General features: G+C 38.9%; 1 protein-coding gene and 1 long non-coding RNA gene across 3 annotated transcripts; one reads left to right on the forward strand and one right to left on the reverse strand.

Annotated features, from left to right (window-relative positions):
- The first annotated feature begins 7521 nt into the window (after nt 1-7521).
- Nucleotides 7522-9882, forward strand: LOC107767065 (allene oxide synthase 1, chloroplastic). The gene has a single exon (XM_016585976.2). It carries the CDS (start codon nt 7876-7878, stop codon nt 9457-9459), a length of 1584 nt encoding a protein of 527 aa, XP_016441462.1. The 5' UTR covers nt 7522-7875; the 3' UTR covers nt 9460-9882.
- Nucleotides 9883-33969: 24087 nt separating this feature from the next.
- Nucleotides 33970-50797, reverse strand: LOC142170640 (uncharacterized). Of its 2 annotated transcripts, XR_012699926.1 has the most exons (3): nt 49664-50797; nt 35130-35200; nt 33970-34271 (listed from the first exon to the last, which is right to left on the reverse strand). It is a non-coding gene; the product is annotated as an uncharacterized LOC142170640 (long non-coding RNA). The 2 variants fall into 2 exon arrangements; XR_012699927.1 differs by lacking the exon at nt 35130-35200.
- Nucleotides 50798-72089: the final 21292 nt, after the last annotated feature.

The following is a 72089-nucleotide window of genomic DNA, read 5'->3' on the forward strand; positions in this document are numbered from 1 at the left end:
CATCATGTGATAAAGTAATTGAGCTGTCAATCATGCTAAATATCATGTTTAGGCTTTATGTTGATATTGTTTGTACCTATATTAGTTATTTCTTGTTGTCATCTCACTAATTTTCATTGATATTTTGTACTCAGTCATATTCATACATTCATATCGTATCTCAGTCTCAGTTGTTGTTGTTGATGCATCATATCAATGTTGTCGGGCTAGTTTCGTGATATTTTGAGCCCGTGAACAAAACTGGAGAGAGTGATGACTGAGTGAGGCCGACGGCCTAATTATAAGGATATAAATAGATATATGGATCGGGCTGCACGCCGCAGCGATATATGGATCGAGATGAAGGCCGCAACGATATATGGATCGGGCTGCACGTTGCAGCGATATATGGATCGGACTGCACGCCGTAGCGATATATGGATCGGGTTGCACGCCACAGCGATTTTGGGTCGGGCTGCACGCCACAACGATATAGAGCCTGGGCTGTAGGATCCCCTCCGGAGTCTGTACACCCCAGTGAGCGCAGTCGACTATATATATATGGATCAGGCTGCACTCCGCAACAGTTATTATTCAGCGCTGAGTGATTTAGTGTGTTGAGTATTGCGCTTAGTAAGAGAGGATGCAAGGTAATGAGATTGAGTACTCTAAGAGTGTGAGTACATGTTTCATCTCTGAGATACATGGCATTCATATGCATACATGACATACATGCATAGAGATGCATTCTTCCTCATGCTATATAGTATCACGTCATTTGTGACTTATTATATATATTGATATGTGAGTATGGAGAGGAACTTTATACTTGTTATTTAGAAAGAAAATGAAACATTTTATTTATTGTGGAAAGGATATTTGAAAAATTACAGTTTTCAAACTTACTCGTACTTTTGGCATTTTAGGTAAGAGATCTAGGATTTTCTTTCACTGAGATATTTGAAAAGCATGACCATTTTCTGGAACTGTGAACGAGCTGAATATTTTAATTTTGAGATATCTCTTTTATACTTGCATTTATGTTGACCTCTTGTAAAAATATTGGTTTTGGACCCGATCCTGTGTTAACTCGTCACTGCTTTCAACCTGAGGTTAGGTTTGTTACTTTTTGAGTACATGGGGTCAGTTGTACTCATACCGCACTTCCTACACAATGCATGTAAATCCCGGATGCCGATGTTGCTACGTTCGATGGTTGCTGGATTTGAAGGCCTACCCGCATTCATGTTGTAGCTACCTCTTGTTCACGGTAGCCTTAAACTATAAATTTCTATTTATGTACTTTTCAAACAGACTCTATAATTTTTCCATTGTTGCTTTGTAAACTCCATTCGTAGAAGCTCATGAGCTCATGATTTGTACTACCAGTCCTTGGGAAATATATAAGATTTAGATAATTTTCTTGTTAAATATTTTATTAAGTTAAATGAAACTCGATAATTATTAATTGGCTTACCTAACGAGTTGGGTTAGGTTCCATCTACGACAAACATCCTTGTATACATCCGGACTTGACTCCCACACCATCATCTCACGACACTCTCTTACGCTGTACATTTTACAAGCCCTGTTTAGGCGAGCTTTATCGGGAAAAAATATGCCCTTTTACCAGCACCGTTGGTCGAGACTCATCCCACATTACTGGTCGAAATTCGTCAAGATCCCTTGTGAGGGCATCCACATCCGGCATACTTGGCAAATTATCAAGGTAGGGAATATTCCTTGAATGAAACGGCACATGTGACGCGTACACTCTTGGTCTAACGAGAGGTAGAGCATACTCCCTCGTCAGCTAAGGTTCGACATTCACTTCCTCCATCTCATCACCCTCATCAGGGAAGGGTGTGTCATCTCCAGACTCATCAGCATTGTTGTCATAATCACTATTATCTTCCTGACTCTGCGCATTTGCCAAATCCCGAGTAAATACGTCGTCTACGGGCAACTGAGTGAGATCAGGACAAACAACAAAATGATAAGCTACTCAAATTGATAAATACTTTACATATAACTATATCACTTCATTTACAAGTAGTAATGTGTTGACATTCCATGATGGACATTATCCTGTTGGTGATGACTCCCGGATGGACCACCGTGATCCAACACACCAAAATTATGCATATTTCAACTGGGCGTGAGGTCATAACTTGTAAAATTCATATCTGTATGGTACCCCATGTGGAATATATAAGTGTTAATATAAATTCAATACAACAAAAATAAACATCGTAACACAAAGAAAAATTGAAGTTTACCAGTCGTCTTGTGGATTATGTAAAATAGGAGAGAATATTTCCTCGTTCCTCGTTCGCCCGTGGAGATAAGTTTAGATCCGGCCAAACTCTTTCAGCCGGAACCTGTTGGGCTAAAACTGCTCCAGAATAACGACCCGATGATTGAGGGTTATCCCTGCATTGCGCAACATCATTATTGCAAACGTCTTCAACCTTTACGTACATTTCCAACATTTTTATCAAAATAAGTTCCCGGTATTCATCCGGAGTCCCCAAAAAATCTCTCAAAGTTTCATCATCCTCGATGTTAAACTCAGCGTAACAAGCAACCCCTTGCGGAGTCATAGAATACGGATATCTTCTGTTTATTTTAAGATTCACCGAACGTTTTCTCAACCTCATTTTATTGCATAACAACGATACCGGTCTATCGTACTCCATTGTAAGTGGCAACTTAACATGACTCTGTGGAGATAAACTATAGCTCACTGAGTTATTAGCCACCACAACCTTACCCCCCCAATATAATGAAACTCTTACTTTTCGCTCTTCAAACATTATGAAAAAAGCTTGAGAATTTAATAACAAGAAAAATTTATCACGAAGTTAGAGTATTTCTGAATGATTTTTCTCAAAACCCTTAACGCCTTTAAATAAGGCAATGCCAAATCCGGGGGAGGGGGGGGGTCAAATTTTTGGAAGTAAAATGCAATTTAAAAGGGCGTTTTACATTTTTGAATTATTGTTATGTCAGTTAAGCACAGAAGAGTTATTGATGGGCCCGAAAAATAGGTAAAACGCGGTAATAAACTGCGCTTTATATACTTGTCTTATCAGCTACCAGGTAAAGCATGGTTTGTTACCGCGTTTTACATTAACGTCCCAAACGGCCATTAAGGTAAAACGCGGTTCATAACCGCATTTTATATAGAATGGTAACTATTTTTTTTTCACCTAAAAAAATATTTTGAGTCCAAAAAAATCACATTTCTATTCCGGACTCCGCCTAAGCTTGCTTCTACAATATGCTTCAAACTGATATATGCTCTTAACTAATTACTGATTCAAGAACTCGAAAGCTTAAACCTCTCTGTCCTGTACTTATCAATATAGAAAAATTGTTGAAATAGGTTATATCAATCTGTTTCCCCTCTGTTGGATATAATTCTGTCGCGTTCAATTATCATATATGTGAAAACAAAAAAAATGGTCCCCATGCAATTATATATTTTAAATTGTGTGGGGCTTGACATTAAACTACTTTTACTACATAAATCCTGAAATGATGAGGACAACTTTTGTAATTTTAATATTAAGATGGAAGTCTTTTATAATTCAGGTAAGATGTTGTGTAATTATATAAAACTCTTACTTAACACCTGGGTCGATCTCTACCCTTTTGGATAGGGGTAAAGTCTGCATATATTCTATCTTTCTGAAACCTTACTTGTGAGATTTTGTTGAATTATTGTTGTTGTGCTTAATAGTTTGGTCGAATCAGGTAATGCTATCAGTAGAACATACGAGTTTACATATTTAGTTCGTAGAACATAACATTGTTTATTGGAAACCGTCTCTCTACCTGCATTAGATAGGAGTAAAGTCTGCGTGCAGACTACCCTCCCCAAACCCCACCTGTTAAGATCATACTGAGTTTGTTGTTGTTGTAGAACATAACATTGTTTCCTAATGAAACAGAATAGGACTTGCGTTAATTTCTTAGTGTTATTCTCTATTGCAAAAAAAAAAAAAAAAAAAAAAAAAATCACTTTATTACATATTCATGCTTGGAATTATCTATTTAATTTATATTTGAGAGGTAAAAAAGAAACAACCCGTATAATCCGTAAAACTTATTTTGCAAAGTTCAAAGTTCAAACATCCCAAATTAAAGACTAATTTTTGTAGAATGTAAAGCTTACCGATACACAGTATATGGAAAAGCTTATTTGGATAGAATATTTATACAAAACTATATTTACGTGGAAAAAAAGTTTGAAAAAACATAAAAAGTTAATCTAGGTCAATTAATAAAAAACTATATGTGTATTATATATTTTCTAATTTTGTGTAAACATCGAATAAATTTTTTTTTTTTTACACAATATGAATAAAACGTGTGCCACCACGGCACCACCTCTATATGAAATAGTGAAATAGTAGGAATTATTCCTGAAAAAAGACTAAGAATTAGAAATTAGAAATTTTGATGGTCTCAGATGAAAGGAGCACGTAAGACATCATAGTGTAGTATGGACGGTAATGGGAAGGAAATGTGCGCAGCACACGTATTAGGTCGGGGTCATAGGTTTCGAAATATTTGACCAGCGCAGTCTTTGACTTCCGTCCTCCAACGGTTGACCGGTCAATTCAATGCCGTCCTCCTGCTATTTAGCTCTGTAAACAGGATATACTTTTTTCTAAATACATTTAGTCTGTTATGCTAGTTTTATTTGGATTAAAATCTTAGTCTAAATAATCATTTTCCCTACTTTGGAAAATACGGATAAAAAATCAACAATAAATTATTTAATTTGACTGGAAAATAAGATCATTTTTTTGCATTTCAACAAATTAATATTTTTTACATGATATTAAAAAGTTTTTTTTTTATTTCAACAAAAAAAATACTTTCTTCTCATTGAAAAAGTATTTTCTTTCCTTTCAACAAGAAAAGTATTTTATTTTCATGATGTAAAAATAATGTTTTTTTTCATTTCAATAAAATAAGTATTTTCTTTTATTTCACCTAAATGAGTACTTTATTTTTAATTTGTAAAAATAATACTTTATTTTCAACCAAAAAAAAGAGTATTTTTTTTTAGTTATGGAGCATAATTTTTAACGTTATTTTCGCGTAAAAAGTTACCCCCTGAACTATGAACCAAATCCATGTTACACACTTTTTGTGGACGAAAATTACTTTACACACTCAATCTTTCCAGATTGTGCCTAAGACACACATCTTTGTCAAAGTGGCAGGTGCGTGTTTTACAAACAAAATAAGGCGTGTGAACTGTAAAAACTGTACATCTGATGCTTTATTTAAAGTCCAGATTTAATAAAACTTATCCAACGGTTAAATGAATTCTCTTTTTATCCTTTTCCAATATCTTCCTTTTTGTATTTTTCTAAAATAATTTGGTTCAAATTGGAGATAATATAGATGTTTACTATCCATTTTATCCACTTTCAATTAAGAAATCTGTTAAAATTGTAATAGATCGAGTAAAAATATCTGGAAAAATCGATTCAGGAATAAATTTTTAACAATGTAGAAGAATTTGTAATGAAATCTTCAAGTGAGATTAGAAGAACAATGTAGAAGAATCTTCTCTTCTTCTTTTTCCTTTTCAATGGGGGAGCCATGGAGAAAACCCACTTGTTATATCTCAAAAAATTTCAACAAAAAAAATGCATCAGAACGTAGGAGCAGTTGTTTAGGGTTTCTATTTCTTTTGTTTGAATTGTAAGGTGGAGGTATGGGTTCTTTGGTGGTCGGCGACAATGGAGATAACGATAAGACTGTGGAAGGTGAGTAATGGTGGTGGGACGATGAAAACTAGGTTATGTTTTTCATCTATCTATAATTTTTTCTTGAATATGTGTATGTTAATGGATGAAAGATGAAAGAGAAATGTTGATGAATGAATAGATATGAGCTGAAAAGCTCTAATTGAAGGCACAATGAAGCCTGAAGGAGATAGGTTCCTTTCCATTTTTGCTTTTTTTTTTAAATTTTAAAATTGGGTGGGATTTGTTTTTCTTTTTCTTTTTCATTTTTTAAGTCAATGACACGTGTCGTTGTATGACTGGTGCGTGATATTACACATGCTTTGAAAAACTGGTCAAGAAAAAAGTGGTGTGTCTTAGGGACACTCTGGAAAGGTTGAGTGTGTAAGGTATTTTTTGTCCGCAAAAAGTGTAACAGGGATTTGGTCCATAGCTTAGGGGGTAACCTATGTATTTTGCCATTTTTAAAAGAATAAATAAATTCTTTGAAGAAAATAGAGTCCTGAAAACGTTGGGTATTTGGAGAGGGGGCGAGCAAGGGGACATGGGAACTTAGGGGAAGGGGGTGAGGATAGTAGCATAAAAAAAATTTCTGCTCTCTAATCAAACACTAGAAAATATTTTTCGGAAAATTTTTTTCACTCACCAATCAAACAAGGAAAAATAAATGATAAAACCACTCATTTTCCTTGAAAATCCGTGGAAAACATTTTCCTTCATGCCAAACACACCCTTAATCTACTATAATTTTCTCCAAAGACTATTCAATTTGACCATAATCTTTTAGTTTTTTCACGCAGAACTCTAACTGTTTCAATTGGAAGTCCGTTCGGTTAGTTAAATAAAAAGGAGCAAGAATAAAATTGCTCCTTCTAGTTTTCTTTTCTATTCTCATTCTTTTTAATTCTTTCGACAAGATAGAGTGCGGATTATTGAGCGAATCTCTACTGAGAATAAGCACTCGCATATGAATTATGACACAAAAATCATAAACGATCGTGGCAACATTAAAATTAATATTTTTAAGTGAACTTAGTTTGAAAATATAAATGCCTATAACGTGACAAAGCCACTATCATTTTTTTTTCCATCGAAGGCTTTCCTTTTTGGTTTGTCCAGGTCAACGCTTATGTGAGAAGAGATTAGTGTTTTATTACATGTAATTATCTAAAATCTAAAGAAGTATGGATTGATAATTTGAAAATACATTTAAATAATCTGTTAGAATCCAACTAGACAACACTGATTTTTTAATTTTCTTTTACAATGTCGGTCCTTGTTGAAACTTGAAACAATCTTTATGCGAATTCCTTCTCAAGACCGAATTATTTATTCAGAAAATACACTATACGAGGAGGGCTTGTGATTTTCTATGAATTAGCGCATTGGATGCTTGATTGGAAACTAGCAAAATTGCAAAAGAAGATGCAAAAGTAGACACAACTCACATGTCAAAGGGGACGGAAAATGAAAAAACAATCCAGCCATCTTAAAAGCAAGCAGCAGACTATTAGTAAATTTAGTACTTGTAAGGGAACAAGAAGAATCAAAGACGGTGGTGTAAATTAAATTATAATTGCTATTTAGATAATTGTAAAATTATTTTCATGTGACCTATATGTCACGGGTTCAAATTGTAGAAATAATCACTAATGCTTGTATTAGAGTAGACGGTCTACATTATATCCTGGAGGAGTGCGAATTTTCTCCGAGCTCTGAGTAAATACAAAATTCTTTGTACACCAAATTGCTTTTTTACTAGATTCCAAAGCAGAATGAAACACAAGCAAAAATAGGCACTAGAGAAACCAATACGAAAGTGCAGCCTTTTTAAACAGTATACTTTAAATTCAACAAATTGTCCCACGCCTTTGTTATGCGTAATGTATTTTGTGCTATTCAGCCCACCCACAGGCCATAGCCATATATATCCATCACTATCACATGAAATAAGACTCAAAAGCAATCACCTTTCCTTTAACATCACCTTTATTTATAGGGAAGAATAACCACATAGATTTCTCATTCTCATTCAACTTCATTCTATTAGTTTCTTAGTAGCAATCGACGACCTTTTGATTGTTAAAAGCTTCATTCTTGATTTCAAGCAGAACTAATTATAGTTATGGCATCATCTTCTTTTGCTCTTCCTTCTCTTAAGCTACAATTCCCCACACATAAATCATCATCATCATCTCGTAACAAGTACTCATCCTCTCTTCGGCCCATTAAATCTTCGGTGTCTGAAAAGCCACCTTACATTTCGTCTCCAGGGACTTCTCCGATCCAATCTAGACCTACAAAACTCCCGATTCGAAAAGTCCCTGGAGACTACGGGCTACCACTAGTCGGTCCGTGGAAGGACCGGCTTGATTTCTTTTACAATCAAGGTAGAGATGAGTTTTTCAAATCTCGAATTCAGAAACATCAGTCTACTGTTTTTCGAACCAACATGCCACCTGGTCCTTTCATTTCCTTCAATCCAAACGTTGTTGTTTTACTCGATGGTAAAAGTTTCCCCACCCTTTTTGATACTTCTAAGGTTGAGAAAAAAGATCTTTTCACTGGCACTTTTATGCCTTCTACTGAACTCACCGGTGGTTACCGTGTTCTCTCCTATCTTGATCCTTCTGAACCAAATCACGCCAAATTGAAGAAACTCATGTTCTTTCTCCTTTCATCGCGACGTAATGAAGTAATCCCCGAGTTTCACAACAGCTATTCCGAGCTTTTTGAGACACTAGAAAATGACTTGGCCACTAAAGGAAAAGCTGGGTTAAACGCAGCAAATGATCAAGCAGCATTTAACTTTCTTGCTCGATCTTTTTACGGAGTTAATCCGTTAGACACCAATCTTGGAGCTGATGGACCTAAGTTAATTGGCAAATGGGTGTTGTTTCAGCTTCATCCTTTGCTAATTCTTGGCCTTCCTAAAGTTCTTGAAGATCTTGTCCTTCATACTTTTAGGCTGCCTTCTGCTTTAGTGAAAAAAGACTACCAAAGATTGTACAATTTCTTCTACGAGAACTCAACTTCTATTCTTGATGAAGCTGAAAGAACTGGTATTTCACGTGAGGAAGCTTGTCACAATTTGCTATTTGCAACGTGTTTCAATTCTTTTGGAGGGATGAAAATATTTTTTCCCAATATGTTGAAATGGATTGGTCGAGCTGGAGTCAAACTCCACACTCAATTAGCTCAAGAGATTCGGTCAGGCATTAAATCAAACGGTGGAAAGATCACAATGGGTGCAATGGAAAACATGCCACTAATGAAATCTGTAGTGTATGAATCGCTACGTATTGAACCGCCAGTGGCATCACAATACGGCAGAGCAAAACGTGATATGGTGATTGAATCCCACGACGGAGCATTTGAGATTAAAGAAGGTGAGTTACTATATGGTTTTCAACCATTTGCAACTAAGGACCCGAAGATTTTTGACCGGTCTGAAGAGTTTGTAGCGGACCGGTTTATTGGAGAAGAAGGGGAGAAGTTATTGAAACATGTGTTGTGGTCTAACGGGCCGGAAAATGAAAGCCCGTCGATAAATAACAAGCAGTGTGTAGGAAAAGATTTTGTGGTTTTGGTTTCAAGGTTGTTGTTGGTTGAATTGTTCCTGCGATATGACTCGTTTGAGATTGAGGTTGGTGCTTCTCCTTTGGGTGCTTCTATTACCTTAACGTCTTTGAAAAGAGCCAGCTTTTGACCGGACAAAGTTACCTCGTATTTGTGCGGCTAAAAGGTACTAGCAGATATCCTAGTTGAGACGCACAAATTGTCGGACAAAGTTATCTAGTCTAGTATTTGTGCGCATATATCCAATGAAATTAGTTAAAATCTGCGTGTCGAACGTTACAATATTTTTGGTCAAGAATAAGATTGACCAATCAACTATAGTAAATATGTTTGTGCTAGTATTACATCATTTTCTATGGGGTTTTAGAAGTCATCCATTTTCAGGTTATTTAATGGATAGGTAACCAATTTGAATTGGTTATGGGTGTAGGTGGGGACAGCTTATGTGTTTCATTCAATGTCCCACTATGAATAAGTTGTATAGTGTATTTAATTTTGAGACTTTTTGTGGTTTTGTTGAAATAGAAATATATAACCATTTTGCCATTTTCAATATCAATATTTCTCTCATCTCGAAAAACACAATAGTTATTTTATGACCTCACGGATTCATCTTATAATATACGTGTCCAATTTACTTTTTTATTTTGCTCCAAAATAAGTGTTCATTTATATAATCAAGAAAAAATTTAATTTGTTTTTGCAAAAGTATCCTTATGTATATATCTCTAAAAAAATTTCTTATTCCTCACATTAAATATTTAATTAGGGGTAGTTTAGTCGTACTAAGTATTTTTGTATAAAATTTAATATTTTCTTAATGGACGTGTTAAAAGCAAATTGATCACTTATTGCGGACCGGAGGGAGTACATGAATAATGTATTTATGGTCTCAGATGTTCTTCTTACTGATAAGTATTACTTCCTACGGTCCACAATAAATAATTACTCCTATTATTTTTTATTTTGATCATAAGCGTTCATTTACATAATCAAGATGGAATTACTTTTAGTTTTTAAAAAATTGTCCTTATTTATATATTGTAATGTGTCAAAGTAACAAACGAACAATTAATTAAAGTTAACTTAGTGAATAATATATCTTTTTCTCTAGGAGTTTTTATTTCCTGGTGTGCTAAAAGTAAAAAAAAGTGATCACTTATTGCGGACCGGAGAGAGTATATTTTTTAACTCTTTCTTGAATGATCATGGCATGTGACGTAAATATCGACTACTGAGATTTTGCTGGAAGTAATTTTTTAATATAAATATTTGAAACTGTTTTAATGAAATTATCTTGTATGTCGTACTCCATTTGGCAAAATATCTAGAGACTGACCCATAAAGCGAATGACGTTTGAGAAAGTGTTGCTTTTGGTAGATTATTAGTGGATTCAATATGAAGTTGACCTTTTCCAAACACTCGGATTTTGAATTTAAGAAATAGGTCCACTTTTTTTCTTTGACCTTCGGTAGAAGTTTTCTAATATCTTACAATTAAAATCCTTGTTTTGTTATGCCATTATTTTTCACCTAATAAAATTTGGCTTGGGTAAGCTTGCTATAATCATATTTTACTACCCACGCACGGCTCATTCATATCAACCTATTAGTTTTAGGGTACATTGCATATATATTTTGTATCTATCAATAAATAAAATGTATAGAATATGAATAAATCATGTAATACCACAATCAACGTCGAGGTAGATGCAACATTAATATAAATAGAAAAATAAATGCTTGTAACATTATGCGATAGTTGAATTCTTAATTGAGTATCTTCTGGACTTGTAAAGATGAAGAACTTAGGTAAGTTCATTATATAGTCTTTTTTTTTTTTGGCAATAATCTGTGAATATTACCATAATAAACCAAACGATTTACAAACTAAGAGCATCCAGTTGTTCTAATCCACAACGATCAAAATCTCCCTAGATCTCAAAAACAAAAAATAACAAGGAAATCAAACTGCTATCAGCTATAACAACTCTAACTACATAGCCTATGTATCAAAACTAGGCAATTTCTATCTCTCCTAGATCTTGTTCCCTAAGTTCCTTCTTAATTTGTATCTCTATAAATGCATTATTTACATTGATCGTCCTGAAATACTTCCAATTTCAAGCTTGCAAAGCGTAGTATATTATCACACCAATGATTGTTGTTGCTACTTCCTTCTTGAGTTGCCTACAGTGTCTATTCTTAATCCATTGCATACTCCTGCTAACAGTATAGGATGAGATAGTTATTCCTAACCAATGGATCAGTGCCTCCCGTATATTCTAGATCCAGATACAATATCCACAAATAGATGTTGTGAGACACGGGTATTGCACAATCACACAGTATGCAATTGAGGTCTCCATTGATAGGGAAGTTCAACCTCATTAGTCTTTATTTGGTCATTAGCTTGTCTTGATATGCCAGTCTTTGTCTTTTTATATAAGCTCTGCTTCCCTCAGCCTAGTTATGTTTCCCTTTAATGCTTTGTAGCTGCTAGATACTAAATACAAACCACTAGTAGTCAGTTGGTAGACTCCTTTATTATACCATTTTGCCATTGTCACGACCCAAGTTCTCCCTCCGTGAACTGTCGTGACGGCACCTAGTCTCGACGACTAGGTAAGCCTACCAATTTGTGGAAAAAAGGAATTAAAGATACAAAACTAGCAATTTATGGAAAATATAATAAAGAAAGTTTAAAATGTCGCTCGACATATACCATAATAACACTCCCGACCAATAACACCACTGGTAGGCTACTCCTCGAAGCTGGAAGGCAGTGAAAGAAACTCCACTCGATCCTGATATACCCATAGTGCGGAGGATACGGTAACACTCCTCCAGAAATCCCAGGGCGTCATCTGATGCTAAACCACTGAATACAGGAGGCTTGTACTTCTTGAACCTCTCAAGCCTCAGCTGCTCATCCTCGGAAGCGACTTCCCTGTCCTCGGGCTGAACTAAGGCTACAGGCGGTACCGGTATAATCGCTAGGATCTGATCAACCTGGACCCGCTGCTCAGGAGTGTGGGCAGCGGGAGTTTGTGCTCCTCCCCAGGCCTGGAATGTCGCTACAGTAAGGGGAATCAACCTTGCCTGAGCTAGGGTGGTGTACATGCTCACGAACTGTGCAATAGTCTCCTGAAGAGCTGGAATAGTGGTAGCAGTAGGTGTATCAGGTACCTGAGCTCCGGCTGGAGCTGCTGGTGGCTCCTCGGTGGCAGCTCGCGCAGGTGCTCTGGCTATACCACGTGCGCATCCAGGGCCTCTACCTCGGCCCCAACCTCTGACAGATCTAGTAGGGGGCACGGGTGCCTGGACATCTCTGGTAGCACGTGTCTTCACCATCTGTGAGAGAATAGAAGACATAAGTTTAGAATTGTGATATCAAGAATCTCGCACGACAAGGAAATCAAATAAAGTGGAATTTTCCTAACAGTTACATAGCCTCTCGTAGATAAGTACAGACATCTCCGTACTGATCCGCGAGACTCTAATAAATTGGCTTGTGATTCATGACTCCTATGAACCTAGAGCTCTGATACCAACTTGTCACGTCCTAAGTTCTCCCTCCGTGAACTGTCGTGACAACACCTAGTTTTGACAACTATGTAAGCCTAACAATTTGCGGAAAAAGGAAATAAAGATCCAAAACTAGCAATTTACGGGAAATATACTAAAGAAAGTTTAAAATGCCCTCGGCATATACCATAATAACACTCTCGACCAATAACAACTCTCCCAAAATCCAGAATCTCATGAAATCACAAGCTGTGGAATAACTACAAAGTGTTTTAACTCTAGAATGTCTAACAAAAGTAAATACAAGAGAGCTAAAGCTAGAAGGGAGAATAAAGAGGGACTCCTCAGTCTGCGGACGCGGCAGATATACCTTGAAGTCTCTGAAGGTCGCCTCGCCTCACTGGTAATATGGCTGGGCCGAAGAACCTGGATCTGCACACGAAAAACATGTGTAGGAATGGCATGAGTACACCACAGCGGTACCTAGTAAGTGCCAAGCCTAACCTCGGTCGAGTAGTGATGAGGAAGGTCAGGGCCCCACTGGTTATAGATGAAAAATAAGGTAAAGCAATATGAAATACGACAGCATAATTAAAATGCTAACACTCTATAATGAATAAAATCATAGAAAGAATCTAATTCAGGATACAGAAATAGCAACAGAAGATCTCCCAGGATAATGTCTCGTAGTCCCAAACGTAAATGCCTAGAGGATTTTCCGAGATATCGTCCCGCAGTCCGAATCATAAATATGCAGGGGAAACTCCCGGAATACCAATCTGTAGTCCCAAAGTAAATATCCAGTACAGGGAAAATCTACCGGGTGTTATCCCGTAGTCCCAAATATAAATATGCAGGGGAATCTACCGGAATACCGTTCCGTAGTCCCAAAGTAAACATGCAGGGGGATCTACCGGATTACCGATCCGTAGTCCTAAAGTAAACACACAATAGTCTCAAGAATGAATCTACAGTTATATACAAGTTCATACCAAGAAAGAAACAGAGGATTCTGTTCTAAACATGCTGCACAGGATTCAAATAGACAGTTAAGCAGATAGTACAATTAAGTCACTTAAGCATGCTTTCCTAAGCTAAACAGTAGGCTTTAAATACAAGTAGTGTTCAAACAAAAGGAAACACAAATATTTACTTAGTGAAAATGGGTGTTTTCAACAATTAGCACGTGTACGCACTCGTCACCTCAGGTACACAGCACTCATATAACAACAGAACCAAAATCCTAAGGGGAGTTCCCCCACACAAGGTTAGGCAAGCCACTTACCTCAAACAAGCTCAAGATCAATTCGAAACCACGCTTTTGCCACGAGTATCCAACTCCGAATGGCCCAAATCTAATCAAATGAATACCATAACATAAATACAACTACAAACAATTAATTTAGTTAAAGAAAACTGAAGCTACGATAAGAAAATAAGACAACGCCCAAAAATTCTCTCCGGGCCCACATCTTGGAATCGGGTAAAAGTTACCAATTTAGAACACCCATTTACTCACGAGAACACTCGTCCAAAAATTATCAGAATCCGATACCAAAATCTCCCTCAAAACTCAAATTTTTTTGGTTGGGGAACTTTTCCCCATTTCTTCCAATTCTTCACCCCAAATCCGAAATTAAATGATAAAAGTAACAATAGATTAGTGGAATACAACTAGAAAGGGATAAGAAATTATTACCCAATGATCTCCTCTTCAAAAAACCCCACAGAATTGCCCTACCCCAAGCTCCAAATTTGAATTTCCAAGTTAAGAACTCAAACCCTCAAAATTTCATATTTCTGCCAAGCGATTTCCGCATTTGCGGTCATTGGAGCGCACTTGCGGTCCCGTACCTGTGGAAAGGCATCGCAGGTGTGAAATTCACTTAACGGGCTGGGTCCGCATTTGCGGTCACTTGGTCGCATCTGCGGTTTCGCATTTGCAGTCACCCAGCCGCACCTGTGGTTTCTGGAGCCTTGGCCTATTCCTGCTTCTGCGATCACCAAGCCGCTTCTGCGGCGCCGCACCTGCGGACCAACACACGCAGGTGCGGTTATGACAGGTTCAACAACCTTAGATTTTTGCCTAAGTCCAAATTCCAATCCGTTCGACATTCGAAACTCACCCGAGGCCCCCGGGACCTCAACCAAACATGTCAACCAATCCTAAAACATCATTCGAACTTATTTTAACCCTCGAATAGCATCAAATAATGCAAAACTACGAATCACCCTCCAATCCAAGCCTTATGAACTAGAAATCTCAAGGATCCTACACCAGATGATAAAACCAACCAAACCAAGTCTAATTGACCCCAAATTGGCACACAAGTCACATTCATCCCTACAGAGCTATTCCAACTCTCGGAGTCAGATTCCGACCCCAATATCAAAATTTCACTATCGAACCGGAAACTTCGAAACTTCGACTTTCGGCATTTTAAGCCTAAATAAGCTACGAACCTCCAAAACACAATCCGAACACGCCCCTAAGCCCGAAATCACTCAACGGAGCTAACGGAATTGACGGAATTCCATTCGAAGTCGTCTTCACACTACTCCGACTACGGTCCAGGTTCTAAAGCTTAAGCTCTCATTGAGGAACTAAGTGTCCCAAAATACTGTGAAATTCACAACGAATCATCCCGGCAAATCAGAATAGCAGAAACAAATACGGTGAAAGCAGTTAATAAGGGATCGGGGCATTAATTTTTAAAATGACCGGCCGGGTCGTTACAGTCATAATCTCCTTTAGAGCATTTAATTTTTTTCAATACCAGCTACAATCCTATGGGGATTGGTGCTCCCAAATATTATGATCGTCTTTGTATAGACTTCATTAACGCGTTTCACCCATAGTACATCATTTTTATTGCCACCTGCCATATCAGCTTGCCAACAAAATCTATATTCCACTGTTTACATTCCTTAATGTTCAGTCCTCCATATATTTGAGGTGTACAGACCTTTTGCCATGCTACCAGTGATATCTTCCTTTGGCCTATGAGTTTCCTATAAGTAATCTTTACATATTCTCTTAATGCTCTTAACCACACTCTTTGGTAAGATGAATACAACTCCCCAAAAATTATAAATGGAGAAAAGAACACCATTGATAATTTGTATTCTTCCAGCATACGAAAGTAATTTGGAGTAACCATTGTGTATTCTCTCTGTAATCTTGTCAATCAAAGCATGACATTCCACTTTGCTCAATTTCTTAGAGGAGAGAGGTAAACCAAGGTATCTTATAGTCAGTGAACCCAAAAAAAACTCTGTGTAATTAAAAATCTCCTACTTGTATTCCTTATCCATCCCTGCCAAGAAAATGTTAGATTTGTCTAGGTTGACCAAAAGCCCAGATACTCCACTGAAGTGGTTGAGTACTTCCATCATCCTATTAATTGAAGCAACTTCTTCTTTACAAAACAACATCTAATCATCAGCAAAGATTAGGTGTGTCAACTTAGTTGCTTTACATATTAGATGAAAGTGAAAGTCTGGCAGCTCACTCATTTTACCAAGACCTCTTTTCAGGTAATTCATTACTAGAACAAACAGCGGGGGAGACATAGGATCCCCCTGCCTTAGTCTTTTTTCTCCTTGAAAATAATCATATCCCTTACCATTAACCTTGACAGTGTAATTAGGAGTTGTAATGTGGCACATCACCAATTGGACAAATGGTCTAGAAAATCCATAGCCCAGTAGGACCTCCTCCAAAAACTCCCAGCTAACTATGTCATATGCTTTCCTTAGATCTATCTTCATTAGGAATCTTGGAGTAGTTTTCCTATTAGAATGTCTCAGTATATGGCATATCAGAACATTATGAATTAATGATCTACCTTCTATAAAAGTTGTTTGATTCCCTGTTACTATAGTTGGGAGAACTTCTTTTAGTCTGTTATAAATGAGTTTTGAAATGCACTTAAACATGGTATTGCAGCATGAGATAGGCCTGTATTGGCTTGCATTTTGAGGATCTTCAACTTTGGGAATTAATGCTATGATAGTTGAGTTCAGTTGCTTCAACATTTGACCGTTATCAAAGAATTTCAGGATTGCATTTATTACATCTTCTCCAACCACAGACCATGAAGCCTTGAAAAAATCACTTCCAAATATATCTGGACCAGGGCTCTTATTCACATCTATCTGAAACATTGCAACTTTGACCGCTGCACTTGTATATGGTTTCAACAATTGAATCTGCTATTCTACTGATAAATGTTTGCGATTACTCATAAAACTCTTGAAAGATTTTATCTTGCCAGAAACTTTCTTCCCTAGCAAATCTTTGTATTAATCAATAAAAATAGAGGCAATATCAATTGGATCAGTTTGTACTGTACCTTGATCATCTGTTAACTGGATGATATTTTATTGAAGCTTCATGTGCTTGATCATAGAGAAAAAATATATGGTGTTTTCATCTTCAAACCTTATCCATGTTGCCTTACTCTTCTGTTGCAAGAACTCAGCTAGGTAGGAAGATTGTCTGAATTTATGAAATAACTCATTTTCCTTTATCTGCAAAGCAGTATCCTGAAGGTGTAAATGTAGTTCTGCTTGCACCTAAGCAAGATTAATTCTGTCTTCATCAACTACTGCAATTACATTACTAAAATGTTGGTCATTCAGCTTCCTTAATTTGTGCTTCAGATATTTTAATTTTTTCACCACTCTAAACATACTATACCCATCTACTTGTTGAGCCCATCCTTCCTTTACTACATCAAAAAGGGATGTGGCTAGCCCATATATTACAATATTTAAAAGTAACTCTATCTCTTCGAGGACCATCAATGAGAATCAGCTTCATGGGACAGTGATCACTTAGTCCCTCAGGTAAGAAATGAGCTTTGAAACTTGGCATGTTATTCAACCAATTTGTATTAATAAACACCCGATCTATTTTGGACATCACTCTTCCATCTCTATGTTTATAATTCCAAGTATATTTACTTCCACATCTTGGCAGTTCAATCAATCCACAAGCATCTATACAACTTTGAAATTCTATTATTTCTGATAGGCTAATGGGGTTACCTCCAATTCTGTCATCTGGTTGAAGCACTGAATTGAAATCTCCCATCACTAAAATCGTATATTTAGTCCTGCACTTATAGATCCAAATATGTCCATAATTGTCTTCTCTCCTCTCTTGTATTAAAAGCATACACTACTGTTGACAAGTAGGTAACCTTAAATTAATGTGATGAACCTTGCATCTGACTGCTTGGGAAGTTTTATTGATTAGGTTAATTTAAAAACAATATGGTCTCTATGTTAACCATATTCATCCATTATAATATTGCTCTAGATTAGTGATATATCCCCAACCTCCAAATAGTTTGTTTGCCAGCTGATCTGCCCTGTTTACTTTAACTTTAGTTTCCAGAATTCCAATCATACCTATATTTTCTTTTTTACCAAGGAGCCTTACCTCCTTTTGTTTGTTAGGGGCATTAAGATGCTATCTATAATTGGAAGGGAGGTTGACTGTCCCACCCACATTCTTTACAAGGCTTGGTACTCCTTGAATACATTAGTCTACTGACTCACTAGGATCTTCTTGAGCTAGTGGCTTAAAAGTGTTCTATTGGTTAATTTGAATTTCTTTATCTTCTTGTTGCTTGCTAATGGTGAAACTGGTAGTATTAATAGGTGTTACCTATCCTGAATTTACGTCTTGATTTCCTGATGTCCCCTTGTTTATAGTCACACCTTGTATCTTTTCTGTAGTCTTTGTCACTAGTTTTTTTGGTTCTGAGCTGGTAGATTTTCCTCTTGTTGTCTCTGAACAGGTGAAGGTTGCTTCACCTTCTTTACCTGACATTTCTTTTCATTATGACCATATTTCTTGCAAAACTTACATAAAGTAGGTTTTAAATCATATTGTGCCTTTTTCTCCATAAGTATTCCTTTTTCATTTTTAAAGAAAACCTTTTCTGGTAGCTTGCATCCATTCCTACTTCAATAAGTAATCGTGCAAAGCTAAGCCCCATCTTCTTTTCTGTGTGATTGTTTACCATCAATAGTTTACCAATTAAACTTCCTACTTTGCTTAATCCCTTTGAACTCCAATATTTGAAGTCCAAACCAAGTAATTTTACCCATATTGGAATTGTATAGAGCTCCTCCCTGGTAAATTCCATATCTGGATGTCATGCTTTCACCATAAAAGATTTGTTATAGATGTTGTATATACCTCCTTGAACAACTTCATTCTTCCCTACTACATCATCAAATATCACCAGTACTATCCAATTCTTCATTGTAAAGATCTTAGTGATGCCATATTTGCTCCATATTTTCTGGATATAGCTATTCAAAATCGATAAGGGAGGGTGAGCCCCCAAAACATAACATACTATAACAGTTTTCCAATATTTCAGTTATGTACTGATATCCTCTGTTTCAATTTCACAGACAGAAGTCTCTGCATGCACCTCTGGAGCTATGTATTCTAGTTTAAAACCAACATTAGTTACCTTTGTGGTGTTGAAGTTGTCCCAGATGGATCCCTTGCTTGTGACTTCATCCGTTAGTTCTACTTTGTTTGCCCATGAGAGCTTGCTTTGACTCTTTGACGAACTTCCTGAAGCTTCTTTTGAGGTCGATGTGACCTCCAATTGCTCAGGTGCCCTGGCTATTGAAGCCCCCCCCCCCCCCACGTCCCCTCTGAGTTTGCATCCCTAGGTTTTGCTGGTACTGTTCCATTGGTTTCCAACCCTACCACCGGCAACTTCGAGATTTTAGTTGCCTTTAACAACTCATCCTTTCTCTGTTGTTGATTTCTTACTAGCGCAGCTGATTCCTGAGCTAGGATTGCCTTCTGCGATGGATTCCGAGCTCTCTTCTCTATGAACGACGCACGTTAAGCTAGCATGTGCTGAGAGAGAAACAGAATTTCTCTTCTTCAAAGATGAAGAAATTAGGTAAGTTCATTATATAGTCTTTGTAATTATAATTTTTTTATTATATGAATAATAATATATTATATTGTGGTACCAGACCTAATATATACACGATAAATTTAAAGGCAAAAAAACTGATTGCATGCAAATAAAGTTATCCACAAATTATCTAAAGCTTGTTTAAGAAGCATAAGACCAACAATATAAACATGTATAGTTTTATTACTATTCTAACAAATGCCACATACAGTGTTGTACCTTGTACATCAAAAAATATTTAAAGTCTTAGAAACTTTACACTTAATGTTTTAGCTAGCATACTCGTTCTCGATGTAAGTTTATTCAAATTTAAAAATAAGAGAAAAAAATATATAATTTATAGGTTCTCAATATGAATTCAGCTCATACTTATTCTAAATATGAAGATTTTAACTTCTAAATACGAGTTTAGAATTATCTAGTAATTGATGATTGAATAAATCAATACCAGCAACTCTTGCATAGCACAAAACATTATAAGGTCTATCTAATAAAATTAAATTAAATAGGAAAAACGAATCACATATATAACGAGAATTTTTTAAATAAATAAAAAAGAACACTCGCTCATTAAGAGCATATTAATCAATACTTTTGTGCTTATAGAATGTTTCAAGTTATAAAAAAGAAAATAGTATTAACTTCATCGTCGCGGTGCTACAAGCTAATGATCAGAATTATATTAGCACTTGTGACTCAAAAGGTGTATTTACAACAAAAAATTTTAGCCTGCAATAACATAGCCTAAGAACTGAATTTTCATCACTTAGAATTTCGCCAACCTACTAGTTGAAAAAAAGTAAAGAACAATAAAAATTGAAAAAACTTACAGAAATTATGTTTATGCATCCAATCTCAGATTGTTTTGCGTAAGAATTTAACAATATAAACTGCTTACTTCTTCCAAAGGTTATTTACTTTGTTAGCGAGATATTGTTGCAACTCCAGCCATTGCAACAAAGTTTACAAAACCTTGTTGATTAATTAAGATGATTAAACACCAAAATAAAATTATAAAATATTAGAAATATTATACGCAGTTAAAGAAGAACTACCTATCAAAATTAATCAAGCTTCGAAAAAATAATCTTTAGCAATCATTATTCTTTGGTATCGCAAACTTGTTTGCATCAATCCACAACTTCTGCCATTTGCATAATAAACTCTGAACTTATGGATACCTAAACAAAGAAAAGGCACAATTCTAAAGAAAGAAAAACCTAGAATTAAACCTAAGATAAAGCCACACGGCAGTGAAGAATCCTAATTCCTAATCCTAAGTAAAGAAAAATCTAAAGAATCCTAAAACCTAAATACACGTACCTAAATATTCGGTAGTTTTAGGCTTTTTCCCAAAATATAAAATTTATTACACTAATTACAATTACAATTATATTCAATTTAGAATGTATTTATAAAGGGTAAAAAAGATGAATGATATTTTGATAGGGGTTTCGTACTTTTAATATAGTACTAGTCTCTATGTTCGTGTGTTGCACGAGAAATAAGTATTAAAAATAATAAATGGAAGGGACTGAAATGGGCAAAGGATACTAATAATGGGGATTAAAATAATCCACAATTGAAGGCATTCAGCAATAAATAATCAGACTCTCAATCAAAACTAATGGTCTTAATTAATAGAGATTATTTGGTAATGATTTTTTGATATTATGCCAACTTTGTTTACTATGACTTTGTTTGTGTCTCGGCTTTCAAGTTAATACTATCAGTCTATGCGACACCAACTAATCTACTTCAAGGTGATTCTTTAAATTAAAATCTATCCATGAGTTGATTAATAATATGTTAGTATGATTCTTATTTTATTTACTCAATTGATATAGTCTACAAGTCCCATAGAATTGCTCTTGTCCTCAAATCTCAGAAGATTCTTATCGTTATTAGATATAAACTTTTACCTTGTTTAAACAAATGTAAGTAAAAAAGCACAAGATCCCATCCCGTAAACATTTACTAAAGGTGATGGAAAAACTAAACCACACCAACGTTTTAGGTGAAGATATATATATATATATATATTTCTCCTCCACTTCTTAAAAGATAATTGCGTTTCCTATACCTAATGCTATAGCAAGAAAATTTTCTTCTTATTTATCAATATCTATATTACAAAATCTTAAATGTGTCTTTCATTCGAGTATATATCATATTCCCACCATGTTGATACTTATAGTCTTATATAACTTCATACAAAATGTTGATTGAATGAATATTTGTGTTAAAATATTTGTAGGATGAGAAAACAAAATAAATTAATGCATATATGCTAAAGATCATTTTTCTTGGTAAGAAAAATAAAGTTGATTAGTCTCTCTAGAAATAAAGATTGGATATTACACCGCCTTAGTGTTGAGTTTTTGTTTAAGATGAAATAGTCTTAAAATTAGAGTGAATGGGAAATGGGATTTGGATTCGGATTTGGTCAAATGATCGATCGATTGATTAATTTTTTGGACCAAATTTATTTGTTAATAATGAATATTAACGTGATATAATCCGTGTTTGTAACAGATGTTTTCCAATCCGTGTATTGTATTGTAACACTAAACAATAAGCAGCCTAGTGCACCTCCCACAATGGTGCAAGTGCTCCTCCCACCAAGCAAGTGTATATACCACCATGTAAGTGCTTCCTCCATGATCTAGTGCTTGTTGCACCATGGAAGGGGTGGATTTCTCTCAAATAACTGCTATAAATAGAGCATAAGTTGGAGAGAAAGAAGAACACATCGGAAAAAACACTCGAAACACTCTGTATACACTTAATATACACTCTGTATACACTGGATATATACTTTGCATATACTGGATATACACTCTGTATACACTGCGTATACACTGGAAAAACGAATTGCAATCTGATATTCTCTTCAGTAAGAATTCAACATTGGCTATACTTTGCATTCCTTCATCTCAGAATTTCCATTCGACTTATGAGTTGTCCTCCTTATTCTGCATTGTTTTTAACTACAAACAAAGCATCCATAAGTGTGATTTGCTGCCAAACTTTGTGTTCGCTGAAACACTGGGGTTTGAAGTACCGCTACACCAGTGTGTAATTCGTTCTATCCTGGGAGAAAATAATCTACAACCTTGGGTACTAGGAGGGGATTAAATTCCTTAAGGAAACACTGTGAATTCAGTGGGCTCGAATTAATTTCTGTTTTTATTTATATTTACGTTTATAAGCTAACGTTCTAATTTCCAGAATTATTATTTACAAGTACAGAAAGAACAACAATCTTAAGGAATTTAATAATTTAATTTCTGTATTTGTGTTACTTTTATTATTCTGGAAACTATAACCTTTGTGGTTTTTTGTGTACTCCCGTTTGGAGAGTAAAGCCTTCGTGGCGGTTTGTTGGAAATTAAAATCTACGTGATTTTTACTCCAGTTTTAAAGCCTTCGTGGCATTTTGTTGGAGATTAAAATCTACGTGATTTTTCACTCCAGTTTTAAACGTTTATTAAACGTTTGGTTGTGTCATTTTTACAGTAAAAATGGCGAATGACGGAAATCAAGCTGTTCCGATGATGACTGCCAGCGCATCGACAAGTCGAACTCCGACGTTGGCACCGGCAGAGAAACCCGAAAAATTTTCCGGGATGGATTTCAAGCGCTGACAGCAAAAGATGTTCTTCTACTTGACTACGTTATGTCTACAGAAGTTCATCAAGGAAGATGTTCCTGATCTTCCAGATGAAACTCCAGAGAATGATAGCTTTCTCGTGATTGAGGCGTGGAAGCATTCTAACTTCTTGTGCAGGAATTATATTCTTAGCGGACTGGAGGATAATCTGTATAATGTATACAGTGGCGTGGAGACGTCAAAAGAATTGTGGAATGCACTTGAAAAGAAGTACAAAACTGAAGATGCCGGGATGAAGAAATTCGTCGCCGCAAAATTTTTGGACTACAAAATGGTAGATAGCAAGTCTGTTATTACCCAAGTCCAGGAATTGCAAGTGATTATTCATGATCTACTTGCTGAAGGTATGTTTCAAATAAATACTGATATTGAAAGTAAATTTTTTAGTAATTTTACTAACGGAATTTTCATTGAAGGTCTTGTCATCAATGAAGCATTCCAAGTAGCAGCAATAATTGAGAAGTTGCCTCCATTGTGGAAGGACTTCAAAAATTATTTGAAACACAAACGAAAGGAGATGTCCCTTGAAGATCTCATTATTCGATTGAGAATCGAAGAGGACAATAAAGCTGCTGAGAGAAGAGGCCGTGGAAATTCAATAATAATGGGAGCAAATATTGTTGAAGATAACAAAAAGAGAAAGAAGGCTTCTGGTCCGAAATACAACCCAAGCAAGAAGCGGTTCAGTGGAAACTGCTACAACTGTGGAAAAACCGGACACAAATCTACGGAGTGTCGTGCTCGGAAGAAAGACAAGCAAAGGGGTCAAGCAAACATGGTAGAACAGCATGATGATGTTGATGACTTGTGCGCCATGCTTTCTGAATGCAACCTGGTAGGAAACCCAACGGAGTGGTGGATTGATTCTGGAGCCACTCGCCATGTTTGTGCTGTGAGGGAAGCATTTTCTACATATGCTTCTGCTGGACCCGAAGAGACGCTCTCTATGGGAAATGCCGCTACAACAAAAATTGAAGGATACGGTAAGATATTTCTCAAGATGACTTCTGCAAGGTCATGACTTTGAACAACGTCCTTCATGTTCCCGAGATTAGGAAGAACTTAGTCTCTACTGGACTTCTTGTAAAGCACGGTTTCAAGTGCGTTTTTGTATCTGACAAGGTAGTGATTAGTAAGAATGAAATGTTTGTAGGAAAGGGTTACCTTACTGAGGGCCTTTTTAAGCTGAATGTAATAGTTGTTGAAGCTAATAATAAAACTTCAGCTTCTTCTTACTTACTTGAGTCAAATGATTTATGGCATGTACGTTTAGGTCATGTCAATTATAAAACCTTGCGAAAAATGATAAACTTGGAAGTATTGCCTAAGTTTGAATGCGAAAAATCAAAATGTCAAATATGTGTGGAATCTAAGTATGTTAAATAACCTTATAAGTCGGTTGAAAGGAATTCAAATCCTTTAGACTTAATTCACACAGATATTTGTGACATGAAGTCAATACCATCTCGCGGTGGAAAGAAGTATTTCATAACTTTTATTGACGATAGTACTCGATATTGCTATGTTTACTTACTTAATAGTAAAGATGAAGCAATAGACGCATTCAAGCAATACAAAAATGAAGTTGAGACGCAACTTAACAAGAAAATCAAAATGATAAGAAGTGATAGGGGTGGTGAATATGAATCTCCTTTTGAACAAATATGTTTAGAATATGGAATTATTCATCAAACAACAGTCCCTTACACGCCCCAATCCAATGGGATTGCGGAAAGAAAGAATCGTTCATTAAAGGAGATGATGAACGCATTATTGATAAGTTCTTGTTTGCCACAGAACTTGTGGGGGGAAGCCGTTTTTACGGCCAACCGAATACTAAATCGAGTACCCCATAGTAAAACACAATCCATTCCATATGAAAAATGGAAAGGAAGGAAGCCCAACTTGAATTATTTTAAAGTGTGGGGGTGTTTAGCAAAAGTGCAAGTTCCTAAACCCAAAAGGGTAAAAATAGGACCGAAAACAGTTGATTGTGTTTTCATAGGATATGCGACTAATAGCAAAGCATATCGATTTCTGGTTCATAAATCAGAAAATCCCGACATTCATAATAATACGGTTATAGAATCAGATAATGCTGAGTTCTTTGAATATATATATCCGTATAAAAAGGAATGCGAGTCGATTGGTGAAGGATCTAAACGACCTCAGGAAGAAACAAAAGAAAGTACATTTAATCAGGGGGATCCAAGACGTAGTAAACGTCAAAGAACGTCTACTTCGTTTGGACCAGATTTTGTGACTTTCTTATTGGAAAATGAGCCTCGAACATTTAAAGAAGCTATGTCTTATTCGGAATCATTGTTCTGGAAAGAGGCAGTCAATAGTGAAATAGAATCCATATTGAACAACCATACATGGGAATTGGTTGATCTTCCTCCTGGAAATAAACCTTTGGATTCTAAATGGATTTTTAAGAGAAAAATGAAAGATGATGGCACTATTGATAAATTTAAGGCAAGACTTGTTGTCAAAGGGTATAGACAACGAGAAGGTCTTGACTACTTTGATACATACTCTCCAGTTACAAAGATTACGTCCATACGGATGTTAGTAGCATTAGCTGCAGCGTATGGTCTTGAAATTCATCAAATGGATGTTAAAACGGCCTTCTTAAATGGAGAGTTGGAGGAAGAAATTTACATGGAACAACCTGAAGGGTTTGTGGTTCCAGGTAAAGAAAATAAGGTATGTAGACTTGTTCAGTCCCTTTACGGACTAAAACAAGCACCCAAACAATGGCATGCGAAATTTGACCAAACAATGTTGTCAAATGGTTTTAAGATAAATGAATGTGATAAATGTGTGTACATTAAAAATGTTCCAAATCACATAGTCATTGTTTGCCTATATGTGGATGATATGCTGATAATGAGTAATAACATTGCCAACATAAATGCTACTAAGCGTATGCTAACTAGCAAGTTTGATATGAAGGACTTGGGAATTGCGGATTTAATTCTGGGGATTAAGATCCAAAAGACTCCTCAAGGTCTGGCATTGTCACAATCTCATTATATTAAGACAGTACTTGAAAAATTCAAGCACTTGGGCTTTAAAGTTGCAAAGACTCCAATTGACGTGAATCTTGCACTAGCAAAGAATAAAGGCCAAAGCATATCACAATTGGATTATGCTCGTGTGTTGGGATGCTTAATGTACATCATGAATTGTACACGACCAGATATAACTTGTGCTATAAGTAAACTAAGTCGATACACGAGCAATCCAGGCCAATCTCACTGGATGGCAATGAAACGCGTTTTGGGATACTTAGAACACACACAAAACTTTGATTTGCACTACAGTAAATATCCTGCGGTGATTGAAGGATATTGTGATGCAAATTAGATCACTGGTTCAACTGATTCGAAGTCCACAAGTGGATATGTATTCACTATTGGTGGAGGAGCGGTATCTTGGAAGTCGTCCAAACAAACATGTATTGACCGCTCTACAATGGAGGCTGAGTTCATAGCCTTAGATAAAGCCGGTGAAGAAGCTGAATGGATCCGGAATTTCTTGGAAGATATTCCATTTTGGCCCAAACCGTTGGCACCAATATGCATACACTGTGATAGCCAAGCGGCAATTGGAAGGGCTGGGAGCATTATGTATAACGGTAAATCTCGTCATATACGACGAAGACATAAAACCGTTAGGCAACTTCTCTCTAGAGTAATTATCACGATTGACTATGTAAAGTCAAGTGATAATGTGTCAGATCCACTTACAAAAGGTCTAACTAGAGAGGTAGTTGAGAAATCATCGAGGGGAACGGGACTATGGCCGGGAACAAGTCATTGTGGCGGTAACTCTACCTAGAAGACTGGAGATCCCAAGATCTAGGTTCAAGGAGATCAAACAAAGTCATCAATGACGGTTCAACATTGTCAACAAAATTTGTTTTAGTCCATTCTCGTGATGAGACAATGTTCAGTACCAAGGATAAAGCATTAAGGCTTTTTAATGATTTCTAAATTTGATACAGGGTATATCAAATAGTGTATCTACGGGATGACACGTTTAGGAATCACCTATGTAAGTGTGAAGTGTTAGCCGCTTCAAGGAGAATTTTGCAAGGCCAATTCTCTACGCACTTATGAAACCAGGCAGTGTTCATGGCTGAAACGAACACAACAATGAGAACCAAAGACGGTTAAGGGTTGATTGTGTGACTTATGATTGTCTAGGTATACACTAAAGTTCGACGGTTCAAAGATATCAAATCTACCGATTGACCGAGTATATCCGACATAAGTTCACTACGGAAAGTTCAAAGGGAAACCTACTCATCCAGATGCAATTAATCCTTGTTTGCAAATCACACAAGTTTTTTCATGCATACTTCCGTGATATAGCCATTCCCCATTCATGTGGGGATTGTTGAGTTTTTGTTTAAGATGAAATAGTCTTAAAATTAGAGTGAATGAGAAATGGGATTTGGATTCGGATTTGGTCAAATGATCGATCGATTGATTAATTTTTTGGACCAAATTTATTTGTTAATAGTGAATATTAACGTGATATAATCCGTGTTTGTAACGGATGTTTTTCAATCCGTGTATTGTGTTGCAACACTAAACAATAAGCAGCCTAGTGCACCTCCCACAATGGTGCAAGTGCTCCTCCCACCAAGCAAGTGTATATACCACCATGTAAGTGCTTCCTCCATGATCTAGTGCTTGTTGCACCATGGAAGGGGTGGATTTCTCTCAAATAACTGCTATAAATAGAGCATAAGTTGGAGAGAAAGAAGAACACATCGGAAAAAACACTCGAAACACTCTGTATACACTTAATATACACTCTGTATACACTTAATATACACTCTGTATACACTTAATATACACTCTGTATACACTGGATATACACTCTGCATATACTGGATATACACTCTGTATACACTGCGTATACACTGGAAAAACGAATTGCAATCTGATATTCTCTTCAGTAAGAATTCAACATTGGCTATACTTTGCATTCCTTCCTCTCAGAATTTTCATTCAACTTATGAGTTGTCCTCCTTATTCTGCATTGTTTTTAACTACAAACAAAGCATCCATAAGTGTGATTTGCTGCCGAACTTTGTGTTCGCTAAAACACTGGGGTTTGAAGTACCGCTACACCAGTGTGTAATTCGTTCTATCCTGGGAAGAAATAATCTACAACCTTGGGTACTAGGAGGGGATTAAATTCCTTAAGGAAATACTGTGAATTCAGTGGGCTCGAATTAATTTCTGTTTTTATTTATATTTACGTTTATAAGCTAACGTTCTAATTTCCAGAATCATTATTTACAAGTACAGAAGGAACAATACTTAGTCTATATTTTATGAAATTCGGTAGTTATAATATCGTCAAAGCTTAAACTTTATGATATACGAATTACGATAGAACCTATTTAATGGCTCCGAATGTCATTCAACCAACTATTGCTATAATCATCTTTCGTATATTTTGTGATGGCCAATACATTTAATAGTTTACTTGGCAAGTTTTTTCTATGTACCGGAGTTCCAACCCTTGAATACCCATCAAAAGCAAACGCCACAATCTCAAGACAACATAGTTAAAGAAAATTAAAAAATTAATAACTTTGATCAAAAGAATTGTCAATGCCATGTATTTCCGATAAAAGTTACTTTAGAGTAGCTTTTATTATATTTATGTGTTGTAGTTCATAAAGAATTAGAATTATTCTGGCGGGTACTGGCCAAAAACAATTAGAATTTACTTTGGCTTGGTCTTTGTTATATTTATACTCTTTCTTGCCCAACAACTAAAATACTATCCTACTTAAAGAATCCTATAATCAATGAGAATTGTTAGCGGTAAACTGTCCAAAAACTGTTAGAATACTATGCTAGTAGAATTAGAGTATCAATGAGAATGATGTGGCGGTGATGAGATTAAGTTCCAAACGAATTCTGTTCAATATTACAATTAGATCCCATATTAAATTGTTTGAGTAAAGACATATTTAACTTCCAAAGGGTATAAAAGTCAGCTAATTTTTCGAGGCTATTTTTATCGTTTAATATTTAACGTGGATCATTCGTGCTTTTATAATAATATAGATATAAATATACTAGTTTCTATGTTCATGTATTGCACGAGATTCTTAAGTCAATTATTATGAAAAAAAATTCTAAATTTTTGAAAAATATTCTATACAAAAAGAAAGAATCTCGTATTTTATATAGAGGTAATATGCGTTTTATACGTAGGATACTGGGATTTGTTATGGCTTTAGAACTCTAAGAGCATGTGGGATTCTTCTATTTTTACGTGTAACTATCCAGGTAGAATTAGTATAGTATTAGAACTTTACAATCGATTAATAATTTTATTTTTTTTACCTTTAATTGGTAGCATATTCCAAAATATTGGGCAAATTAGTATTAGAGATTACTATTTTAGAAATAAATTTTTGAAGAAAATTGTTAACTGAAAAATACAATGGTTTTAGAAATTGAATAATGCTTGAACTTGTTGGTATCGGACCTGTATTTTGGTTTCGGAGCCCGGTACAGGTCCGTTATAATATTTTTACTTTATCTGCAAAATTTGGTGAAAAACGGAAGTAATTTGACATGATTCGGACCTTTGGTTGAGAAAATAGAAAGTTTGATCATGAGTTTTGGTGAATTCGAATTCATAGTTCTAGATGTTATTTTGGCGATTTGATCGCGCGAGCAAGTTCGTATAATATTTTAAGACTAGTGTGCATGTTTGGTTAGGAGCCCCGAGGGCTCGGGTGAGTTTTGGATAGGCTTCAGAGTGTTTTGGACTTAGGAAAAAATGTTGCAGGTTTAGTTCTGGTGTTGGCCTCTGATCTCACAATTGTGAGACCAGAGTTCGCAATTGCGAAGCCTGACAGTGTTGCAATTGCGAGCCACTCATCGTAAATGCGAAGAGTAGCTGGGCCAACAGTCTTCGCAATTGCGAAGAACCCTTCGCATTTGCGAAGTAAAGCTGGGAGGGGTATTGGTCGCAAATGCGATCATTTAGTCGCATTTGCGAGGATGATGTTCGCATTTGCGAACTTTCCTTCACATTTGCGAAGGCAGCAAAAATGTGAGAGGTTCGCATTTACGATACTTTCCTCGCATTTGCGGGCTTCGCAAATGCGACATCTACAACTGAGTAAAAGGGTCTTGGACGGGATTTTTCATTCATTCTTCAAATTTTCAAAACTTAAACTCCAAGAGGCGATTTTCCTAGAGCAAGTTCTTCCCCAAATCATAGGCAAATGATTCTTAGCTCAATTCCTTCAATCTATTTCATCTTTTTACAAGATTTCATCACAAAATCTAGGGATTTTCATGGGAAATTGGATGGTTTTGTGTAGAATTTAGGAATTTCAAAATTTGGAGATTTAGACCTCAAATTGAGGTCGGATTCCAAAACCAATTGCATATCCGGGCTCGGGGGTGAATGGGTAATCGGGTTTTGGTCCGAACTTCGAGTTTTGACCAAGCGTGTCGAGGTTCGATTTTTGACTTTTTGAGGAAAATTATGAGGGACCTAAAATTATGCATTTGAATTGATTTATTTAGCATTTATTGATGTTATTAAGTAATTATGAATAGATTCGGTCGGATTGGAAGTGGAAACTAAGGGAAAAGCGGTAATTGAGGTTTGATTGTGGCCTTGGAATCGAGGTAAGTGTTGCGGCTAACCTTTGCTTGAGGGATTAGGTATTGTTCGCCCTATTTGCTACTTGTTAGTTGTTGAGTACGACCTATAGGTGTGGTGACGAGTATCTATACGTCGTTGTCGGGTCATAGCATGCGAGTGAGTTCTATACTTGTGATAGTTATGTTTCTTTATACGTATTATTCCTGCTTTAGCTAGTTATTGTTCATGTTAACAAGTTTTACTATGTTGTTCCTGGTTTGGATATTGGGTGAGTGTTGGCTTAAGTTGAGATTTCTGTTTTGAAATAAAATGATGAAACAAAGTTGTTTGATTGTGATGCCCTTGCCGGGTTATTGTTGTTTCTGTTGTGGTTATGGTGAGGAAGAGTGTTAAAGCACGAAGGGTGATGCCGTGCACAATTATATTATTCATATGGTGAGGAATAGTGTTAAAGCACGAAGGGTGATGACGTGCACATTTATTTTATTCATATGGTAAGGAAGAGTGTTAAAGAATGAAGGGTGATGCCGTGCACATTTATATTATTCATATGGTGAGGAAGAGTGATAAAGCACGAAGGGTGATGCTGCGCACATTTCTATTATTGTTTGCATGGTGAGGATTGAGAGTAAAAGTACGAAGGGTGATGCCGTGCATTTTCTGATTGTTGTGCTTATTTTATTATCGGATCAAATTGTTTTAGCTATTTAAATTTCTTTATAGTTGTGATTCTTTATGTTGAAACCCCCATAGCATGTTACCCCTTTCCCGTTCATTTCTGCTTAATTTTTATTACTTGTTATCCTGTTAGTATATTGATTAACTGCACAGGCTTATGTTGTTTGTCGTGTCCTAGCCTCGTCACTATTTTGCCGAGGTTAGGCTTGACACTTACCAGTACATGGGGTCGGTTGTACTGATATTGCACTCTGCACTTTCTGTGCAGATCCCGATACTGGACCATACTGATCACAGTTCGAGATTGTTGCCTTCAGTCCACATGAGACCCAAGGTAGATTTGTCGGCGTTCGCAGACCCTGGAGTCCCCTTCCCTCTATCTTAGTTCTGTTTACTTTCATTTCGAAAAACAGATGTATTAGTATTTGTAGAAATTCTTAGATGTTCGTGAAATTGTGACACCAGATCATTGGGGTAGTCTTGTTTTAGAGTTTTGAACTGTTATAAAACTTCCGCACTTTATATCTGTTTAGCGTAGCTATTATTTTCTTTACTGTTTGAGTTAATAATTAATGGGTTAGATTCGTATCTGTTGGCCTGCCTAACTTTCAAGCGTAGGCGCCATCACGATCCTGACGGTGAGAAATCCAGGTCGTGACAGGTCATATACGAACCTGTTGGAACCTTCAAATCCCGATTCCAAGGTTGTTTACTCAAAATCAACCTTAGTCGATTCTTTCAACTTAATTCTTCCAAAATGAGAATTTTCTTACCAAATCAACTCCGAACTTCCCGAAATTCAATTCGACCATGCGTGCAAGTCATAATGTCTGAAGTGAAGCTACTCATGGCCTCAAACTGCCGAACAACGCGCGAGAGCTCAAAACGACTGATCAAATTGTTATACCGCATGAGACGTACATAATATATAATTCAAATGACTGACAAAATATTGAAAACATTAATTTTCTCGTAATTTGAAATTTCAAGAATAGTTAGTAGAAACATACAATTAATTCACCAATGAAGAAGACATGTATTATCTTAGAAATCTAAAACATGAAAAATAAAATAGATTAGAGGAACGTACGTTTATTGGAATTCAGGATAACAAATTCATATGGAGCCCTTTGTATAAAACCATTGAATTCCTTTAAATAAGGTAATTTGTGATAGAATCCCAAAAGAAATCAGACGTTTAAAGAAAAGTTTCAATTTCATTGCAATTGTTACTTAGATGAGTCCTTCGGTGTAGTTTAAATCAGAAAAAATTTCGATCTTTAGTAATTTACAATTGTATCCTTAAATTATACAAATATTTAAGGTTATAAAAGTTTATCGATATTTTAGGGAGTCATTCAACATTTAGCATAAACTAGTTTTAGTATACGTGCGTTGCACATGTGTATAGTGTCTATCAATTAGAAATATGTACATTGACGTTAAAATAAAATGCAATATTTGTTTAAGAGATAAACGTTATTTTTCTCATAGTAATAGTATTAAATATCTTTTGAATACACATAGATGATGAAATTAGTTAAATGTTAGTTGTGCATTATTTTGTAATTATACATATTTTATAGTATAACTTACAAATATGCTAAATTGTATCTCGCCTTAAATCTCTTTATGAATAAATTTTGGCTTCTACTAATTTCATCCTTATTTCTTTAAGTTTGTATTTAAATAATTTAATTCCTAATACAATAATTAGATATTATTTTATATTCTTTTTGAAAATAATTTTTGTACTCTAAGATTTGTGTACACTTGAAAAATAATTTTACCTATCTAATGAATTTGGAAAGGAATAAAATTGGATTATTTTCTAGTTAGTTAATTCGAATCCGTGAAAAAATGGTTAATTCAAATACTTGATTATATTTTTTAATCACTAACAGAAATAAATTGTTTGAGGATTAATATTATTAATTTTATCTCATAGCATAAAATATATGTTTAATTATAACTATAGTTTTTTCACAAAATTCTTGTGTTAAATGATAAAAAATCGAACTTTTGCACTTTATATTTGTCACGACCACAGTTCGCCCTCCGTGAACTATCGTGACGTCATTTATTCTCTATGACTAGGTAAGCCTAACAATTTGCGAAAAAAGAACAACAGATAAAAACTAGTACAAACAACAGATAAACATAATAAAAACGTTTAAGATGCCGCCCGACATATACAATACACACTCTCAACTGAAATATCTCCCAAAACCCGAAATCTCATAAAATCACAAGTTATGGATACTACGTAGTGCTCTAACTCCAGAGTGTCTAAATCAAAAGAAATACAGAAGGGCTATAACTACAAGAGAGAATGGAGAGGGACTCCTCGGTCTGCGGACGCGACAGATATACCTCGAAGTCTCTGAAGAATCGCCCCACCTCAAAGATAGTAGGGCTGAGTCGAAGAACTTGGATCTGCACACGAAAAAACATGTGTAGGAAAGGGCATGAGTACACCACAGTAGTACCTAGTAAGTGCCAAGCCTAACCTCGGTCGAGTACTAACGAGATCAAGTCAGGGCCCTAATGGTATATATGTATAATAAGATAATACAGGAGATGGAACGGTAGGAAGTAACACATGATAATAAAAATAACAACAACTACAACAGAGTGAAAAATCACAGAAGAATATAGCTCCACACAAAAATAGCAACCGGGAATCTCCCAGTATATCGTCCTGTAGTCCTCAAATGTAAATATCCAGTGGATCTCTCGGGTGTCGTTCCGTAGTCCAACTCATAGTGCGCAAGGGATTTATCGGAATACCAATTCGTAGTCCCAAATGTAAATATCCAGTACAGGGGAAAATCTACCGGGTGTAGTCCCGTAATTCCAATGTAAATGCACAGGGGGATCTACCAGAATACCAATCTGTAGTCCCAAATAAACAGGCAAGGGGGATCTACCGGGATATCGCCTGTAGTTCCAAAGTAAACATCACGAAGAATATTCAATTCTATCTAATTCCATACCAAGGAAAAACAGGTATTTCTAACCTAGCATGCTGCACAGAATTCAAATAAGGCAGTTTGAGCAAGTAAAATAGTTAAGTCACTTAGACATGCTTCCCTAAGCTAACAGTAAGGTTAAAATTTGCAAGTAATGTACAACAAGGAAGAAAAACACAATTATAGTTACTTAATGAAAACAGAATTTTCAACAATTAGCACATGTACACACTCGTTACCTCACATGCAAGGCATTTCATATATCAACAATACCAAATCCTAAGGGGAAGTTCCCCCACACAAGGTTAGGCAAGCCACTTACCTCGAACCAGCTCAAAAATCAATCTGAAACCACGCTCTTGCTACGGGTATCCAACTCCGAGTGACCCAAATCTAATCAAATAAATTTCATAATATAAATATAACTACAACCAATGAATTTAGCTAAAGGAATCGAAGCTAAGATAAGAAAATAGAAAAACACCCAAAAATTCTCCCCGGGCCCATGTCTCAAAATCGGGTAAAAGTTGCGGATTATGAACCCTCATTCACACACGAGTCTAACCATACCAAAATTACTCCAATCCTATCCCAAAATCTTTATCAAAACCCCAAAATTAGGCCTAAGAACTTTTCCAAATTTTTTTCCAATTTCTTACCCCAAATCCGAAATTAGATGATGAATTCACGTTTAGATTAATGGGTTATAAGCAAAAAGGAGTTAAGAATCATTACCCGCAAACACACTCCGAAAAACCTTCCAAAATTCGTCTCCCACCGAGCTCCCAATTCAATTTTGTGATATAAACTCAAAACCCTCGATTTCACTTTATGTTCTGCCCAGACGCGACCTTAATTGCGATCGCGGAAGCTCCCACACGATCGTGAAGAGCAACTTCGCTAGCTCCTAGATTTACCATACGCGAACGCAATACTCCCACCGCGAACGCGATGCTTGCACTGCTCAGCTCTACGCGATCGCGGTTGACCTTACGCGATTGCAAAGAGAAACTCCCATTCCACAGTTGCCTCACTTCTTCCTCTTCGCGAACGCGGCGTAGCCCACGCATTCGCAATTCAACTTCCACCAATACTACTCGTTCGCACTCCTTTTCCCGCACTCGTGTAGAACAAAATCCCCTCTGCCTCATCTAAGCCTTCGCGATCGCGAGCCTCCTCACGCGATCGCGATGAAGGAAAGTCTGCAACAGAAAACCAGAAAAATCTAATCTTTCTCCAAGTCCAAAAATGGTCTGTTGAGCATCCGAAACACACTGAGGCCCCCGGGACCTCAACCAAACACACCAACCAATCCTAAAATATCATACGAACGTAGTCCAACCCCCAAATCACATCAAACAACACTAAAATCACGAATCTCTCTCCAATCCAAACCTAAGGATTTCCAAGACTTCCAAATTCCGTTTTTGATCAAAAAGTCTATCAAACCTCATCCGAATAACCTGAAATTTTGCACGCACATCACATTCAACACTACAGAGCTACTCCAACTTCCGCAATTTCATTCCGAACCTGATATCAAAATCTCACTATCGAACCGGAAACTTCAAAAATTCAACTTTCGGCATTTCAAGCCTAAATAAGCTACAGACCTCCAAAACACAATCCGAACACGCCCCTAAGCCCGAAATCACCCAAAGGAGCTAACAGAACTAACAGAATTCCATTCCGAGACCTTTTTCACACTGCTCTGACTACGATCCAAATTCTAAAGCTTAAACTCTCTTTTAGGGACTAAGTGTCCCAAAACACTTCGAAACTCAAAAAAATCATCCTGGAAATTCAAAATGGCAGAAACAAACATGGGAAAAGCAATTAATAAGGGATCAGGGCATTAATTCTTAAAACGACTGGCCGGATCATTACATCCTCCCCCTCTTATAACATTCGTTCGTCCTCGATCGAGCATAGAGACATACCTGAAGTGGTGAAAAGATGAGGGTAACGGCTGCGCATATCCTGCTCGGTCTCCCAGGTCGCCTCCTCGACCAGCTGACCCCGTCACTAAACCTTCACTGATGCAATGTCCTTTGATCTCAGCTTCTGAACCTGCCTGTCCAATATTGCCACTGGATTCTCAACATAAGATAGATACTTGTCCAACTAGACTGAACTGAAATCCAATACGTGTGACTGATCGTTGTGATACTTTCGGAGCATCGAAACATGAAATATCGAATGAACTCCCGCCAAGCTGGGAGGTAAGGCAAGCTCATAAGCAACCTCCCCAACACGTCTTAATATCTCAAAGGACCAATAAACCTCGGACTCAACTTTCCTTTCTCATAACGCCCTTCATAGGCGAAACCCAAAGCAAGACCCGCTCTCCAACCATATAGGAAACATCATGAACCTTCCGGTCTGTGTAACTCTTCTGTATGGACTAGGCTGTACGGAGTCTATTCTGAATCACCTTAACCTTCTCCAAAGCATCTTGAACCAAGTTTGTGCCCAATAATCTAGCCTCACTCGGCTCAAACCAACCCACCGGGGATCTACACTACCTACCATATAAAGCCTCATACGGTGCCATCCGAATGCTGGACTGATAACTGTTGTTGTAAGAAAATCCGCCAGTGGTAAGAATTGATCCCAAGAACCTCCAAACTCCATCACACACGCACAGAGCATATCCTCAAGAATCTGAATAGTGGGCTCGGACTGTCCGTCTATCTGGGGGTGAAATGTTGTGCTCAACTCTACCCGAGTACTTAACTCATGCTGTACGACCCTCCAGAACTGTGATGTGAACTGAGTACCTCTATCTGAAATGATGAAAACTGGAATACCATGCAGGCGAACAATCTCTCAAATATAAATCTCTGCCAACCGCTCCGAAGAATAGGTAGTACACACAGGAATATGATCAGCACAATCACCCAAATGGCATCGAACTTCTTCAAAGCCCGTGGGAGTCCAACTGTGAAGGCCATGGTGATCCGCTCCCACTTCCACTCCGGAATCTCCATCTGCTGAAGCAACCCACTCGATCTCTGGTGCTTATACTTCACCTACTGACAATTGAGGCACCGAGCTACAAACCCAACTATATCTTTCTTCATCCGCCTCCACCAATAGTGCTGCCTCAAATGTTGATACATCTTCGCGGCACTCGGATGGATGGAATATCGCGAACTATGGGCCTCCTCTAGAATCAACTCCTGAAGCCCATCAACATTAGGTACACATACCCGACCCTGCATCGTCAATATCCCGTCATCACCAATAGTCACATCTCTGGCATCACTGTGCAGAACCTTGTCCTTTAGGACGAGTAAATGAGGGTCATCATACTAACGCTCCTTAATACGATCGAATAAGGGAGACCGAGAAACCACGCAAGCGAGAACCTGACTGGGCTCTGAAAGGTCCAATCTCACAAACTGGCTAGCTAAGGCCTTGACATCCATCGCCATGGGCCTCTCAGCCGCTGGTAAATAAGCCAAACTCCCCAAACTCTCTGCCCAGCGACTCAAAGTATCGGCCATCACATTGGCCATGCCCGGGTAATACAAGATAGTGATATCATAGTCCTTCAGCAGATCTAACCACATCCTCTGGCGCAAATTAAGATCCTTTTGCTTGAACAGATGCTGCAAACTTTGGTGATCAGTATAGATCTCACAAGGAACACCGTACAAATAATGACGCCAGATCTTCAATGCGTGGACAATAGCAGCTAACTCGAGATCGTGGACAGGATAATTCTTCTCATGTACCTTCAACTTTCTGGACGCGTAGGTAATCACCCTACCATCCTGCATCAATACCGCTCCAAGACCAATCCTCGAGGCATCACAATAGATAGTATAAGACCCCAAACATGTAGGCAATATCAAAACTGGGGCTGTAGTCAAATCTATACTAAGCTTCTGGAAGTTCGCCTCACACTTTTTCATCCACTGGAACGGAGCACCCTTCTGGGTCAGTCTGGTCATAGGTGCTGCAATAGATGAAAACCCCTCAACAAATCGACGGTAATAACCCGCCAAGCCAAGAAAAACTACAGATCTCTATAACATAGGATGGCCTGGGCCAACTCTACGCTGTTTCCACTTTCCTTGGATCCACTTTTATACCCTCATTCGATACCACGTGACCCAAGAATGCCACGGAATCTAATCAAAACTCACATTTCGAGAACCTTGAATATAACTTCTTTTCCCTCAAAGTCTGAAGCACTATCCTCAGGTGCTGCTCATGATTCTCCCGACTCCGGGAGTATACCAGAATATCATCAATAAAGACAATGATGAATGAGTCAAGATATGGTCGGAACATAATGTGCATCAAATTCATGAAGGTTGTTGGGGCATTGGTCAGCCTAAATGACATAAGAAGGAACTCGTAATGACCATACCGATTCCTAAAAGTAGTCTTCGGGATATTTGGCTCTTGAGTTTTTAACTGATAGTAACCTGAATGCAAGTCAATCTTAGAAAACTCTCGTTCACCATGTAGCTGGTCAAACAATTCATCAATACAAGGCAAAGGATAACGATTCTTCATTGTAACTTTGTTCAACTGGCGATAATCAATGCACATATGCATAGAACCATCTTTTTTTCTTCACAAACAAGACAGGAGCACCCCAAGGTGATACACTAGGTTGAATAAAACCCTTATCAAGCAATTCCTGTAACTGCTCCTTCAACTCAGGAGGAGCCATACAATACGAAAGAATAGAAATGGGCTGAGTGCCTAGTAATAGATCAATGCCAAAATTAATATCTCTGTCAGGTAGAATACCCGAAAGATCAGCTGGAAACATATCAGGGAAGTCCCGTACAACTGGGACCGAATCAACTATAGGGGTATCAACACTAATATCTTTCACATAGGCCAGATACGCGTCACACTCCTTCTCAACCATTCAGTGAGCTTTAAGAAAAGAAATAACTCTACTGGGAGTGTGATCTAAAGTACCCCTCCACTCTACTCGCGATACACCTGGCATAACCATCGTCACGGTTTTGGCACGACAATCAAGAATGGCATAATGGGGCGATAACCAGTCCATGCCCAAGATAACATCGAAATCTACCCTGCTGAGCAATAATAACTTGGCTCTGGTCTCAAAACCACTAAGAGCAACCAAACACAACCGATAAACGTGGTCCACAACAAGAGAATCCCCCACAAGTGTAGAAACATAAACTGAAAAACTCAAAGAATCTCGAGATACGCCCAAATACGGGGCAAAATAATAGGACACATAAGAATAAGTGAAACCTGAATCGAACAAAGCCGATGCATCTCTATGACAGACTAGGACAATACCTATGATGACTTAATCGAAGTCAACAACCTCAGTACAGGAAGGAGAGGCAAAATATCTAGCATGGCCTTCCCATCTAGGGCGGCCTCTACCTCCCCAACCTCCACCTCTGGCTGGCTAGGCAGGTGGGGTAGCAACTGGTGCTAAAATCATAGCCTGGGAACTCTCCGGAGCATGTTGTAGCTGAGAAGTCTGTGGAGGTGCACCCTTCCCTAGTCTAGGGCAATCTCTCACCACATGGCGTGTGTCGCCACACTCAAAATAACCTCACTGCCGACGTAGCTATGGGAACTGTGCGGTACGGGTACTTTGAGACCCCTAAACACCTGAAACACTATGAGAAACCTGAAACGCAAATTGAACTGGCTGACCCACAGATAATGCTGCTCGATGGGCCGGGCCTGAACCGGACCGGACCGGGCCCGCGGTCCTAACGGGCCTGGTGGGCCGGTCCTAGGTGGGCCGGTCTTGGTGGGCCTCCTGAGCCCGTCACGGACTGGTCTCCATGTGTGAGCCCACGAGCCCGGGACCGTTTAGCCCGGGACCGGCAGGCGGGCCTGGGCCGGTCCTGACGGGCCTGGCGGGCCCAACGGCTATTTTTCAAAAAAAAAAAAAATCTGCAATGGCCATATTTAAAATCTAGCCGTTTGGGCTGAAAATATGACCGTTTTTTAAGTTAAAAAAATGGCCATTTGGCCCCCAAACTTTATTTTAACCCCAAACTTTATATAATTACACTTTTCCCCATTTCTCAACTATAAATACCCCCTCATTCTTTCATTTTTATTCACCAATTCATCAATATCTCTCAATATCTCTCAATCTCTCTACTACAATTACTTAATTTATTGTTGAAATTTCGTGAAAAATTGTGAAGTTGTTGAATTGAAGTTTTCAAGTGTTCAACGATTTTCAATTTTCAAGAAGTTGTTCGGCAATCCGGTAAACTCGTTTCAACTCTTACGTTTTTAGAATATATTTTTGTGTGGTTTAGTTTGCATAATTATAATTAATATGGCATTTACTTTGAAAAAAATGTTTGGTAAAGGAAAAGATAAAACCGGTGAAAGTAGGACCAATGGATCTCTCCGGTCTATGAGGTCTCCTCGCTTCCCTGTGCTCTCTCTTCTGACCTTGTCTGTTCTCTTACCGGCAAGCGACCCTTCCCACCTGCTGAAATAGGACCATAGGCTATGTTGCCATGACACCAGGATCTGACCAATGTAAACTCGCTGCTCTGGAGTGGGGGCAGTGGGAGTCTGGGTCCCTCCCCAATCTGTGAAGTAGTTGGTACAACCTGAATCAACCCCACCTGAACCAATGTACCAAACATGCTCAGGAACTGTGCTAAAGTCTCCTGAAGGGCTGGAATAGTAGTAGTAGGCGTATCAGGTGCCTGGGCTCCGGCTGGAGCTACTGGTGGCTCCTTGACGGCAGCTCGCGCGGGTGCTCTGGCTACACCACATGTGCGTCCTCGACCTCTGCCCTGGCCCTAACCTCTGACGGCTCTAGCAAGGGGCACGGGTGCCTGGTCATCTCCGGTAGTACGTGTCCTCATCATTTGTGAGAGAATGGAAGACAGAGGTTTAGAATTGTGATGTCAAAAATCTCGCATGACAAATAAGTCAAATGAAGTGAAATTTTCCTAACAGTTACATAGCCTCCCGTAGATAAGTACAGACGTCTCCGTACCGATCTGCGAGACTCTAATAAACCAGCTTGTGATTCATGACTCCTATGAACTTAGAGCTTTGATACCAACTTGTCACGATCCTAGTTCGCCCTCCGTGAAATATCGTGACGGCACATAATCTCTACGACTAAGTAAGCCTAACAATTTGCGAAAAGAGGAAACAACAGATAAAAACTAGTAGAAACAACGGATAAACATAATTAAAACATTTAAGATGTCGCCCGACATATACAAATACATACTCTCAACTGAAATATCTCCCAAAACCCGGAATTCACGTTTAGATTAATAGGCTATAAGCAAAGAGGAGTTAAGAATCATTACCGCAAACTCCCTCCGAAAATCCTTCCAAAATTCGTCTCCTACCGAGCTCCCAATTTAATTTTGTGATATGAACTCAAAACCCTTGATTTTGAACTTTATGTTCTACCTAGACGCGACCTTAATCACAATCGCGGAAGATCCCACGCGATTGTGAAGAACAACTTCACGGTCTCCAAGATTTACCATACGCGAACGCGATACTCCCTAAGCGAACACAATGCTTGCACTACTCAGCTCTACGCGATCGCAGTTGACCTTATGCGATTGCGAAGAGAAATTCCCACTCCACAGCTGCCTCACTTCTTCCTCTTCGCGAACGCGGCATAGCCCACACATACATTATTCAACTTCCACCAATACTACGCGTTCACACTCCTTTTCCCGCGATCGCGTAGAACAAAATTCCCTTTGCCTCATCTAAGCCTTCGTTGTAATGACCCGATCGGTCGTTTTGATCTCTAACGCATCGTTCATCAGTTTGAGGCCATGAGCAGCTTCACTTCAGGTATTATGACTTGTACGCATAGTTGGAATTGAATTTTGGGTAGTTTGGAGTTGATTTGGAAAGAGAATTCTCATTTCGGAAGCTTTAAGTTGAAAGAATTAAATAAGATTGGATTTTTGAATAAACGACCTCGGAATCGGGATTCGAAGGTTCCAACAGGTTCGTATGATGATATTGGACTTGGGCGTATGTCGTGATCTGATTTTGGAAAACCAGGGAACGTTTTGGCACCTATTGTAGAAGTTAGCATTTTTGGAAGAATTTCATAAGTTTGGGTTGAAGTGCATTTCAGTGTTATCGATGTCTGTTTGGGATTCTGAGTCTGGGAGTAGCTCCGTATGGTGATTCTAGCATTGGGAGCGCCCATCAGAAGTGAATTCGGAGGTCTGTGGGTCGTTTTGGAGTCATTTGGCTAAAGATAGAAATTTGAAGGTTTTTGGAGAAGTTTGACCGGCAGTGGACTTTTTGATATCGGGGTCGGATTCCGATTCCGTAAGTTGTGGTAGGTTCGTATGTTGAATGTGACTTGTGTGCAAAATTTGAGGTCAATCGGACATGATTTGATAGGTTTCGGCATCGAGTATAGAAGTTTGAAGTTCTAAGTTCATTAAGCTTGGATTGAAGGTCAATTCATGATTTTAGCGTTGTTTGATGTAATTTGAGGCCTCGAGCAAGTCCGTAATATATTTTGGGACTGGTTGGCATGATTGGTTGGGGTTCCGGGGGCCTCGGGTGAATTCTGGGTGGTTAACGGATTGAAAATGGAATTTGGAGAAGGTTTGAAGCAGCTGCCTTCTGGTGTAACCGCAGATTTTGGAGCAACTTTGAGGTGCCATTTTCACCACCAAGCATGAGGTAAGTGGATTCTACTAGTTTTGAGTTAACACTTGGATTATATACGGATTTGAGCATGAAAATTTGGTAGAAATTGTGGGTTTTTGGTAGGAGACCTAGAAATTTATATTTTGGATTTTTACCACGATTTTGGGCATGGAATTAAGAGAAAATCATATATTTGAGTTTGTGAGTTCATGGGCAAACTTTATCTTCGAAAAATTTCGGAATCCTGGCACGTGAACCCGAAGGCAATTTTGTCAACTTTTCGATCGGGGATAGGAATTGTTATACATTGGATTGTAATGAGTAATTGAGCATATATTAATGGATTTGCATAATTATTGGCTAGTTTTGGAGAAATTGTGCATCGATTCGAGTCTTCGTAAGGGTGTGGAAGGCCGGTTATGGATCTTCGAAGCGAGGTGAGTCTCCTTTCTAACCTTGTAAGAGGGAATTGTCCTTATAGGTGAATTAATTGAATTTGTGCTCCTCTTTGTGGGGGTTACGACGCGCGAGGTGACGAGAGCCCTTGCGTAACTACTATTATGTTTAAGTCCGGGTAGTCTAGGACCCAAAAGTATGCTATACTTGAAATATTTGTAATCTTATTGACAGTTGAATTGCTTAAATCTTATCAAATTGGTAAATGAATTTCTAAAAGGATTAAACTTCATTTTATAAAATTGTTAAAAGAGAATTGGTTTTTCTTTGGATAATTATTCCCTGATGACTTCTTGATTGACTGTCTGTATGTGTTTAATTTCGGAACGGGCCGAACGCCTCGGTAGATTAAATAGATGCATCTATGGTTCGTGTCATTCGACCCTCTAGCAGTGCACATTTTAAATATTATTGGATCGGGCTGCACGACCTCGGCATGATACGCACATGCTTGTATTGCTTACTTGAGAATTTTAAATGTTGATAATTGCCTTTCCTGGCCAGAGATAAATTGATAAAGATAATGAAAAGCAAACCTTTGGAAATCCTTTATTATTTGAGAAGTTGTTTACCAGCTTTCTGGCTTTATGAGTTAAATTTAACTTTATGAAATCCATGAATTATTCACACTTTTTCTATATTATCATTGGACCATTAGTAAGTGTCGAAAGTCGACCTCTCGTATCTACTTCTTCGAGATTAGATGGGATACTCATTGGGTACATGTTGATTTCGTACTCATACTACACTTCCTGTGCATTTTTGTTGCACAGGTTCAAGTGTGGCTAGTGGCATAGTGGCATGGTTGATACGGCGACTTAGGTGAGCTACATTTATCGAGACGACCCGCAGTCAACAGAGTCCCCTTCAGAGTATTTTACGGTATTTTTTTATTTCTGTCCACTTGTATTCCGGACTGTAGCTGTATTTTATTGCATTCTCTAGTAAATACTCATGCACTTGTAACACCAAATTCTGGGATGATTATGGAGTATCTTGTATTAACTTCTTAACATTCATATTTGATTCGAAACGATTATCTTTTACTGGTAAAACTGAAGGAAAAATCATAGTTTTCAAAAAGTTTTAAACGAGAATTTAATTAAGTATTTTGGTTGGCTTGTCTGACAGCGGTGTCCAATGCCATCACGACCCTTAGTGATTTTAGGTCGTGACATTCGCGATCGCGAGCCTCCTCACGCGATCACGATGAAGGAAAGTCTGCAACAGAAAACCAGAAAAATCTAATTCTTCACCAAGTCAAAAAATAGTCCGTTGAGCATCCGAAACACACCCGATGCCTCTGAGACCTCAACCAAACACATCAACCAATCCTAAAACATCATACGAACTTAGTCCAACTCCCAAATCACATCAAACAACGCTAAAATCACGAATCGCTCTCCAATCCAAGTCTAAGGATTCCCAAAACTTCCAAATTCCGTTTTCGATCAAAAAGTCTATCAAACCTCGTCCGAATGACCTGAAATGTTGCACGCACGTCACATTCAACACTACGGAGCTACTCTAACTTCCGGAATTTCATTCCGACCCCGATATCAAAATCTCACTATCGAACCGAAAACTTCAAAAATTTAACTTTCGGCATTTCAAGTCTAAATAAGCTACGGACCTCCAAAACACAATCCGAATACGCCCCTAAGCCCGAAATCACCCAACGGAGCTAACGGAACTGACGGAATTCCATTCCGAGACCGTCTTAACACTGCTCCGACTACGGTCCAAATTCTAAAGCTTAAACTCTCTTTTATGGACTAAGTATCCCAAAACACTCCGAAACTCAAAATAAATCATCCCGGCAATTCAAAATAGCAGAAACAAATATGGAAAAAGAAATTAATAAGGGATCGGGGCGTTAATTCTTAAAACGACCGACCGGGTCGTTACAATATCGTTATTAAATGACTTTTGTCAATTACTTCTCTCTCTCTTTCTCTTGTTATTACAAAATATTTTCGTAATTATTTTTTTAGTTACATTTTAAAATACATATTAATATTTATATCTAAACAAATTATTGATCGAAGAATAAAACTAATAGCCAATGGATCAATTTATAGGTTGAATGCTGATTTAAATACAGGACAAAGCAAACTACTTTCTCTTTCTTTACCTTTTTACTTATTTTATTTTTTTATATCATAATTGTTCACCTAAAATTTAGCATGATTAAACAATCTTTTTTGAGATAAAAAACGTCCAATTGTGTAAAATTCATATAAGTTAAAATATATATATATATATATATATATATATATATATATATATATATATATATGGTGTTATTTAATTATACTTTAATTTTTAATTCATATAAGATAATACTTTAATAATTTTTAAGTCCTAAGTATAAGGACCTCTTACTTAATTTAAATAAGGAAAGGTATACTACAATTACAACAATAACAACAAAAATAACAAAAGTCAGGAAAGGTATAATAAGTAATAAATCTTAGATAATTTCAAACTCCTAAATATTAAAGTTAAAATAAAATACAATACTTGTTTAAATGATAAAAATAATTTTTCTCATAGTAGTTGTACTAAATATCTTCTGAATATGCATAGATAATGAATTTAGTTAAATTAGTTGTACATTATTTTGTAATTATACGTATCTTATAATAAAATTTACAAATATGTTAAATTGTATTTCACCTGACATCTCTTTATGAATACACTTTGGCTTCTACTAATTTTATCATTATTTCTTTAAGTTTTTGTTTAACCAATTCAATTATTATTACTATAATTAAATTTTATTTTATATTTTGATTTCTTTTATCGCTGATGGTCTTTCTCTCAAAAATAATTTATGTACTCTAAGATTTTTGTAAAATTGAAAAATAATTTTACCTATATGATGAATTTGGAAAGGAATAGAATTGTATTATTTTCTAGTTAGTTAATTCAAATCCGGGAAAAAAGGTCAATTCAAATACTTAATAATATTTTTTAATCACTAATAGAAATAATTTATTTTTTGAATATTTAAATTATTAATATTAACTCATAGCATAAAATAAATATTTAATTATTATTTTAATTTTACTCACAAAATTCTTGTGTCGAAAGATAAAAGCCGAACTTTTGCACTTATGTTTGTCGTAGTGTTAGTATTTTTTTGATTGGGCCTTACTAAGTTTTTTTATATTAGAAATTTCGTTGTGGACTTCTAATAAGTATAATAATAAAACTAATAGTTAAGTATTAACAACTCTTCCTTTTCATCATTTAATTTTTATTAACTAGATCATAAAACATTTAAATTACCTGCTTAGGGTAAGTCTAACATTAACATAAATAGGAAAAATAGAAAGCCTAAAAGATTGATGGCCACCAATATTTCCAAAATAATACATTTATTCATACCATAAAACACTAACTATGTAATGAAAATTGGAAAAATGCTCACCATGAAATAGAAGAAAGATATAAATGTAATTAGTTATTTAGCATCCATGCAGGGTACTTGATTCCTAGCTCAGTTTTTGTTCTTAAGATTTGTGAAGATAAAAATTCGTCGGAATAATGTGAATCTTACTTTAGCGCATAACGAGATAGAATATGTAATTTCAAAAACCATATTTTTTCTTTTGGGAGGCGTAGAAATATTTGGCATGTCATAATTGCCAATATTTGTACATGTTAGAAGAATTCAAAAGAAACTGAAATCGTATTAAAATTTCACAGTAAAAATATCAACTCTCAATTACTTACTTTTCATTTCATATATACTGATTGAAGTAGCATCGGAGAAGGACTTCACCATCGAAGAAGATAATAGCATCGGAGAAGGACTTCACCTCTTCATTCAGAAGTTTATGAAAGTATGACTGCTATCTTTGCCTAATCTTGACCTCTTCCATCAATACTCGACCGTCCTCGTCTTTGATGCACCTCACTTGATCCAAATCGCGAGCCTTCTTCTCTCTTACTTTGACCAATCGAAATAACTTCTTGTCCCCACCTTTGCCCCCAAGTTCCTCATAAAGCCAACCAAAACCAGCAGTTTTAGCCTCTGTAACCGCTAATTTTGCCTCCTTCCTAGCCTCTTTATATCTTTCTTTGTTCGTTCTTCTTTGATCCTTGTCGGTGCTCTCTACTAACTTAATGTAAGCCGCTTTCTTGGCTTCCACTTTACCTTGAACCCCGTCATCCCACCACCAGTCACCTCGGTGCCCTCCAAAGTAACCTTTCGAAACTCCCAACACCTCTCTTGCTGCCTCCCTTATACAGTCCGCCGTCGCCGTCCACATAGCGCTAGCGTCCCCACTACTCTTCCAGGCACTCATATTCGTCAGCCGACCCTCCAACTCCTGTGCATTATCCTTAGACAAAGCTCCTCACCGGATCCTCGACTGACCCCGTACAATCTTCTTCATCAAGATGCCTACGTCCATCACTAAAAGCCTATGTTGAGTTGCGAGGTTCTCACTCGGGATCACCTTGCAATCCTTGCACAACCCCTATCACACCTCCTGAAGAGGAGATAGTCGATCTGAGTCTTAGCCACCATACTCCGGAAAGTAACCAAATGTTCCTCCCTCTTCGGAAACATAGAGTTCACGATCACCAACTCAAAAGCTCTAGCGAAATCCAACAGTGAGGTACCACCCCCGTTCCTATCACCAAAGTCGAAGCCACTGTGCACCTCACCATAGTCACCAGCAGATGACCCAATATGACCATTGAAATCCCCTCCTATGAATAGTTTCTCCGTAGGCGGAATACCCCGTACCACCTCATCTAGCGCCTCCCAAAAGCGCCTTTTAACTTCCTCGTCCAAGCCCGTTTGCAGCGCATAAGCGCTAATGACATTTAGAGTGATCCCTCTAACTACTACCTTAATCGCCATCAATCTGTCATTCACCCATCTAACCTCTACCACCGACTCTCTAAGCTCCCTATCCACCAAAATGCCCACTCCGTTCTTGCCCTTCACGACTCCTGAGAACCATAATTTATACTCGTTTACATTCCTCGCCTTCGATCCAACCAACCTAGTCTCCAGCACACACGTTATATTGTCCCTCCTCTTCGAGAGAATCTTCGCCAACTCTATAGATTTACCCGTCAACGTCCCTATATTCCACGATCCAATTCTTAACCTATAGGCTACCCTGTTCCTTTTACCCCCTTTGGGCCCCGTCCCACTCCCTAACCCTCGCCCTACCCCCTCCCCACCACCCGACCTCCCCGAGGACATGACCCTACTCTGCCATTACAAACCACAGTCTCTATACCTACGAAGGTCTAAAAATGAAAAGGAGAAAAAATACCACACAGAACAACAAAGGGAGCAAATAGTAGCTACAAACTCACTAGACTGGTACGAAATACTACGACAACAAAGTAATTAACACAGGAGACAGAGAAACATGAGGGGGGAGGTATCAATTCCCGCGAATAGAACCTGGAACTCTCAACTTGGTATACTCCCGATGTTGCGGACCCGACGTATAGCTGCTACTAGTGCTTGAGCGCGTGCACCTCCTAAACCCTTGCCCCTACCCCCTCCCCACCACCCGACCTCCCCGAGGACATGACCCTGCTCTGTTATTACAAACCACAGTCTCTATACCTACGAAGGTCTAAAAATGAAAAGGAGAAAAAAATACCACACAGAACAACAAAGGGAGCAAATAGTAGCTACAAACTCGCTAGACTGGTACGAAATACTACGGCAACAAAGTAATTAACACAGGAGACAGAGAAACATAAGGAGGGAGGTACCAATTCCCGCGAATAGAACCTGAAACTCTCGATTTGGTATACTCTCGATGCTGCAGACCCGACGTATAGCTGCTACTCTACTGCTTGAGCGCGTGCACCTCACAAAAGTGATGCCTGCAAAACACGCAAACAAAGACGGAACCAAGAGAATAGGGGGAGAAAAAAATCTAGAAATGAAAACCAATGTCTTCTTTAAATTACCCTTAAAAGCCAAATATTCCACTCAACAAAAGAAACCTAAATTTACTGAGCTGTTGATATCAAGTGTAAATTAAACGAATATTTAACAGAAAGCTAGAAAATAGCTTGTGTAGCTTCTTGGAAAATAAAACGAAAAAGGCTGAGATTAAAATGGCAAAGTTGAAGGAAAAAAAAATCAAGACAGAAAAATACCCAACTTAGGATTCAAGATTAAACTTTTAACTGAAACGAATTACGAAATCTTGCTGAGGCTCTTGAGAAAAAGATGGAGAACGCAAAGGGAAAATTTGAATTCTTGAAAAGTAGTAGGAATATTAATCAACAAATTAGGTACTATCCTGAATTAATGGACAACTTCAACCAAAGTAATCAACAGCCTATTTCTTATATGGATAACCAGTTTTCAAGAACTGACAGCAGATTTTGATAAAGTAATTTCAAGTACTGATCATGTGAATTCAATGGGTAAAATTTTGTTGAAACGAAAAGAAGTATGAAGAATTAAAGAAGATAGACACTTTTCCGATGCATGCCGGAAAGTCTGGTGCTCCGGCGAATTTTCAATCTGAGGAAATAATTGAAATCTTGCCGGTCAATCAATCAAGAATTTTCCGTTCAATGGATGTATTGCACTTGCAAAAAAGAAAAAGAAGAAAAAAGATTCTTTCACAAAGATTTGATGATGACTGGAAATTGTTACTAATTCCTGATATATGATTATTCCTGCAACAACCTTGGAATTGTTGGTAGACCGCCGAATCACTGGTTTCCAACTTGATTTAGCCGGAGAAAGCACTGATGGTTCGCCGGAGAAATTATAGAAAAGAGGAAATCGCCAGGCTTTTAAAACCATAGTTTGAATCAAATCATTTCGTTTAAACTCAATTTCAATAAAATCATTTGAAGATATTTTTCAACAGTTCTCAAGCAGAGGCTCAGTGCAACAGTGAGCAAAAATGATGAAAACATAACCAGCCCCCACGCAAACATCACTCGTATACAGCCCCGGGCAAACATGAATCATAAACAGCCTCTTGGGCAAACCTCACCATCACTCATATACAGCTCCTTTGGCAAATATCACAATCACTCGTAATCAGCTACTCAGGCATAACATCACTCAGAATCAGGGTAGCCGCGCTCGCTGGAGGTGTGCAGACTCCGGAGGGGTTCCTTCGGCCCATGCGCTATAACAAGCTACCTCGTGGCATAAATCAATCAGGTCATCGGCCTCACTCAATCATGAATCAGTAACAACATGCTATCAATGCAGCCCGATCCCATAAATATCCTCACAAATCAGTCTCTCGGCCTCACTTAGTCATAAATCAGTAAAACATGTTGCAGTGTGCAGTCCGATCCCATATATATCCTCACAAATCAGGCCCTCGGCCTCACTCAATCATAAACCTGTCAAGCCACTCGGGCTCTCAGTAAAACAGGGTACTCAACCCAAAACAATTTTTATATGCATTAAAACAGAGTAATAAAGACTAAGTTATGAAAACAATAAGTATAACATGATTGAGTATAGATTTCCAATCGAAAACAGTGAGAGGATCGTAAAAAAAAGGCTCCTAAGGGTCCAAACAGCTCTGGCACAAGGCACAAGTATGGCGTTCAACCCAATTTATAGAAATTCTTTCTAAAACACATAACGATCATATAGTTTCAACCAAATACGCAACTTATAGCTGCTACGGGACGGACCAAGTCACAATCTCCAACGGTGCACGCCTACACACCCGTCACCTAGCATGCACATCATCTCAAAATAGTAAAATGATACGAAATCTGGAGTTTCATACCCTCAGGACTAGATTTACATTCATTACTTACCTCAAACAAGCCAATTCCAATACCGAGCAAGCCAAACGATGCTCCAAAAATGACATCTCGCGCGTTCCGACCTCCGAACGGCTTGAAACTAACCAAAAACAACTCAAATACATCAAACAATGCTAAAGGAACCAATCTCAACCGAAAAACGTCGAATCTTTAATCAAAGCCCATAATCGGCCAAAAAGCCCAACCCAGGCCAGTATCTCGAAATCCGACAAAACTCACAAAATCTGATAACTCATTCAATTATGAGTCCAACCATATTGGTTTCATCCAATTCCGACTCTGAATCGATATTCAAAACTTAAAAATTCACTTTATGAAACTTTAGTCAAAAACCCCTCGAATTTCACTTTGAAATCATTAATCAAATGCCAAAAACGAAGATGCATTCATGAAATATAACTAAAATCGAGTAGAGAACACTTACCCAATCCATATGGTGAAAATCGCCTCCAAAATCGGTCAAATCCGACCTCCCCAACTCAAAATATGACCAAATGAACAAAACCCTTGTTTTATATATTTTTATATTCTGCCTCGATTCTCATGTCAAACGATCCTGAAACTCGCTTTTGATGCCTCCAATAGATTGCTAGTGAAATTTTAGTCAGGTTACGCTCTTGAATCACTCCATTTGACCTTATATTGAAGGAGATATGTTGGTTTCAATATTTGAAAATAGTGCAGATTTTCAAATACGAATTCAGTGGCAATTTCGTAATTAATTTGAAATATCTGGCAACCCAATTCTTAATAAGATGACCATAAAATCCTCATACAATGTCCAAATTCGACGATTCTTTTTTGCTATGGCTCCATAATTACGATACGGATATAATGCTTTAATAAAAAAAGAAATCAGAGCTGATTTGATTAATGTAGTACCATTTATGCTTGAAAAACGACGTCAAAACATTAAAAAACGAGCGCAACACAACCCAAACCTATCTAAAACTCACCCGAGCCCCTCGGATCCTGTTCGAACATACCAACAAGTCCCATATCATAACACGGACCTACCCGAGGCCTCCAAAAACACATAATAACATCGAAACGACGAATCACACCTCAATTCGAAATCAATGAACTTCAAACTTACACAACAGATGTCGAAACCTATCAAATCACGTCCGATTAACCTCAAATTTTACACACAAGTCACATTTTATATTATGGACCAGATCCAACTTCCGAAATCGGAATTCGACTCCGATATCAAAAAGTTCACTCCCGGTCAAACTTTCCAAAATTTCAACTTTCGCTATTTCAAACAAAATTCTACTATGGACCTCCAAATTACAATCCGGATGCACTCGTAAGTCCCATATCACCCAACGAAGCTAACAGAACCATTAAAAATTTAATCCGAGATCAAATTCTAGAAAGTCAAAGCTTCTAGTTGAGAAACATTCTTCCAAATCAATTCCAAATAACCTGAAAACCAAAATCGACGATTCTCATAAGTCATAATACTTCATACGGAGCTACTCATGCCTTCAAACAATCGAGCGAAGTGCAAATGCTCAAAACGGCCGGTCAGGTTGTTACATAAACCAAATAGGAAATCAGCGAGAAAGATGAGTTTTGTTTTAAAAATCATTTGAGTGAAGAATATAAAACTTTCAAGTAAAATTCAACATCGAATAACTATTACATTTAATATAGAATTTATTAAGTTAAAACCTAATAACAATTCCTTTTTAAGTAAAATAAAAACCCAGACAGGTTAAAAAGTTTCTGGGGAAGTAATTGAATTAAAATATAACGATTATTAGAAATAGTAGATACTGAAATATACTACGAGTTCTAACTTAAAGTCACACGAGGAAGCTTGATATTAATACCTTCATTTTAAATCACTATATTACTAACAACTCAGCAGGGTAGCAGGTAATGACTCAACGTAGTAAATTCACTTTAAAAATTTATTCACCAGAATAATAGTATTACGAAAAGAGCGTAGGAAATGATGGCAATGCAATAAGTCAATGACAATAACCCGATCCTCAAAATTTAGTAAAAACCAGGAATACAGATTATCAAAGTCTCGCACGAAGGAACTAAAGCCAATAAAGTAAAACAGGAGATACCAAAATACAAGATATGTTGCGGCGTGCAACCCCGATCCCACCACATAATATTAATATCATAAGTCATCCTTATTCCACCATATCAATTTACCCTTATTTTGCCTGTTATAGCGTACAACACGATCCCATCGTACAATATCAACATCATAAAATAAACATAATATGTTGCGGTTCGCAACCCGATCCCACCATATAATATCAATATCATAATTCACCCTTATTTCACTATAATAATTCACCCTTATTTCACCTGTTATGACGTGCAACCCAATCCCACCGTATAATAACAATATTACAATATAAATATCCTCCTTATTCCACCACCTCCCTTATCTCACCTATTGCGGCGTGCAACCCGATCCCCCGTACAAGAATTTCTACAACCAAAAATATGAGTACATGACAACAAGGGAGCCGTACAAAATCAAAGGAATACAACAACCTTTACAAAATAACAAGACATGTAAGGCACATGATAACTACGCAGACAATCACAATATTTTAGACACGTAGCAGATAAGCATGTAGTCATAGAAGAGTTCAACAATTAAGAGGTAACAGGACAATAATGAAGGCAATGACTACAACGAAAACATATAAGGGTCAAATAACAAGAAAAATGTAAATAAGTGTTAACAACATCATATAGAGCATATAAGAGTGGTCTAACAATGATACCACATGTTATGACAATTTAATCAACGGCATAGAAAGAGACTAGACAATATAATCGGTCAATACAACATATAGATTGTGTATCCATTCGGCACCTTGCGTACACGGCCTTCACATATCAAAATAGCACAATTGACTCAAGTCCTAAGGGGTGGTTTCTCTCACACAAAGTTAGATAAGATACTTACCTCAATTCGGCCAATTCAATACTCAATTTAGCTTTTCCTTTACCAATTCACTAACGCTCGGCTCAATCTAGCCAAAAATGACTTAAATACATCAAACAATGCAAGAGAAAATAATTTTAATTAACAAAGCTATGATACTTATACGATTAGCAAAAAGACAACAAAAGTCAACTCCCTGGGCCGTACCTCGAAACCCGACAAAATTTATAAAACCCGAACACCCATTCTGATACGCATTCAACAATGCCAAAATTATCGATCATTTCGTCCTTCAAATCGTCATTTTTTATTTTTAAATGATTTTACAATTTTTCCCAAATTTTCCTTTAGTTATCATGAATTTGATGTTAAATCTAAGATATAATCACAAAATATAGTTGAAAATTGATTAGAGGCACTTACCCAATGATTTGATATGAAAATCCTCTCTCAAAATCGCCCACTCTCGGACCTAGGGTTCAAATTATGATAAAATGAAGCTAAGATTCAGAACGCCCAGCTTTTAGTAGGCTGCAGATGTCTTATTTGCGACACTAGGTTTGTAAATGCGATCTCGCAAAAGCAAAGAATTCTATGCAAAAGCGAAGCCTGAACAATCCTGTCTCTATCGCAATTGCGACGAAACAGTTTGCAAATGTGAAGTAGGTGTAAGCACGTGATTTTTGCTTCACGGACAATTGCTCCAAAAGAAAATAAAAATAGCGGCAAAGGGCTTCGCTGTACAATTTTTCGGTCTTTCCGTGACATGTTTTGTTAATCGTTTGTGAGTCTGTCCATTTTTGCATTTAATCATTAACAAACAAAAATACAAAATATGCATGTTAGGATGATTAAACCATAATTCGGTCAGTAAAAGAAAATTCAAAATATATATATATATGTGTGCATCGTTCGTTCTAGGCTTTTAGTTAACTTACTTAAATAATTTTTGTGATAATTGTGTTAAAATGTTGCATTGTTGTTTAGTTTTAATTTCGTTATTTTGTTATTTATTATTTTTATTTTTGTTTTAAAAGAAAAAAATGAAATTAGAAAAACAAAAGAGAAGGAAATCGGTTTGGGCCAAAAATTAAACAAAATAACTGGCCCAACCAGCACGCAGGCCCAGTCCAAATCCGGTTGCCCAGACACCTCCTGAAACGACACCGTTTCAGGCCAATCCATCTCAGCCGTTCCAATCAATCCAATCCAACGGTCCAGGATCATTTTCAGCAACCCGTGTTCAAACCCGACCCAATAACCAATCCGATCCAATCCCCCACTTAAACCAAACGACCCCGTTTAACTACAAAACGACCCCGTCCCATTTCTCAACATCAGATCTAAGCCGTTGAGATCATCTGATCTAACGGCTCAGATCCGATCAACCTCACCATATATAAACCTTCCCTTACACCCCACGCCCCCTATCCGAACCCCACCCCTCACTCGTCTCCTTCCCTGAACCCTGAAACCCCCAAACCCTAGCAGCCGCCCTAGTCTCCTTCGCCATTAAAGCCGGCGGCACGAACGCCGGTGACCACCCCCTGAACACCCTAAGACCCCCTCACTCCCCTGAACACGAATCCACTAACCACGAACCTCGAATCACTTTCGTTCGTCTCGAATCTGGATTTGAAGATTCGAGACAAAACTCGATCTACACCAAACCACCCCATCTTCATACCAGACACCCCCTGACCTTCCTAGTGACCAAACCAAACTTGGTTTGGTCCGAATCTACCCACAACTCCTAAAAATCCAGATCTGGAAATCCAGAACTGGAAACACATGCACCTGGGGAACCCGGCCAGTTTTGACATAGGTTTGAGGTCTAATAGACCTTAGTCAAGGTGTTCTCATGTGAGAACACCCTGACTAAAGTTTGTTCGGCCTCAAAAGTTCGAAGTCGAGTTTGATTTGGGTCTGTTTGGTTTAAACGTTTTGGTAAGTTTTCCGTTCTTTTGTTTTATTTCCAAATAAGTTGTCAGCATATCTCTTTGTGTTTGTTTGTTATTTTGTTATTTTTCATCCAGATTTCTTTCATCTCTGTTAAAGACCTTTTATTTGGTCGTTTGTCTTCTATTTGTATTCTGAATGTGCTCTGTGATGAACCTGTTCGATTAGATTGGTCGTCAAATGAATAAACTTATATAGGTCCCCAGTTATTGAACATAGAATTGTCTGATGCCCTTTAGGTCCCTAAACGTATTGTTTATGTGAGCGATCGATTATTACCTGCTATAATTAGTATAGTCGACTCGATAAATGTCGTCGATTAGTTTTCTATAACTAATGAATCGAAGGAGTTAGGATTGTCACATAACTAATTAAACTCGGACACTGGCTGGATGACCTAGTAATGTTTGAAATGGTCTGTTGGCATTATAAAAATGACTAAAAGGGTTCAGTCTAGGCAGTCCTGAGCTCGAGCTTTCATCAGTGCAAAAAATGCCCTAATGCTGCAATAGGCAGGGGCAGTAATAATCAAGGTTGACAGGGGTAATCTGGGGTGCTAAAAAGAACAGAAGTAATTAGTTTAAGTGAGCTGACAAGTAGGGTACTAACTTAGGATTAAACTAATACCAATGGGGAACAAGACACAAGGGTATGGGGGCTCAAAATGAATAAACAAATGAGCCCATAATTCTGGATTAAACAAAAACCAGGCGTGGGGAATAAAGGTAGCTGACACCAAGCATGCTTAGGATGGGCTTAAAGGGTATGGGCATTCTGCCAATTGGCAGGCAGGGCAGCTCAGCTGTAATGGTGCATTTGGCCTATAAATAGGCCATTGGACAACTAAAACAGGGGCTGAAGTTTAAGGGTCTGAGGCTGGACTTTTAGTCTTCAGAAAAAAAAAAAGAGAGAAAAGGCTGGAATTTTTAGTTTGAAAGCTGAAACTTTTAGTCTAAAAAGTTTTACTGAGTTTTAAAAAAAAAAAGCTGAATAACATAAGTTAGTTTTCAAATAGATTGTAACCAAACACTGCCTGAAAGTTGTATAAGAGTTCATATTGGTCAAGCTGCCTTGGCCAAGTTCTGTTGTTCGCATTGATTGATCTGTTTGTGGTTGTTGAACTGTTGGTGTTGCTGCATTGAATACTCTGTTACTGCTGCTTGTTTCATCACTCTTTCCTGGGATTGCTCATTTGGTGCTCGACTATTTGCTGGTTTTCCTTATTCTGGGAAATATTGTTGGTTGTCGTGGGCTGTGGAAAACACTTGGATTGTTGATTTGTTGCTGTGTTGTTGCTGTGTATCTGCTGTTGCTGTGTTTACTACATACTGCCCAGCTGATCATTCCTTTCTTCTTTGTCCTCTATACCAGGTACACAACCAATGCACTGTCAAAAATGTAATTGGGAAATTTGAGCATGAATACAAATGAAAGTCCTGAAGAATGTCTTTTATACATAGATTGTTACATTAAATATTCATGTAATGTGTAGTAGTTTGCATTCTTGTTTAGATACTGAAGGTAGCCTGTGTGCCCAGTAGATGTCAATATGTGGTGATTGAATGCTAGTTTGTATATGAAAGTTGATAGATAAAAGGGTCTCCAATGCAGTAGGTTGTATCTTAGGTTTTATATGGTTAGCATGTCCTTAAATACATAGAACTATCCATGTTAGTTAATTTCATGTCCTTTTGATAAACTGTCTCCTTACAATTGGCAAACCATTGCCTTAAAATAAACGGCGCAAGTCTGCACTCCTCAACCTCACGAAGGTCGAGCCCGAATCAAACGAACCCAGCAGGCTTTCATCAGAAAGGCATTGGCCCAGGTCCAGCCGATACTGTGTGGGCTGGGTTCGGGCCCACGATGCTCGATTAGCTGCCCATGGGCATGGCCATGTTTTCTTATTCTGCAAAGGCACTCAGAATTCCGTTATAATAACCTGCAAGCATGTAATTGAATAGGGTCATTTTTATTCTCAACTAGTAGAGACAAATGCGACAAGAAACGTAGTTGCTATAGGATCTCCTTTTAAAATAAAGACGAGATGAGCTTCGACAAACAAAAACGCACAAGATGCGGGGCCCTCGTTAAACGTATATTATCGAAGCATTTAGTTTCTAGGACGGGTCGTTTAGCAAATCTCACAACCCTCCTAAATTAACAATACGTTAGACTCTTTTAGGACGCGCCTTAGTAAATCTTACCTTCTTAAACTCGGGTGCACATTTATGTGACCCAAATCCAATTCTCAATGGAGTCGAAATGTGTTTCTAATCACGGGTACATTGATTGTGACGTGGTTCGAGATGCGTGTCCATGGCGTTGCAAATTCATTTTAAAATAAGAATGAGATGAGCCTCACCAAATAAAAATACAAATTGCGGGGCCCTCAGTAAATATCTGCTTTAAAAATTGTTTAGACTTCAGGATGAACCGTTTAGTAAAATTCCACGGTCCTACCCAAAATAAATACGCTAGTCGCTTTAGGCACGCCTCTAATAATTTAATTTCCTTAAACTCGGGTGCACATTGATGTGACCCAAATCCAAATCTCAACGGAGTCAAAGTGTGTCGACGACCACGGGTACATTGATTGTAACGTGGTTCGAGATACATTTTATAACGTTGTAATTCTTGATAAAAATAATAGTAAATGATAAAAGCGGTTGAAGGATAAAATTTGCACATAAGTTCATACTTGTATAAAATCAGATAATCAAGCCGAATATAACAATCGAGCGACCGTGCTAGAACCACGGAACTCGGGAATGCCTAACACCTTCTCCCGGGTTAACAGAATTCCTTATCCGGATTTCTGGTACGCAGACCATAATATAGATTCATTCTTTTCCTCGATTCGGGATTAAAATTGGTGACTTGGGACACCCTAAATCTCCCAAGTGGCGACTCTGAAATAATTAAACCAATCCCGTTTCGATTGTCCTTTAATTGGAAAAAACTCCTGCGCCCTCGCGGGTGCGTAAAAGGAGGTGTGACAGCTCTGGCGACTCTGCTGGGGACTTAAAAACCCAGAACCACTGGTTCAGGGTTAAGAATTCGAGCTTAGAGTAATTATTATCATTTGGCTTTATTTATTATCTGATTATTACATGTTTTGAGCCTAATGTGCTAAATGCTGCCTTTACCGCTTTGATATTATTTGAACTGTATATAAACTGTGCCGAAACCTTTCTCTTCTTGCCTCCGGGGATGTGCTCACTGGTTGAGACTCCCTATTCTGTTAGTGTCATACCCTAAATAAAAGAGGCTCGGAAAGTTTCTAAGCCGGCTGGCCTTTTGGTTCCCGGAAAGGAGCTCCTTCCTCAACTCGAGTTGTCCGCTCGGGTACACTGTCTAGAACACCGACCCAGGTTTTGAACATAGAATAACGTGACTTCATGCCGGATCCCTAGTAGGAACGCTTATTTGCATCACGTTGCATTTGACTTAGGGGACTCAACACAGGGGTTGGGTCCGTCTAGGACTAGCAACCTGATATGAAAAGGCCATGCTGATGCATCCTATTGTTTTTCGTGCATTTATTTGTCTCATACCCGCACGCTGACCGGTGTTTGAATATTTGGAATATTGTGAAAAAAGGGAAATAACGGTTAGGAAAGTCGCTGTTCTGTCTTAGAAAAAATAAATAATAATAATAATAAAAATATATCAATAGAAATATAGAGTTTGTCTTGTCATAAAAATCAAAAAAAAAATCTTATTTTTAAAATTGTTTTTTTATAATAAAAAAGAAAGTCTTGTGTTGTCTTTACTTTTATTATTTGTTACAAATATATGTATATATATATATATATATATATATATATATATATATATATATGAAAAATTCAAAAGTTTTGCTTTATTTCAAAATGTATATATCTTTATTTATGGCAAAAGTATTTATCTTGTTAAAGGTCTAGAAAAGTCCTTTCGGGCTCCCAGTCATTAAAAAAAAAAAAAAAAAAAAATCCAAAATATTTTCCGTTATTGACTTCTTTAGAAAGTTTTTATATATATATGAAAATTCAAAATTCACAAAAATCGCATATATTTTTTAGCAGGATAAGTGTCGTTTGTTAAAATCTTATTAATAAATGTGCAGAATGAGCACGATTCCGAATGAACCCTTTTCAATCATGAATAAAATTCCCCTCCAATTGCGGCTCTGGTGGAATGATTTGGGCAAAGAGGGGCATGACGAAATCAAGAAGTATCTGAAAGGCCTCACGAGTTTGTTGGATATCAGGCCACGAGGAGATATCATAAGGGCACTAGTCCCCCACTGGGATCCTGCGCACAATGTCTTCCGCTTCTCAGATTTCGAACTTACCCCAACTTTAGAAGAAATAGCAGGGTATATCGGCAGCACTGAGACTCCTTTGAGGCACAAATATCTGATTGCTCCAAGAGCTGTAGCAGTACACCGGTTCCTGGACTCCTTAAAGATAGTCAGAACAGTTCATAACCCTGACTTGGCAAAAGGTTTTTGCAGCACGAGTTTCATATATCAAAGATATGGTCACATAGGAGGATTCGACAAGCCAGAAAACCAGTTGTGCAGCAAAGGTAATCGCCAGAAGTGGGAAGAACATAGACGAATTGCTTTCATGATAACTTTCTTAGGACTACTAATATTCCCAAGAAAAGATGGGAATATTGACATAAAGATAGCAGGGGTCGTCAGTACGTTGCTCACACAGAGTGATAGTACGTTGGCGCCCATGATAGTATCTGATATATTCCGAGCACTCACTTCTTGCAAAGCCGGAGGAAGCTTTTTCGAGGGTTGCAATTTGTTGTTGCAAATGTGGATGATCGAACACCTATGTCACCGAGCCCAGTTTCTGAGCCATGGATCCGCTGGAAAGACCTGCATAGAGGAATTCTATACCAGAGTTGATGAAACCGACCTACCAGAAGGAGTTGTAGCATGGACCTCATATTTCCAAACCCTCTACGCCAGTCAAATACAGTGGGCGCTAGGATGGTTACCGATCGACGAAGTCATATACATGCCAGCAGCCAGGCCCCATTTTCTTTTAATGGGACTTAAGAGCATTCAACCATACGCGCCGCATCGGGTTTTAAGGCAACTTGGGAGGTATCAGATAGTGCCGAAAGACGAGGATCTGAGCATCCAGGTAATCGAGATCAGTCCCGACGGCCAGTTTCCTGAAGCAAGGGTTCGTCAAATTTGGAGCCAATGTCAATACTTAGAAGCAAATACTTGTGTAATGAATCGGGCAAAAGGGGAAGTTTCGCCCGGGTATCAAGCCTGGTACAAAAGGGAGACATCACCTGGAAGACCGACCAAAAGACCTCACCTGCAAGAATTTGCCAAATCTTCACAAGAACAGTGGGACTGGTTGGCCAAAGAGCAAGAATATCTTGTCAAAGCAGGCAAACTGAAGCAACAAATCCAGGATATGAAGTTTGAGTGCCAATTACAGTCTGCTGCCCACAAGGGAGAAAAGAACCAGTTAATCAGAGAAGGCGAGATCCTCAAAGCTCAGATCCGGAGAATGAAAAAAGAGGCTAATAGCCAGCTAAGAAGCCAGGCAGATAAAAGATTGATAGCAGGGTTAAAAGATCAGGTTGCGGAATGCCAGGAAGATTTGGAAAAAGCCAGGGCCAGCACAGCAAAATTGCGAACCAAGTGGGCAAAGGGTGCGATGGCTCGGAGGCAGCACCTGCAACAAGTCATAAGGGAGTATGAACTGAGCATCGGGACATTAAGGGAAACGAATGCCTCTCTTCGAGAAAGGATCCTCAAGCAAACACGAAATGCCCAAGACGACAGAAGGCATTATTACGATGCAATGACCAGAATGGAAAGGCAAATGGAGATGTTCCAGGATCAGCTTGCCAACAATGCGCAAACACTGGGATTGAAGAACCAACAGATAAGGCATTTGTTCGCAGAAAGGGACAACATCCGGGGAAGGATTGATGAAATAGGGCATTACATCTACATGAAATGCTTGGCATATGAGCGAACACCTCGGAAGACCCTCCTTGTTTCCATCATGGGTTGCGTCCGCCGGATTATGAACGAATTGAAGAGCTTGCAAAGAGACCTTACACCTAGAGCCGCAAAAAGGCCGGATGATGCCTCACGGCCCCTTAAATTGGAGAATTAGTTTTGGTCAAGTCCTGTTTATTTGGCTTGGGTTGTTTTTCCATATGTTGTTTTCTTTTTCGTTAAACCGAGTTTGAAACCATCGAGTTTGTACTATTGCTATTCCTTGCTTGATGTAATTTGTAATAGCAAAATTTTGAGAATGAATTCAATGATTTCACAAAAATTGTGTGTTTTTACTTTAAGGCAGAACTACGCCTGGTCTGATTCACGCGGGGACGTGATACGTAGGCAATCCCCATAAGATTCGACCGCTTTTAATAAATAAAGAAAAGAAAATGTAAATAAAATAAGACGCGGGGTTTCGCAGAATACTCTAAAAAGAGACGAATGAACAAACCGGGATGACGCATGTGGTTTGAAGCAAAGCATGTAGAAACGGTTAACTGCCTAGGTGCATTGCATCCTCTATGTGTTATGATCAAATCTGTTAAGCTCTAACACTAACAAAGTTTGTTGTTGTCTGATAACCAGACAGTTAGTTGTTAAAGAATTCTGGCAACACATTCATACCAAACCAGATCCAAAGGACCGGTAGCAACAAGCATGACTACTTCAGAGAATAGTAATGAGGAAGAAAGGCCGATGAGCCAGTTGCTAAAAGAGGCAATGGAAAAGATTGAAAGGATGGGACTAGAGATGCATGCAATGCAGCTAGCCCTGGCCAAAACACAAAAGAGCCCTGAGACACTGGGACACATGCCGGAATACCCTCACTCTGGCCCCTCCACAAGCCGCCCAAATCCCCTCTATCATCAAGAAAGAAGCCCTCATGATTCCCAAGCTCCACCACCCCATCAACCTCTCCCAACACCCAATATTCCCATTTTTGTGGGACCTGCATCGGCCCCTTTGCAACGAACGACCAGTGAGCCATTGTTTCAGGCTCACGATACACAATTCTATCCCCCTGAACCTACATTCCATGCACCCGAACCACAGGCTTACAATCCCCATTTGGAAGTCCCGGCAGAGGTTGAGAAGCCGGTTAAGGCCCCTGAACAGGATGAAGTGTTGAGAAAGTTCAAAAGCCTGGAGCAATCCTTCAGGAACTTACACGGGCTGGGCAATCAAGTCAGCGTGGCATACAAAGATCTGTGCCCTTTCCCAGATGTCCAACTCCCGGCTGGGTTCAAGATGCCCAAGTTTGATTTATATGAAGGGCACGGTGATCCCATGACACATTTACGGGGATTCTGTAGCAAAATGAGAGGGGCAGGAGGCAAGGATGAGCTGTTGATAGCTTATTTCGGCCAAAGTCTGAGCGGATCTGCACTGGAATGGTATACCAGGCAGGATTTCAGCAGGTGGTACACGTGGGATGACCTGGCGCAGGCTTTTGCAGGTCATTTCCAATACAATCTGGAGATAGTCCCAGACCGTCTCACGTTATTGAGAACTGGGAAGAAACCCGGGGAAAGTTTTCGCGAGTTCGGGTTCCGCTGGAGAGAACAAGCAGCTAGGGTCGATCCTCCCATGAGAGAGGGAGAGATGGTAGACTACTTTTTGCAGACATTGGATCCAACCTACTTTGGTCACTTGGTGACAACGGTTGGAAAATCTTTCAACGAGGTGGTCAAAATAGGGGTCATGATAGAAGAAGGTTTGAGGTCGGACAAGATCTTAAACTATTCGGCACTTAAGGCCACAACCCAGGCTATTCAAAGCGGCACGGGAGGTGCGCTAAGAAGAAAGAAAGAAGAGGTTGCCACGATCGAGGCAGGCAGTTGGCCCAGGGCTGGCAGGCCACACTACAACCAACCCAGGCCTCACAGGCCAAACTATCCATACAACCCACCACAAAATTTCTATCCACCTCGAGAACCGCATTGTTCCGTACACCAAGCCCAGATATACACTCAGCCCCCGGTTCGCCCACAATGGCGCGCACCGGCTCCCCAGAACATATATGCACCACCACAAAACACTTACCCTCCACCAAGGGCATATAGAAATCCTTCAGGGGCAGGTTTCCGGGGAAATCCAGATGCCAGAAATGACAGGTTGCGGAAGCAAAGAACCTTCACCGAACTGGGAGAAACCTACACCGCTGTGTTCCACAAGCTGCGACAATTGGGTTTGGTTAGTCCCGTCCATACTCGGGAACCAAATCCCCCACCTCAGAATTTGGACCGTTCAATCAGTTGTGAATACTGTTCAGGGATGCTCGGGCACGATACCGAGAAGTGTTGGAAGTTAAGGCATGCCATACAGGATCTTATTGACACCAATAAGATCGAGGTCCAGACACCGGAGGCTCCTAACATCAACCAAAACCCGCTGCCAGCGCACCACGAAGCTCACATGATTGAGTTGGTGTGTGAGGGAGGTGAATTAAGAAAACCCTCACAAACAGTGATGATGATCCAAGCTGCCCCAAAAGAAGTCTTAACCAGGGGAGGAACAAATGTACAGTCGCAGGGAGAAGGTGTCAAGCCGGTAGTAATATGGGGGAAGAACCTGTCCGTCATAACAAGCAAACCCGAGCCAAGCCAATTGGTAATACCAGGGATCCTGCCCACACCGGCAGTCATGTTGAAAGGGGTATGTAGAGAACGGGTGACCATAAAGCCGGTGGTCCAACTGCCTGTGCTTGACAGCAGGGCTGTGCCCTGGAAATATGAAAAAGCAGTGGTAACGTACCAAGGAAAACAGGTGGAAGAAGTCAGTTGTGAAGCGCAAGGTTTGACTCGATCAGGTCGATGTTTTGCTCCGGCGGAGTTAAGAAAAACCAACCCAGTGGCAACCAAGAAGCCCGTGTCAGAAGAAGAGGCTGAAGACTTCCTGAGGAAGATGAAAGTACAAGACTATTCTGTGGTTGAGCAGCTGAGAAAAACACCTGCCCAGATCTCACTATTGTCATTACTCCTCCATTCCGAGGAACATCGTCGGGCCCTGTTAAAGATATTGAACGAGGCTCATGTACCCAGTGAGATTTCTGTAAACCACCTGGAAACCATTGCTAGCAAGATTTTCGAGGTGAACAGAGTGACATTCTCAGATGATGACCTGCCGGTGGAAGGTACGGAGCATAACAAAGCTCTATACCTAGCTGTCAAATGTGAAGACTCGGTGGTAACCCGAGTATTGGTGGATAACGGCTCAAGCGCCAATATTTGTCCATTGTCCACCCTGGACCAGTTAAAGATTGACCGTGGAAGAATCCGGGAGAATAGCATCTGTGTCCGAGGGTTTGACGGAAACGGAACAGCCACTGTGGGGGATGTTGTACTTGAGCTAACCATTGGCCCGGTCCTGTTTACCATGGAATTCCAGGTATTGGACGCCACGGTATCTTACAACTTGCTGTTAGGACGACCCTGGATTCACGCAGCTAAAGCGGTGCCTTCCACCCTACATCAGACAGTGAAGTTCGAGTGGGAAAGACAAGAGGTCGTGTTGCACGGTGAGGATACAACATACACCATGGGCGGAATCATTGTGCCTTTCATAGAGACCAGTGATGACAAGGGTCCTTGGGTCTACCAGATTCTCGATACAGGGTCGGCCAACAAAATCTCTGAAGGAGAAATCATCCCGCACCCTAGGGTAGCTGCCGCAACAGTCATGATGGTATCGGAGATGCTGGGTAACGGATTTGTGCCGGGAAAAGGCCTGGGAGTTGAACTTCAAGGGATAGTCCAACCTGTTTCCCTTCCTAAGAATCTGGAAACCTTCGGGTTGGGGTTCAAACCAACCGCAGCAGACAGGAAGGAGGCGCGAAGAATGAAGAAGAAGGTCTGGTTTCTGCCTAAACCAGTGCCACGCCTCTCAAGGTCTTTTGTTAAAGCAAGTGCCAAGGGGTCAGCGATCCCAAAGATTCGAGGACCTTTGATCGGTGTAAATGAAGACCTGAATCAGAGTTTTGAGAGACTATTCGCAGATGTCAGTATGGTGGAAGCTGGAGAGGGTTCCAGCAGGGCAGAGATACAATTTGTGGGGCCTGAGGCCAAGACCAACAATTGGACGATTACTCCTCTCCCTGTCCGAGGGGAGTCTTGGTAGTAGGCTTTGATTAATGTTTTGTTTGTTTGTTTGTTTGATCGGATTATCCAAGGGTGTAATCCCAATTTTACTTTCGTTTTGTAAAAGTGTGAACCCTTTTTATCCTGCAAATTTAATAAAGTTCTTTTCTTTTGTCCCATTTTAATTTCTGGTTTTGTTTTCTTTCTGAACAGTTCTCTTTTTACTGGTCCTAATGACATGGCATGCACAACGGATCTTCGACCTAGTCTAATAAATCAATCTGAATCTGACTCAATGATGCAAGAGGTCGTTTGTGATAATGAATCCGAATGTGACGAAAGGGAAGCCTTCGAAGAAATAAATCGAGAACTATGCCAATTTGAAGAGAAACCCAAGCCTAACCTAAATGACACTGAGGCTGTGAACCTAGGAAACGCTGATAACATCCAAGAGACCAAAATTAGCATCCACATTGAGCCGAATGTCAAAGCAGAATTGATCGAAACTCTCAGGGAATTCAAAGATGTTTTTGCATGGTCATATGATGATATGCCTGGATTGAGCACCGATTTAGTGGTTCACAAATTGCCCACTGACCCGGCATACCCTCCGGTCAAGCAAAAACTAAGGAAATTTAAAACAGAAATGAGTGTAAAGATCAAAGAAGAGGTGATTAAGCAATTACAATCTAAGGTCATTCGGGTCACTCGGTATCCCGAGTGGCTGGCCAATGTGGTACCAGTCCCAAAGAAGGATGGAAAAATCAGGGTGTGCGTCGACTACCGCAATCTCAACAAAGCAAGTCCCAAGGACAATTTCCCGTTACCCAACATTCATATCCTGATCGATAATTGCGCTGGGCGCGAGATCGGATCCTTTGTGGATTGCTATGCGGGTTATCATCAGATCCTAATGGACGAAGAGGATGCTGAGAAGACAGCGTTTATTACGCCATGGGGAACCTACTGCTATCGGGTAATGCCGTTCGGGTTAAAGAACGCCGGGGCAACGTACATGCGAGCAATGACTGCGGTGTTTCATGACATGATGCACAAGGAAATTGAGGTGTACGTCGATGATGTGATCATCAAATCTTGGCGTCAGGAGGACCATGTAGCAGACCTAAGGAGATTTTTCCAAAGACTCCGGAGGTATGATATCAAGCTTAACCCGGCCAAATGCGCATTCGGGGTTCCATCAGGGAAGTTGCTAGGATTCATCGTCAGTCGACGGGGGATTGAGTTGGACCCATCCAAAATTGAATCCATCCGAGATTTGCCACCGCCAAGGAACAAAACAGAGGTAATGAGCTTGCTGGGTAGACTCAATTATATCAGCAGGTTCATCGCTCAACTCACAGCAACTTGTGAGCCCATATTTCGGCTACTGAGAAAGGATGCTGCAGTAGGTTGGACGGCAGAGTGCCAGGAGGCTTTCGACCAAATCAAAGGGTATCTGTCTAATCCACCCGTATTGGTCCCGCCTAAGCCCGGGAAACCCCTAATCCTTTACCTGACGGTCTTGGAAAATTCATTTGGTTGTGTACTGGGGCAACATGATGACACAGGGAGGAAGGAGCAGGCCATCTACTATCTTAGCAAGAAATTCACAGTGCATGAGGTCAAGTACACTCAACTCGAGAAAACATGCTGCGCCCTGACTTGGGTAGCTCAGAAGTTGAAGCACTACCTGTCTTCATATACTACTTATCTCATATCCCGCTTGGACCCATTGAAGTACATCTTTCAGAAACCTATGCCCACGGGGAGGTTGGCAAAATGGCAAATTCTGCTCACAGAATTTGATATCATCTACGTGACAAGGACGGCCATGAAAGCCCAGGCACTGGCAGACCATTTGGCAGAAAATCCCGTTGATGAAAAATACGAGCCCTTAAGAACGTATTTTCCTGACGAAGAGGTGATGCATACGAATGAGTTGGAATTACCCGAGGAATCAGGTTGGAAGCTTTTCTTCGATGGAGCTGCAAACGCAAAAGGGGTTGGAATAGGGGCAGTACTCATTTCTGAAACAGGACGGCATTATCCTGTTACGGCCCAACTGCGCTTCTACTGCACTAACAATATGGCCGAATATGAGGCTTGCATTCTGGGTCTGCGCTTGGCTGCTGACATGGATGTCCAAGACGTCTTGGTCTTGGGAGACTCGGACCTCTTGGTACATCAAATTCAGGGGGAATGGGAAACACGAGATCTAAAGCTCATACCATACCGACAATGCTTGCATGATCTGAGCAAGCAATTTCGATCGGTGAAGTTCAAACACATCCCGAGAGTTCACAATGAGGTTGCAGATGCCTTAGCCACCTTAGCATCAATGCTGCACCACCCTGACAAAATGTATGTTGATCCTCTGCATATCCAAATCCGTGATCAGCACGCCTACTGCAATACCATAGAAGAAGAAGCAGATGGCGAACCCTGGTTTCATGATATCAAGGAATACCTCAGAATGGGGATATATCCAGAACATGCCTCTGGAGACCAAAAAAGAACCCTTCGGCGTTTGTCGAATGGTTTCTTCCTCAGTGGAGGAGTATTGTACAAGAAAACCCCGGATTTAGGATTGTTGAGATGCATAGATGCCGGGCAGGCAACGACGGTTATGGCGGAAGTACATGCCGGAGTTTGTGGGCCACACATGAGCGGATATGTATTGGCAAGAAAGATCCTTCGAACAGGGTGTTATTGGCTAACCATGGAACACGACTGTATCACTTTCGTAAGGAAATGCCATCAGTGCCAGATACATGGGGATTTGATTCATTCTCCGCCAACAGAGTTACATACGATGTCAGCACCCTGGCCGTTTGTAGCATGGGGCATGGATGTCATTGGGCCCATCGAGCCAGCAGCGTCCAACGGTCATAGGTTCATTCTAGTGACCATTGATTACTTCACCAAATGGGTTGAGGCTAAAACCTTCAAATCAGTAACTAAGAAAGCAGTGGTGGACTTTGTTCACTCCCATATCATCTGCAGATTTGGGATCCCAAAAGTGATCATTACGGATAACGGTGCGAATCTTAATAGCAGCCTGATGAGAGAGGTGTGCCAACAATTCAAGATTACACACCGCAATTCCACCCCATATCGTCCCAAGGCGAATGGAGCAGTCGAGGCAGCCAATAAGAATATCAAGAAGATACTGCGAAAAATGGTGGAAGGGTCCAGACAGTGGCACGAGAAATTGCCCTTTGCTTTATTGGGGTACCGCACTACCGTCCGGACCTCCATAGGCACAACTCCTTATTTGTTGGTGTATGGAACTGAGGCCGTGATACCAGCGGAGGTCGAAATTCCATCCCTCCGAATTGTCGCTGAAGCCGGGATTGATGATGATGAATGGGTAAAAGCTCGATTGGAACAGTTGAGCCTGATAGATGAGAAAAGATTGGCAGCAGTGTGCCATGGTCAACTGTATCAGAAGAGAATGGCAAGAGCATATAACAAGAAGGTGCGCCCCAGGAAGTTTGAGGTAGGGCAGCAGGTGTTGAAGAAGATCCTCCCACATCAGGTCGAAGCAAAAGGCAAATTCGCCCCAAATTGGCAAGGGCCTTATATCGTGACCAGAGTATTGTCCAACGGCGCTCTGTGTTTGACAGAGATCGAAGGTAGATGTGTCGACATGGCTATCAATTCAGATGCAGTCAAGAGATATTATGCGTAATTTCCTTAATTATGGCAACTTTTGGTTTATTTGTTTGTATCTGGCATTTGATGGATAATGAGATGACGGAGGCAATTCTTTCTTCTATCCAAACACTGTTTAACCCTTGCTTCCCCCTTTGAGCCTTAAGTAATTCTTTCATACCCCTCTTTTGGAATCACTAATGGAAAGGACATGAAAAAAAAAAAAAAAAAAAAAAAAAAAAAAAAAAAAAAAGAGAAAAAGAAAAGGAAAAGAAAATGAAAAGAAAGAAGATGAAATCATAGAGAAATACAAAACCGTGGGAACTACGTTTGACCTGATTCCTCAAAGAGGATACGTAGGCGCCTCACGGCTCGGTCATAGTATGCATCATAGCAAATATAGGATGCATAATGTACATAGTGTGCACAATATAGCACAATGTGCGTAACGCACGTAACTCAACATAAGCATAAAAAATAAAATTCCCCAAGCAAGAAAACTGGGGCAGAGGTTATGTTTTAAGTTCCAACAAAGGTTAGATTCCAAAAGTTGTAGCACATCACCCTTCAAATTGTTTTCATTTTTGTAGCCTTTCTTCAATCCCACACCAAAACCAACGTCAACATCCAAAAGACCTCCCGATCAATGTTCGAGGGATGCCAAATCCGGAAAATAAGGCCGAGAATAATACACCAAGCCCCAGCAAAGAAGAGGATCGTAAGATTGGGAACGAATTGATTAGTCAAAGGAATCTCCAGAAAAGAGGGTCGTATCTACAACACCCCGATTCCTCGAAAGAAATAAAATGAGAGAGTCTCATCGGTGAAAACCTTCGCAGGCACCGAGAGGCGATGTAAGATGAGGGATATAAAATGAGAGAGTCTTATTGGTGAAAACCTTCACAGGCACCATAAGGCGCCGGGAGATGAGAGAAAAGAGAGAGTCTCATTAGTGAAAACCCCTCGAAGGGCACTATGAGGCGACGAGACAGATCAGCGAAGCTACCACATTTGCAACAAGATGAACATCCATTTATCATCCCCAGCAAGTCAGACCGTCGGACAAATTGATTGATACAAATAGACTGGGTCGGGAATCTATGGTGCACGTCATGATCACGGGGACCAATTGTGTCCTCCAGATAAGTTCTTTGGATTGTCTCCTCCCACAAAAATATTGGTTCAGAAAGTTTTTCTTTTTTCCATATCTTTATTTCTTTTCCTAAAATGTGTCTTGAAAGGATTTTTCAAAGCTTACTACCAGAAACCAAAGGAGAATTCATCCAAATGCCGGATAATACAAACAGTCGTAAAGGCCGGTCCCAGGCAATGCAGGGATTGTGCCCGGAAATTTTGGAAGAAGTAAGCTCCAAAAGGGAGTGGTTTCGGGAGTTAGAAGCAGACCCCCACATCATGTGTTTAAAGAGAAAGAAGAAAAGGGGATAAATTGAAAACCGATCCCCAGCAGGCGAGAGACCCCCAACAGGCAACTTTGCCCGCCAACCAATTATGGGGACAAAGAGCAAGAAAAGGGGAAGAAAGGAAGACCATCCGCCAGAAAGGCACCCTCTACCACCACGATAAAAACTAATTAAATCCTTCTGTCTGCTGCAGGAAAGCAAAGGATTGACGAGAACAGCAACGCCAAGGGAGTCACCAAGACCGGGGCAGAAAATTTTCTGCCGGTTGTCGAAAATTTTCTCGGAAGAACGAGGAAGCAATTTT

The sequence above is a fragment of the Nicotiana tabacum genome, chromosome 16, assembly GCF_000715075.1.
Source record: "Nicotiana tabacum cultivar K326 chromosome 16, ASM71507v2, whole genome shotgun sequence".
Taxonomy (NCBI): Eukaryota; Viridiplantae; Streptophyta; class Magnoliopsida; order Solanales; family Solanaceae; genus Nicotiana; species Nicotiana tabacum.

Coding starts and splice junctions, on each gene's coding strand:
- LOC107767065 (XM_016585976.2), top strand. CDS start 7,876: ATGGCATCATCTTCTTTTGCTCTTCCTTCTCTTAAGCTACAATTCCCC.